Consider the following 60,948-nt stretch of genomic DNA (forward strand, 5'->3'; position numbering starts at 1 on the left):
ATATGCACGGTGTGACCTCGATCTCTTTGAACTTCCTTAGGGATGACTGTTTTCCCCAGCATATGATCTATAGAGGAGAATATTCCGTGAGCACCGGAGAAGAATGTATATTCTGCTGCTTTATTATGAAATGTTCTGAACATATCTGTGAAGCCCATCTTGTCCAGTGTGTCATTCAAAGCCCCCGTTTCCTTGTTGATTTTTCGTTTACATGATCTGTCTATTGCAGTGAGTGAGTGCATAGAAGTCTCCTCCTATGATGGCATTACTAAGAATGAGGTTCCTTATGTTTGCGTTTAATTGGTTTGTATATTTGGTTGCTCTCAAATACGCCACATAAATGTATCCATTTGCTAGGTCTTCTTGGTGGATAGACCCCTGAATTATGACATCATGCCCTTGTGTATCACTTGACACAGTCTTAAATTAAAGTCTAGATTGTCTGATAGAAGAATGGCTACTTTGGCTTTGTTTTGTTGACGGGTAGCATGACAGATGATTCTCCATCCCCTTCCTTTCACTCTGAAGTTGTTTTCACATTTAAAGTGGGTCTCTGGTAAACAGCATATCGATGGAACTTGTTTTCTCATCCATTCTGTTCCCCTATGTTTTTTGATTGGAGCATTCAGTCCACTGACGTTTAAAGTAGTACTGAAAGACACGATTTTATGGCCATTATCTTGTTTGAAGAGTTGGAGGAAAACATATCTATATATCTTTATATCTGTATCTACGTCTCCATCTCCATCTATATGTATATGTGTATGTGTATGTATATGTGTATGTGTATGTGTATGTATGTATATGTATATGTATTGTATTAACTGTATCTATATATCTATATCTATATCGATATGTATATGTCTATATACATCTATATATATAATTCTATATCTATTTGTATATATAAATATAATTATAAAGATAGATAGATAGTTAGATAGATAGATAGATAGATAGATAGATAGATAGATAGATAGATAGATATCAATTTCCCTCTGAGTGTCCCCCCTTAAAATTGCATGCAGGTGTGATTTAGCGGTCACAAACTCCTTTAAATTTTGTGTATCTGGGAACCTTTTTCCTCTGTTTCTATTTTGAATGATGGCCTTGCTGCATAAAGAATTCTTCACTGTGGATGTTTCTAATTCAGCACTTTGAACGTATCCTACCACTCCTTTCAGGCCTGCCAAGTTTCTCTGGATAGGTCTGCTGCAAACCTGATCTGTCTTCTCTTGTAATTTAGGGACTTGTTTCCCTTGCTGCCTTGATGATTCTCTTTGCCTGAGTACTTTGTGAGTTTGAATATGATATGCCTTGCTGAGGGTCAGTTTTTGTTGAATCTGATGGGGTCCTCGGTGCTTCCTGGATTTTGATGGTGTGTCTTTCCCCAGGTTAGCAAAATTTCCCACTATGATTTGCTCACATAACCTTTCTACCCCTTTTTCTCTCTCTTCCTCTTCGGGACCCCTATGATTCTGATGTTGGTTTTCGTTCTGCATGAGTCACTGATTTCTCCAATTCTTCAATCGTGCTCTTTTCCTTAATCTCCCTCGATTTTGCTGCTTCCATAGTCTCCATAAGTTGGTCCTCTGAATCGCTGATTCTCTGTTCTGTCTCATCCATCCTTGACACCGCTGCATCCATCCGTCATTGCAGCTCAGTTATATCATTTTTAATTTCATTCTGGCCAGTTTTTACTGCATTTTTTCTCTGCACAAAGGGACTCTAATCTACATTGGACTGCAGCTAGTATTCTCATAATCGTGCTTCTAAATGCTGCTTCAGACATCTTGCTTGTGTCTGTGTTGGTTGAATCCCTGGCTCTCGTTTCTTCAGGCTCTTTCTTTCTGGGTGAATTCCTTCCCTTTGTCATTTTGAATGGAGAAAAGGAACTCATGAGGTAGAAAATTCAATGAAATATTCAAATTATAAAATGTTAAAAGTAAAAACTTAAAAACACACATGTGAATAATGGAATGAATGATGCTAGATTCTAGGCATGTTTCACCTGGGTGTTGAAAGTGGTTTTGACACAGGAGAGAAAAAAACGTGGGAGTGGAGAAAAATTTAGAAAATACTAATAAAAAATATTAAAAAGGGAAATGTTGTGAGAATTTGAAAAACCAATACACTGAAGTAGACTAAAAGGAGAAGATGGGAGTAAAATAGAATCTGTGAATATAGACACAAAAGGAAAGAATAATGTAGAAGAGTATTAAAGAAAGTTAGTAAAATTTCCACCTGCCCAGTCTCCTTCGCCTCTCCGCGCACAAAAGCACCTCCCTTCCCATGCCTCCTCGCTCTCCAAGTTCACTTCTGCATGCCACGTACCTGCTGAATTCGGTGGTTCAGGATATGCAGATTGCTGTGCTAATCCTCCAGTCAGTTTCCTGGGTGGGTAGGATGGTTTAGTGTTGGTCTGGCTGTATCTCATGCACGCGAGACACTTAAGAAGCTTCCATGCTGTCTGCCATCCGGGCTCCTCCCCAAAGAGGTGAGATCTGTAGCACCAGTTCTCCGATATGAGACATCCCACAGGAAAGTTGTGGTCGGTGACAAAGCGGAAAAGGGCATGTACCAAACAGGGAGGTCACCCTGGAGGGGGAGGCAGAGAACCTGCTCCAGACCTGGGAGGGGAGGCAGGGGCTCAAATGCTGGAGCCACGCCCACTGCCCTCCAGCTGATTGTTCCTGAACAGCAGCCAACTGTCTGGGTCTGGCCTGGAGCGCCTTCACCCCAAGGACCCATGGTCAAAAAGTTCACTGCCTCTGCCTCTGCCTCTCCCCCACCTCCACCGCAGCCACAGCCACAGCCACAGCCACAGCCACAGCCACAGCCACTTCAGTGTCCGAAGGGCCACGGGGCCGTGGGCGTGCTTCCCAAATGCTGGTGGGCTCCAGAAGGAGGCAGCAGGCATTTAAAAACCTTGGGCCTTGACACTCCACCTGCTGGGCCTAGTCTGGAGCCTCATGCCTCAAGTTCCCACTCCTTCTGCTCTATGGCCCTAGCCTGAGGATGGGCTAGGGCCCCAAAGCAAGGGAGTCCTGTTCCGGAAAACGCTGAGATTCCTGACAATACCGGGCCTCCATTCTGCTGGAAGAGGGCGTTCGAGATTCCAGGAATCGTGGCAACACCCCTGTCTCAGTCCCAGACAATTTCACTCATTCATACGCACTCACACGCACACGCACGGGCACGGGCACACACACACACACTCCCCCTCTGTGGCTGTCTCTAGTGGTGACTTACTCTCCTTCTTCGGCCTCCTTCCATGTCCCTCTGGCCTCTGTCTGTCTCTGAGTCCCTGTGATCATTTTCGTGAGGGAACGCTTCCTCCCTCCCGCACCTCCATCTCTCTTTCTCTGTCTCTGTGCTGTCCTTGCACAGTATCAGTGCATCTGGGTTTCCGTGAGCTGTGCGTGTCCATATGGACGGAGTAGGCTGCTGATGGCACAGGGCTGCAGGGGAACACACAAAGGAACGCACAAGTACCAGGGGTCAGAGCACATCCAGACCTCCTAAGCCGTGACTGCCTCCAGGCAGCCCACACAAGCTGGGTATACATGTGAACTGAGAAAGGTCAGTCCCTTGGCCCTTGCCCTGTAGGTTGCAGCCAGCTGGGAGGTACTGAAACCCAAGGGACTGCCCAGTGTTGAGAGGGTCTGAAGAAAGGGCAGGAGCCGAGGAGGCAGGGAACCTAGTCGTAGCTGGTGTTTCTCCACATGCCATGTTCCGGTGCCATTGGTACTGGAAGGTTGGTATCAGTTGTGGCTCTCTTTCCTTGGCATCTCAATGCAAGCTTCCGTGACCCAATGGAGGTCCTGAATCTGCCCTAGTTTTCAGCCAGGTTGGGCCCCAGGACAAATGCACGTGCTGTGTGAGGGGGGAAAGCAAGTGTGAGTCGTGAGGAGGAGCTAGCCTCGTGAGTGGGATGTGGCAGAGGGCATGAGTGAGTGCACAGGTCCACTAGAGTGTGTCTGTGAATGTATTGTGGCTGGCGCCTGTGAGTACTTTTGCCTGAGACCTAGCGTTTGTGCTGGCAGCGTGCACGTGTCTGTGTCCACGTGCCGCGTGGCCGTGCATCTTTGTGCCTGAGTGAGTGTGTGTAGGCCGTTGGCAAGCGAAGGAAAGAGACTGGGGGCTTTCCTGACTTGGTGAGTAAGGGGGGGCTCCCGTGCCAAAGTGCAGCGAGTGCAATCCCTTCGCGCCTGGGATCGACACGGAGCTAGCTGATCACCTTTCATGACGGGAGGAAAGCCCGGACTTTGCCTGGGTCCGCTCGTCCTGTGTTGCCTTGGCCAGGGGCAAGTTGGGGTTGGGCCACCCATGGCGCAGTGGAGGAGGACCAAAGTTCCCTGCAAGGAAGTGGGCGTTAGTGGAGGGAGGCAGCAGAGAGCATGAGTAAGTCTGGCCCTGCTCCTGGAGCGGCCTAGGGGATCATCGCAAGGCCTTGTGGTCCCAGCCAGGGTATGTGTCTCGGTGAACATCCTCCTGGATGACCCTGCAGAGACAGGCCTGGCTGGTCTAGAGTCCCTTGCGAAGTTGGGGCCCGGCCCCGGGACCCCAATACTGTGGTAGGTGTTGTTCAAACTGAAAGGCATTGCCTGCTTGTCCCAGACAGTCCCTGCACCTGGGACCCAGATTTGTTCCCACGTTCCTGCCACGGGGTCTCCCGGCGATGCGTGGGAGTTTGACAGGCCCCATTTCTCTGGAGGGAGTGAGTTGCATAGGTCAGGTGCACCAGGGTCTGGGCCTGCTTTCCTGTCTTGCCCACCCGCTACGTCCTCTGCTGAGGGCAGCTTGAGGGCTCACCACTGGACCTGTTCCTCTCCCTTTCTGGGTAAGAGTTTGCCTCTCTGTCGGTCACACTGGCCACCCCCTCTCAGCCCCCTACCACCTGTTCAGCCTCCCCCCATCCACCTGCGTTTCTATGCATTGCTGTCACCTGAAGCGGTGGTGTGCTGCCTCATATATCACAGCCACCCTGGAGCATTTCTGTACCCCGTTCGTATCCTGACATAGCCCAGCGAGTCTGGAGGAACCTCTTCTGTGTCACGGAAGCAACATGTTGGCCAGAGGGCCCGGCACACGAATTTGGAAATCCTAGAATCCCCCGCCTGCCTGGCAGCCTCCTGGTCCCATAAAGAGGTAGGGGAACACTGCATTCCACCAAAGGGAAAAGGCAATGCATGAGTGTGGTGCCTGGCCAGGCAATGCATCTCGAGCCTCCAATCCTGCAGTGGCTCTGTGTGGTGTGTGTGTGTGTAGCTTATGCTGTCTGACATAGACCGGCAGGGAGTCCACATCACCACTGCCCTGACAGGGAGGGAGACCACATCATCGCCCTCACTGCACACCGTCTGCAGCTTATTGCTTCCCCAAAGTGGTCATGTGGCTTCATGTAGACCCTGGGGCGTGTCCCTCACTTGGGTCCCAACACTGCATCCCCCAACCCCCCGATACCTCTCGGAGACCCTTGAAATCACGCTGCCTGTGGCACAGGGGGACAGTGTTTTGAGCCAGCGCCCACGCTCATGGCAGCCTGCCGCCTAAGTGAGTGGTAAAGGAAATGGGACCAGGATGAACAGACATACGGCCAACGAAGGCCTGGGGAGGGTCCCTGTGAGAAGATGGCCAAGCATTGTGGGAGGAAGGGGACCGCTGTCTGTGGGACAGACACAAGCTCCAGGAATCCCAGGGCCCACGGTCACGGGTCTTTCCTGTGCACTGCCACACACGGGAGCAATGGGCAGCCCATCATGAGAGGGGGGTGTGTGCTTGCCAGTGTGTCACTTTCCAGGCAACGGGGACAAACGGCAAGAGCGGCGCGCATGATACGCAGCCTCCCCTAGTGTGGCGTCCTCTCCACGTCACACACCTCTGGTCACCGACCTTCCCTAGCCGGTGCACTGCTAGACTGCTGTCATGACATACATGTCTTCTGGGAGCAAGGATGGACGTAGAGAGTATGCAAAGGAGGCTGAGCAGATGGAAAACCGGGGTGCACAGACAGCAGGCGCACAGCTGACATGCGTCTCCCGGACAGCCAAGGTGATCCGCTGAGTGGATTTGTCGGACTAGGGGCACAATGAACAAAGGTGGCGGTGTAAATGGGCAAAGCGGGGAGGTCCCCCTTTACCCGTGTGTGTAGATAGCCGCGTGCCCAGCGCAGCGTGGAATGCAAAGGTCGCTTTCGCATGGCCAGAAGCCAAACAGGGCACCCAGAGCGCACAGAGGGCCGGCTGCAAGCCCCCCGGAGGAGTTGCACTGCACGGGGCCCAGAGCCTTCCTGCCTATGCAACAGACGCGCCCCAGTTTCCGGGTGACCTAGGGGCGGGACCGCCGAAGCCACGCACGCCACCGTCCCTATGATTGGTCCTGAAGGCAGTGAAGCGGCCTGGGCGTGGCTTGGAGCTCCCTCAGCCTCAAAGCCGCAGGCGCACACCTCTCACCACAAAGGCCTCCGAGGCAGCATCGGCATAGCGATAGCCACCGCCGAGGCATCCTGGGTACAGCACCATGCGCATGCGCATGCGCATGCGCCCCCTCGACCTTTGGGCTCTGGGAGGAAGGGGGAGCGAGTTGCCAGCCATTGCCCTCAGGGCTCCACTCACTGGGTCTGGGGAGGGGGGCCGTGCTTTCACCTCCCGCTTCGTCGTCGGTAGGAGCCACAGTTGGTGTCTCGGGCCGGGGCCGCATGTTGCGCGACTCGTGTTTCCGAAACACTGGGGATGCCCGGAGCCCCCATGCCGCCTTCGACCGGGAACGGGGCGGTCGAGAGACGAGGGCCCGTGGGGACACTGGGTCTCCGGCAGGGCCGGAGGTGCCGCAGGCCGAAGGCTCGCAGGCCACAAGCGAACAGCCTGTGCAGGAAGGCCAGGCCCGACCCGAGAGGCAGGTGGGCGGCCCCAGCGAGATATCGGTGCCGCTGGTGCATGACATAGTGGCGGTGGAGGCGCTGTGGGGCCTGGCGGAGGAGGAGGTTGAGGTGGCGGCCGCGGAAGAGGACGCGCCTGGGGAAGAGGGGCATGAGCAGAGGAAGAAGGGGGAGGAGGACGAGGAGCAGGAGCCGGGGAAGGAGAAGGTCCAAGTTCACGAGGAGGAGGACCTGAAGGGCGAGGGGGAGCAGCAGGACCAGAAGAGCAGAAGGAGGAGGAGGAGGAGGAGGAGGAAGAGGGGGAGAGGCAGCAGGAGTAAAAGATTAGAAGGAGGAGGAGCAGCAGAAGCCCAAGCAGAAGGAGGAAGAGCGGAAGGAGGAGGAGTTGGCGGAAATGAAAGGGGAGGAGCAGGAGCAGCAGGGTATAGAAGCGGGCGCGGCGGCGGCCACGGCGCCGGCCGCGGCGGTGGCGGTGGAGGCATTGGCGGCGGCAGTGGCAGGGGAAGGGGACCAGGAGGAGGAGCAGGAGGAGGAAGGGAAGGCGTGCGAGCCATTAAAGGGAGAGCAGAATTGCAAACCGAGGAGGAAGAGGAGCAGGAGAAGGAAGCGCTGGAGGAGCAGCAGCAGGGCGAGGAGGAGGTGGAGGGCAAGGAGGACAAGGAGGAGCGGGTGGAGGAGGAACAGAAGCCGAGTGAGCAGGAAGGCCGATGGGTGGAAGAAGCCCAGGAGCTGCAGGTGAAGCAGGCTAAGAAGGAGCAGGTAGAGTCAGGCCTCCGTCCTTGCCCTTCCCCACTGGAGGCTCTGGAGGCCCTTCAGATAGAGCTACAGCCGGTGAATAAACAAGCCAGCCGGGAGCACGCTCGACTCAAACTCAGGATGTGGCAGAGGCGGCAGCGACATCTGCAGCAGAGAGGTGCCCTTATCCAGGGCATCCGTGGTTTCTGGGCCAAGGCTGTATCCTTCCTGCTGCTGGTGGAGGGTCCACAGGGGGCTGGGCTTGCGCAAGAGGAAGGAAAGGGAGGTGCCATTTAGAGGAACCCAGGACAGGGACTGGAGCTAAGCCACGCTCCAGTGGCCGGGAACGTGCAAACGTGATCCCATCCGGTGGTCCTGGCTCTGCAATGAGTGTGGGAGGAGGGCAGTGCCGGGGTGGGGGAGGCATGTGTGCTTTACGTCGCACCTGGCACGGAAACAGCGCTGGGAGAGTGGGGAGTGGCGGTGGAGGTCCAGGCCAGGTCGGGGAAATGACCGAGGGCTTCTTCCCACACAAAGCCGCGTGGGGGCACGTTTCTGGGTCCCGCTAAGCATCTTGCTGCGGGGAAGGCGATGTGAATGCCCACTGGTCGGCGCGAGACCGGATGTGTGCTGTCTGGCTGTGTGGAAGTAAGCGTCCTCAGTGTCCTCACGAGCACACAAAGCTAGGCGTGGTTGCGGGCGTCTGGGCATGCACAGCCTCCTGTGCGTGTCTAGCAGAGCCCTGCGCGATCCTGAGACCCCGTGGGCCTGGACGCAGCCTGTGGGGAGGGCTTGAGACCCTGGGGGAGGACGCCAGTCCCGGGGGGAGGACGCCTGGATGCTGTCCACACTGGTTCTCTGGTTCGAGCTCTCTCACGCCCAGCACCTGAAGGCTCTTTGACCTGCGGCAGTTTGTGAACCACCCTCAGATGTCAGCCCTGATTAGTAAGCCCGATGAAAGCATGCTTCGCCACATGACCAATTTGAAGGTCGGCCTGGGAGTGGGAGGTGGTGTGGGTGGCTGGCTGTGTGGGGAGGGGAGGTGGTGGGGAGAAGTGATGTGTTCCTTCCTCAGGGGAGGGCGGGTCTCCTGGAACAAGATTTCACATTTCTGCCCCACTGTACCACGGCAGGTGGAGGAACACAAGTTTCCCAGGGAATGCCGGAAGATCCTGCTGTTTTTTGGCAAGAACTCCTACTTCCAGAATGAAGTCGTTACGAAGGAGTATGTCCTAGGCCTTGATGGTAAGTGTCCACTGACTGCATGGGCGGCAGTGGGTGCAGGGTTGAATGTGATTAGTTCTCTGGCGCCTTCTCACATACTCGTCTTCCTGCAGGGTATAGGGCGTCTCATTCCAGTCCCATCCAGTGGTACCCAAGGTACAGACAGGAGGCCTACAGACGCAGGCATGACAACAGCAGCCTCAACTTCTTCAACTGGTTCTCTGACCACAGCTTTGCCGGCTCTAGCAGGATTGCTGAGGTGGGGCCCTGTAACAAGGAAGGGAGGTGATTTTCATGGGTTCCCCCACTGCGTGGGATAGCTACCTGAGGCCTGGCCTGTCTCCCCTACCAGATAATCATAGAGGATCTTTGGCCCAACCCCCTGCCGTATTTCAAGATGAAGGAGGCCCCAGGAGAGAGAACTGAGAGGGAAAGAGGTGAGCAGCCAAGGGTGTGGGCACGGAAATGTGTGTCATGGGGTCCAGGGCACAATTCTCTTCTGCATGGAGGCACCGAGACTCACAGCGGCACAGGAGGTGACCCCAGGTCAAAAGGGCATCAGCCTGAGACAGGGAGTCTTAAGAAGTAACGTGTCAAAGAGGCTTTGCCCCTTTGGGGAGCCTGAAGGTGGGAAGGGGGCTAGACAAAAAGAATGAGCAAAGCGGGACAACCAAAGCTGGCTCATCACATAGCACGGTGACAACTGTCATTCCCGGACCATGAACCCCACCCTCAGGCCTCCTACCACCATCCCACATGTTGTCTGGCTTCTGGATCCCCTTGTCAGCTTTGGCACAGCTTATCACACCCTCCCATCCTACTTTCCGTTTGGAAACATTCAAGCAACCTTACTCAGGGCCAAGATAAGACTCTCACCTGTCCTGTGTGTGTGTGTGTGTGTGTGTGTGCGTGTGTGTGTGTGCGTGTGTGTGTGTGTGTGTGTGTGTGTGTATGTGTGTGTGTCTGTCTGTCTGTCTGTCTGTGTGTACCCATATATCCCAGGGATATGCACGATCTTGAGAAGAGTATGAAGGAGCGTCGCACTTCATCGACCCCAGTGGAAACCCTTCCGATGCTCACCGATGGTCCACAAGATTCTCCTGGCCATGAAATAAGGACAAGGGTGGTGGTGACACGTGGCGCAGGGCGGGGGTCCAATACATTTGAAGAAATATAGAATGGAGGATAAACAGCATGAAGTGTTTGTGTGTGTCTTCCTCTCAGGTTCGCTCTGGGGCGTGTCCATGTATACATGCGGCTGTCCAGAGGTGTAAGTGTTCTGTGCCTGCACATTGGAGTTCCAAGGAAGGGCGGGACGTAGGACATTGTCCGTAGGGATGGGTCACACATTGGGATTGCATGTGAGGTCAGTAAGATTGAAGCAATGGGGACTTGAGTGAGGGAGGCCAGGGCACAAACCTGAGAGAAAGGCCAGTGCCCAGGTTCATAGCTTTCCTGTGAAAATGAGGAAATTCAAGGAAACGGAGAGGCCAGCACAGGCCAGGGATGTCCAATATTCAGGGATTGGGCATGTCCATGATGGTGCCCCCAGAATCCCGCATGGGGACACCCTCAGTCATGTTGACTGAACCGCCACACAGGGAGGAATTCCCAGGGTTGATTACCCTCTGGTTTTCAGACGTCTACCAATGCAGACTGTCTTGTGGACAAGGTCAGGATCTCAGGACCAGCCACACATATTTGAGGGATTGTGAGCAGGTTGTAAGATTGGCGTCCAGGGGAAGGAACCGAGGGACCAGAGGCAGAGTGGGTGGGTAAGACCGATGAAGTTCTGCTTCAGGCAGAGTTGACAGGGACAACATACACACTGCAGAGAAAACAGCCCACTACAGTCTCACGCAACTCCAAAATCACAGCGAACTTTTCTGGTTCCACTTCCTGAAGCTGAGCCTCCCAAACACCGCTTCACTTATTCTCACACACACACACACACACACACACACACACACACACACACACACACAAGACTCCTGAAGGAGTCCTAGTGCTGATGCCCTTGTGTGAACTTTGCTGTTTCTGAAAAGACCTCTGGTTACGAATGGGTGGCCCGGATTGCAAGCCAACAGAGGGGAGGGTCGCGGGGAGGTGGGGCTCTTCAAGGGCACGAACACGCCAACCTCTCCCGTGTGCCCTCTGCCCTCTCATCATCAGCCGTGATGAGTCGGGTGATGCTCTTCCTCTGTGTCCACAGGCTTAAGCCGTGTGTCCAACACGCCATGTGAGACTTGTGAGAAGACTCCCAAGTGCAAACACCAGCAGGCGCTCAGGGAGGTCGCCTCGTCCCAGGCAGCCTGTGTTCCTTTGCCTGAGTGCCAGGACAAAGGCTGCCTCAGCCACATAGGGAACGATGGACTTGTGAGGCCTTAGCATTCTGTGCAGAGGTCCCCGGCAGGCCTGGAGCTTAGAAAGGACTGGGATGAGCCTCACCTGCGAAGACGTGAGTGCTGGGATACTCCTTACACAGCAGATGGCTGCTTGCCAGAGATGTCTGTGCTAGGGATGGGGCAAAAGCTCCACCGTGCGAGCAGTGCAGTCGACAGAGTTCAGCCTTGTCCATCGCAGGCTCTTCTGTATCCCCATGTAACACGGCCCCCAGCACAGCGTGCCTGACACTGACCTCCCGACACTAATATTCCTGTCTCCCAAGCTGCCCAAGCTCCCCAGGATCCCCACTGCACAGCTCTGCAGTACAAGAGCCTTCTCTGCAGTGGCTCTATTCCAGAGAAGGCGTGGGCAGTCCCAATGCATGGAGGCCTCTTGCCCCTATCATATGCAGACAACACGGTCAGCGGGGTGTCAGCACGCTGTGGAGTTGAGGATCTGTGCGACCAAGCCTTACCTCTTCCAGGGCAGAGGCTGTCGCACTCTCTAGAAGGGAAGGCAGGCCTTTCTCTCGCTGCTGTCTGCACACTGGCTGGAGAGGCACGTCTTCTCAGCTGCTTGATGGGTAAATGTCAGGGTACCCTGGAAAAGCTCCCAGTGCTGACCCGAGTCTTTGGGTGTGAACATCCAAAGAAAGTATGGCCAGTGATTGTGCAGTGGGAATACGGCCTCAGTGGTCATGAGGCTGGGCCCTTTGGGGCATCTTCCTGCACAAGCAGGCCGTTACTTGATAGGTCTTGCCGAGCAGGAACACTTTAGGGGACAGGTGAACACAGGGTCCCCCACATGTTAATATCTCCAGCCAATACCTCCTTAGGGGCCAGGGTGACGTTTCCGCCCGGCCTGTCCCAAAGACAAGGTACGGACAAGGTGTGGGTGTGGAATGCACTCACGGCACCCAGAGCCAAACCCTCGAGTGTGGACACTTGAGGTCCGTGGGCAGAGGCCTCGGTGCTCTGTGTCCGAGGGATTACAGCCCTCATGCTGCACACCCGGCATCCCCGGGTGTCCTCCCGTATCCGCAGCTCTCCCCGGGGAGCCCTAGGGTCCAGGAGCTGCTAAACCCCCTGCACAACTGTATCTGCTGCCCAGCGGCCTCTTCCACCCCAACATCAGCGTGTGTGGGCTCCAGAGTGCTGTCCCTCGAGAGAGGACACCCTCAGCAATTCAGGAGCCTTCTGACTTCCATGTCTCTGAACCACACGTGTCTCATTGGCCTGTCGGGATCGTCACGTTGTTCTCTGTTCACAGGAAATGTCTCGCATTGCCTGTGCTCCTCTGTCTCCCTGAGTGAGCCCTGGCGTGTTTGTGTCTTTTCCTGGCTTTGCCTGTGCCGACACCTCTCTGGTGATGCCTCCTTGCCTGGCCTAAGTGGGCACAGCTGTACCCGTGTAACCTCCTTCGTCTCTGCACACCTGTGTGTTGGGTCAGCTGTGGCTCTGGTGGCCTGTCTTGTCTTTGGTGTATGCTTCTGCGCTTGAGTGTGCTTCCCTCTGCATTCAACCCCTTTCTTCCACTGACAGATCCAGTTGCTGTCCTGCTGTCAGGTGGAGGGGCTTCTGCGTGTTCTGTTCTATGTTCCAGGAGCCAGAAATCCTTCCGTGCCTGTAGGACCTTCGTCAGAGGATTGGCCATGCACTCACTGCCAGCCAGTTAATGTCCCCAAATGCAGCTGGCTTGCTGTGAGCATTCCGTCACACCTCTATTTTCTGTCCTTCTGTTTTCAAACCCTTTGCGCCCGAGGGGCTCAAACGTCACTGGCCGGCACATTGCAGATGCAGGCGTAAATTGTGAAAAGCGGACCGGCAACGTTTTCCCACTTACTCTTTTGCCACGTGGCATGTTCCTGGCTGGGAGAGACTTCCCCCTGCCAGTGTGTGTCTCGTTTCCCTGTGCCTCCTGTGTGTTCTGGTCCCTAATTTGTCCATTACGTCCTACCTGGGAGTCTGATCCATGTTTGCAGGAACGAGGCTGACACCTTTGACTGCTGGGTTCTGAGCTCAGCTTAGTCCACCAGGACTAGTGCGTGCCTGAGGGACACAACGGGCAGTGACGGATGTGCCCGTATCCTTCACGTGCAAGCGCTCCGTCCAGCCACCTTCACCGGGACATTTCTCAGCGACCCCTCTTTGTGTGTGGTGAGAGCACTTGCCTCTGAGAAATCTGACGAGGCGGTGAAGCATTGCTTACGGCTGCCCTGTGCAAGTTAGATCTCCAGAACTCATGCACATGGCATGACTGCATCTTCACACCCGAGCCCCGACACCTCCTCATCGCACCCTCCCCTGATTAGCACCACTCTACTCTCTGGTGGACTGCATGCCTTTAACTCCTTTAGTCTCCTCAGGAATCCATCAGGCAGGGCTCACCACCACTGTGCTTCTGTCAGGGGCTGGCTTCTTTCAGTGAGCCCAGTGCTTTCTGCACTGATGCTCAATGCACCCGCAGAAGGGTGAGCCACACTAAGCCCGGCGGCAAACCCTTTGGCCCTACGTTTCCCACACGTGTGCCTGGTGGCAGAGGTGCACAAGGAGCCCGCCTGCATGCGTCTCCCAGGTCCTCCACAGGGTACAAAGTACCGCCTCAGGAGGCTGATCCGCATCACATGGGCATAGCTCTGCTTGCACGTGTTAGCCTTTCGTATCATACAGGCAGCCCAGACTTAGAAATCCTGCTACCTGCTTACAACTATCCAGCCCTCGTGCTTCTGCAGACGCTCTGTGTCTGTACAGACATTTGAGTCACGGTCTCGTGACCTTCCAATACAGCTTGATGGTCTGTCCTTAGCTTACAGCCTGGGATGCGGTTCTCACTCATTGTCCTCCCCTCGGGTGCGAGTTTCCTCCATCACTGTGGTGGAAGGTAACCTTTATCACCATACGTTGGCTTGAAATTACTGGGCGGATCACCTGTCTGCGTCCGGGGATCCGAAGGAGACCTTGGCTCTTTTGCTCACGGTCCACCCTTTCTCTGTGATGAGTCGCTTTGGATGAGAAGCTTGCCAGAGGCGAGGGGGCCTCAGAGTTGAGCACATTTCCTGGGCATCTGTGAGAACTTCGTTGGTTCCACTCGGAAAGCATTGACATTCATGGATGTGCAGCCTCTGCTTTTGCTTGAATTTGCCGAGCTTTGGGACGTGATTTCTTCCCGCATGTGCTGTGCCTAAATCTCTGCTGTGTCTTTCCGGCAGTCCCGTTTGCTGTCTCCTGCTGGTAAGTACAGGACTTCCAGCAGCCCTGTGGGGAACGGGTCCTTGTTTTCTTCCCTGCGGTGCCCTCTTCCTCACCCCGAATGACCTCACTGCAGCTTCCTCCTAGTTCAGCGATCGTTTCAGACTGCCCTTAAGGTCCAGGTGGGAGCGGTGCCTTTTGTGCTGAGGGCTGACCACTGTAGAGCATTCGTCTCTGTGCAAATTGCACAGGTGAATTTCACCAGGTGAAAGAGAGTGCACACTGCAGTTGCCCTGTCTTCAGAGTCAGCCCACCTGTCTCCGCCTCGGCTGCCCCTGCTCTCCTTCCTCCTACCCTCTCCTTGCCTCCCCCTCCCTTGTCTTCTTCCTGTCCCTCCCTCCCACTTTCCTTCCAGCTCTCTTTGTCTTCGTCTCCCTCCTCTCCATCACTAATGCCTCCCCCTGTCTCCGCCTGTCTTCCTTGTAATAGGTGCCCCTCTGTCTCTTCTTGTCTTGCTCCTCCTCCCTGTCTCTCCCGCCAATCTCCCCGGACTCTCCCTCTCCAGGCTGGTCTTCCCCTCCACTCGTCCTTCCTTCATCTGCTCTGCTAGCACGTGTCTCTCTCTCTCCCTCTATAGCTCTGTCTCTCTGTGTGTCTCTTTTTCACTGTCTCTCTCAGTGGACCTTCTGTGTCTGGGTGCATGCTTCTTCAGAATTCTTGTTGGTGCCTGGGAAATGGGAAGGGAACTCGTCTGCTTTCGTGTGTACTAGTGAAAGCAGGCACGGGGCTTTCTCAGAGACAGACACAGACAAGTCTGCAATTCTCGGTGAAGGGCCCCTACGTGCCCTGCGTGGTTGGAGTCGTCCTCCTTTTAGTGGAAGGTTAGATTTCAGGACCGGAGCAAGCTGCTAAATCCTACTACCCCATCTCCCTGGCGCTCTGTACGGAGATCAGTAGGGCACCAGTGGCAGATGGTGCTCTGGGGGTTGTTCTTTGCTCTGCATTGCAGTGCAGTGAGGTCTACTGAGCTGTGTTCTTGCAAGGACATGGCGGTGGGGTGGGTCTAGGGTGGGTGTCACTGGTTCTGGGTGGGCACCCACCTTACCGCCGCCCTCAGCCTGACGGCCAACGAGGAGATACCGTGGGGACGGCCATGTGGCCCCGGTAGGCGTGACACTAAGGACTTCTCCAGGCTTTGCCCCAGCTTCATGAAGAAGGGGCAAGGCACGGAGCAGGGAGTGGCTCACGGCGTGGACGATCCTGTGCTGAATGCTCTGGTGCCCGTAGTGAGGCCTCTGGGGAAAGGGTGTACAAGCGACCACAGACTGCGCGATACCGGGGACCTCGCAAGTGAAGGCTGGAAGGTGACAGCGCTGAAGAGGACATGCGGCAAACGGGGGCCACGCTGGCACCTTGGCACTCGCTCCAGAGCCTGGACCGGCCATTGGCGCGCGCTTGCTGGCGGCCAGCACCCTGTCTTGCTGTCTTGCAACTGATTGCTCCCCGAACCTGGCCAGCTGGCCTGACCTGCCCTGGAACCACTTCGCCCCCAGGCCGCATGCGCACACTCTTCACTGCCTCTGTCTCGGCCCCTCCTCCACAGCAGCCACAGCCAATGCGGAGTCCTCAAATCCCAGAGCCTGTGCGCCTGCGCTCAACTTTGGCGGGCTGCGGCGGGAGGCTTCAGGGAGCTAATGGTCTTGCGGCCAAGGCTCCCCCCACCTGCTGCCGTTTCCTGTCCTTGTCCTGAGGCTGCCCTAGCTACACTGGGGCCGGGGCCGAGCGTCATGGCCAGCGTGTCGCGGTCCGGACAAAGCGGAGATTCCCGCCGACCCTGGGCCCTGATCGTCCCGGATGCGAAAGGTGGAGAGTCCCGGCCCCGCGGGAATGCAGGGGCGCTGGAGGGCGTGGGCTGGCCGCAGTCCCCAGGTTCAGGGGCGGCAAGCGCCCATCCTGTGCAGGAAACCCAGGCCGGGTGTGAGATACAGGTGGCAAGCCCAGCGGAGGAATTGGTGCTGATATTGGATGACGGAATGGTGGCGGCTGAGGTGGTGATCGGGGAGGAGGAAGAGGACGGCGAGGCGACCAAGGATGAGGTGGCTGGAGAGGAGAATTCTGAGGAAGCCAAGCCAGAAGCAGAGGACATGCACGAGGAGGAGGAGGAGGTGGAAGTTGAGAGACAGCAGCAGGAGGAGTTTCAGGAGCAAGAGGAGAAGCGCGAGGCAGATGCAGAGGCGGAGGAGGGGCCCCAGCTCTCACAGCCGCTGCAGCAGCAAGAGCCAGCGCTGCGTCCTGCCTCAGCCCAGGACCCGCTGGCAGCACTGGAGCGTCTTCAGCTGGAGATCAGCGCTGGGAATGCCCAGGATTCCAGGGCCTTATGGCGGCTGAAGCGCAGGATTCTTCGGAGGCAGATTTCTTACCTGGATCACAGAAGGGCCATCATCAAGCACATCCCTGGCTTCTGGGCCCAGGCGGTATCCTTCCTTGTGCTGGTGGGTGATGGCGGGGGCTGTTGTGCAGGAGGGCTGGGCACTGAGAGCAGGGTGCCTCAGGGCGATGGCCCCCAGAGAGGAGAGCTGGGGAATGGTCCCTGGCCCTGGGTTGGTGTGGTCTGGGATCCAGTGTAAGGCCTTGGACAGGGGCGGTTGTTGGGGATGGGGGGACTTGGTGACTGGGTCTGTTTCCTCTAGGTCTCCGCCAACGTTGGCCTGCAGGCTGGTCTCAAATATTACTTGCAGACACGAGCCATGTGTCCCCATGCTACCAGAGCTAGGGTAGCACAAAGCAGCCTTCACTCAGAGCAGATAAGGCAAGGAAACATTTCGCTGCAAAATGGGAGAGTTACGCAGGCCGCACACCCACCTTCACATTCACAGGCTGTGCACGTTTCCTAGCAGTTCCTTCAAAAGAGAGCATTTCAGACACACACTCATGACCTTTAGTGGAACCACGCCACGCCCCTTTGCCAGACAGTAGGACGACTGAGACCCACTCCGAATGGGGTACAAGCTGCCTCCTCAGACCCTGACACACACACACACACACACACACACACACACACACACACACACACAGAGGATTCTCTCCTGGTATCTCCACCCCTGCTTCCCTCTCTGTCCTCAGGCTCCGGCTCGGTCCCACCCATGTCTTTCTCTCCGGACTGGCTGTGTCACTGTGTCTAATCCTTTTCCCTCCTCGGCCCTCCTCGTCCGTGCTTCTCGATCTCTTTCTCCCTCCCACACCCTCTGCTTGCAGCGTAAGTGTGCAGTCGGGTTCCTGTAAGCCATGTTATTCCATCTGGACTCAGGAGGCTGGTGACAACATAGGTCTTCACGGGAATATGCCAAGAAACCCAGCCGTGAGGAGGGGTCAGAGCACATGCCGACATCACAAGCTATGATGGGCTGCTGGCAGCCCACACAGGTCAGATATAGGAAGGAACTGTGAGGCGTGCAGGCAGTGGAGTCTCTCCCTGCTGTGTGCAGACAGCGTGGGAGGTACAGGAAGCCAACGGACTGCCCAGTGTCGATGGGGTCTGATGCATCTGCAGAGGCTGAGGAGTGTGGGGACTAGTGTTTCCTGGTCTTTCTGCACATGCCGTGATCTAGTCCCTTGCTCTTAGCCTGGGAGGGTTGGAGGGGGGCTGTGTCTGTTTCCACAGCATCTGAAGGCACAGCTCCTTGACACAGCACAGATTCTGAATCACCCCCAGTTGTCGGCCATGATCGGTGCCCAGGACAAAGACGTGCTCAGCTACGTGGTCGACTTGGAGGTGAGACCGGGGAGGCTGTGGCTGGGGGCCATCCCGTCGGGTGTGGGATTTGGGCAGGAGAGGGTGGGGCAAAGGTGCTCACCCTCACAGCCAGGCAAGTAGCTCAGGACCCCGAGGGAGGACACTTGCCCCCTCCTGTCCCATTGCTCACGGCAGGTGGAAGAAGTGGGCCATCCCAAGTACCGCTGCAGAGTGATGTTTTTCTTTGGGGCCAACCCGTACTTCCGGAACCCAGTGATCATTAAGGAGTATCAGCTGAGCTTTGCTGGTAGGGTGTGGGTCCCATGATGGTGCGGGGCAGGGGGATGAGGAGCATGAATCAGGGGCAGGAGGGAGGGGGAGGGGGAGGGGCAGGTGGGTGGGGAGGAGGCCATCAGCTTGCTCCTCAAATCCTCTCTTCCTGCAGGCTACGGGACATCGCGTTCCACTCCAGTCCAGTGGTTCTGGGATTATGAACGTGGAGCTCCCAGTCGCAGGCATGACCCCACCAGCCTTAACTTGTTCAACTGGCTGTGTGAGCACAGCTGCCCAGGGGCCAACAGGATTGCCGAGGTGGGGCCCCTGAGGCCTTCGTCAGCAGTGGGGATGTGGGTGGCCCCCGGCCAGAGAGGAGAGTGGGCTATGCCCAATGTGGCGCCGGCCTGTGTCCTCTTCCAGATCATCATCGAGGACCTGTGGCCCAATCCCCTGCAGTACTACCTGAGGGAGGAAGGGACCAGCAGACAGTGATCTGACGTGCTCACGTGTCGGTGAGAACCCCAGTATGCGGTGTGTTGACCTGCGTGTTGTATGGGCAAGGGAACGTGGGCCACACATTGGCTTGGAAATGGAAGGTCCGCCGACACAGGGACACAGGTAGCATGGGGAGAGGGTGGGAGGATGACAGGGGACCTGCAGAGACTCAGCTGCAAACACACAGAGGGTCGAAGCCTGCAAACCAAATGCAGTTGTGCTGTGGGCTGGGGCTTTGGAGAGCAACTGGGGAGGAGCAGTGCTTCACCACAAATGCTCCCCGTGGATGTCCGCCCTGTCCCGGGCTTCCCCCTGCTCCTTCAGTCTGGATTTGCCTGCCAGTCTTTGGGTCAGGAGCTGCCGTGTCCCCAGGCGCCACTGTGGTGAGAATCTCGCACTTCCTTCCATGTGCCCCACCACGCCATGTCCTCCCGCAACCCGACAGCCATTCTTAGAACTGGTCCAAGGCCATTGGGGGCTGGAAATGAATCCCTGGGTGAGAAAGCAAGGGGGATCGCAAAAGGGCGAGGCACAAGAGTGACACCATCTGGGATGTATCTGCAAATATCCCGTATCATTCTTGGTGTCTGTTGCGTGGGGGTGCGTGTGTGCGCGTGTACGCAAATGTGTCTGCGTGTGCCCACATGCGTCAGGGGCTCTGCATCTGTGTGGGCGTGAATGGCGCAGAGCTTCTATCTTTGCCCATGCAGAAACAATGGAGGACGCCACCAGTGCTGGAAGAGATGGGTGGATGAGTCTCCTGTCTTCTACGTGCCCCGGAGAGAATTGAGGAAGAGATAACGTGTGGCAGCCTTGAAGAGGTTCCACGATGTTTATGTGGACACATACAGGAAGCTAAAAACCCTTCTGTTTTTGTGTATGTGTTTGTGTGTGTTTATGGGGGACGCAAGGAGGCTCGACGAGAACGGGACCTGAGTGTGACTGTCCTAGCCGCTGCCCGGGTGATTCTGTGTGTGCAGGAGAGGTGCAGTACTGGGGTGGGGCCGGTGTTGCCATGTGCACAGAGGCCTGCCTTCTTGGGCAGGAAGAGCCTGGAAGGAGGAGGAGGAAGAGACAGACCTGTTATTTGGAGATTTATTGTATAGGCCAGAGCCGAAAGGCAGGGAAGGGGATTGCACAGTGGGACCAAATTGGTCCATTGGGTCGTGGTACAGTGTGGCCAGGACTCGGGGGGGTTTCATCCAGGACCCTTGCTCCCAGAGGGGTGTTGTGTCCTTGGTGAGATAGAATCCAGTCAGCAAAGCCTCCAGTCAGGATCAGAGCTAAGACCACATGTCCCCGGACAACTCAGGAGCAGGCAGCCTTCTCATAGTCGATGGCAGTATACCTTGCTGCTGCCTCCCACACCCGGGGCTCCTTTGACCCCGAGCCCTGTCCTCAGACAGTGGCTCAGGATGGGAGATGTGTGAGGGGGAGGGGCAGGTGTGGGTTGTGGGCAGCAGCGAGGCTTATGAGTGGGAATTCATGGAGAGAGTACGCACGAGGGCAGAGATCCAGCGTGAGTTCGTGCGAGTGTGTGTGGGCGTCTGTGGCAAACTGGGCCTGAGATCCGTGGTGGTGCCGGCAGTGTGAGCGTGCATATGTTCGTGCGATTGCGTAGCCGTGTGTCTCTGTGTGTGCAGGAGTGGGTGGTTAGGCCACTGGAGAGACAAGGAGAGACACAGCGGTCTGTGTGAATGAGGTGCTTATGTGGGACGGTCAGGTGCCAGAATACAAGAGTGCAGTCCCTTCCCTCCTGAGTCCTGATGGAAATCGCTGGGATGGGTGCAATCGTTGCTGTGCCAGGGGGCTCAAGTCAGGATGCAAAAGGGAGATTGGTGCAAGGTCAAGAGGGGGGCCGAGGGGAGGACAGCCTGTGTCCAGTGGCCAGTGGACCACTTGTGAGTAAGTGTGCTTGTGTGTGTGTTAGTGTGTGTCTATGTGGGAGTGAGTGTGTGTGTGTGTGTGTGTGTGTGTGTGTGTGTGTGTGTGAGTGGCTCTGGTGGGCCGACAGTAGCAAATACGTAGGGGCTACATGGTGTGCCCAGGCTTTGTGCACAGGGTAGCTAGGGAACCCAACCTGTCAGGCTACGTGGTGTGCAGAGGGCGTAGGTATTTCCCTGGAGGGAGCCGTCTAGCAAAAATCTCTGCTCTTGGCAGACGAGCCATGTTTTGTCGCCAGTCAGCTCTTCCTTGGGGCTCTCCTCTCTGCTTCCTGTGCACCAGGCCCAGGGAAAGGGAGGAGCTGGGACCCTAGACCTCAGGTGACTTGAGTCCCCCAGGGGTGCCATAGCAGGGTGGTGTGCGTGATCCATGTGTGGATGGGCAGGTGAGCAGCCTGCCAGCTGCTCTCTGAGGGGACAGTTCCTTGCCAGCAACACCTCTCCCCGCAGCACAAGATCACCACTGTCGCTGCAGCTGGGCTGGGGACATGTCAAGGTGTGTCCCAGAACTGTGTTCCCCTTGCATGTAAGTGGTGCCAGAATGCGCCTCTCAGTCCCTGTGCGGGTGACCCTGATTAGCCTCAGGCTTTGTCGACTCCTGGCCTCATGTAAATGGGGAACTGGGTTCCTTTCTCAGTGTCTCAGCGGTTGCATGTCGACAGAGGATGCTGTGGACATTGTGGTCAGGATTCTGACCGGGCTCCCCCCGCCCTGCCCCAAACCACAGTGGGCAGCACATGGCCCACTGTGTGTGCGCTTTGGGGAGGCTAAAGCCGTACAGCCCCTCCAGTATTCTTCTCAGGTGGTGGACGGTCAAAGGGGCCTAGGGAGGAACACTGGTCCCAGTCTGCTGCCGGCTGTGCCCACAGGTGTGTGTGCCCAGCTCCTTGACGCTGAAGCTGCAAGGCTTCCGCACTGCCCCCAAAGCCCCATCCCTAGAATTTGCGTGTGGGCCAGATGGAAGTGAAGTCCCAGTGACCCTGCGGGATCACAGCGGGTGGTCTCGTCTGTGCCTGGCCACCCACCTACCTGCCTTCCCCGCAGCCCGTGGCCCCCATACAGGGCTTTCGGTAAACACACGGCCACCGTCCAGCATGAGAGGAAAGGCTTGACGGTGTCCCAGTACCGCTGGTCATGTGTTGGCTGCTGCCAGCTGACAGCATGGAGACCCCATGGCCCAGTGGAGGATGTCCGACCTGTCCTACAAGGAACTGGGGACGACTGTACGGATGCATCAGGTCCCATGCAGTAACCTAGGCCTGACCTTATCCGCCTAGGGGGTGATCGAAGCGCCTTGGGGTCCCAGGCCTGGCATACGTGTCGGTGAGCTTCCTCCTGGATGGCGCTGCCGACACAAGGCTGGCTGGTCAGGGGTCGCGTGGGAGGCCCGTTGGGTCCCGGCCTCTAGGTCCGATACTGCTGTAGGTGTTGTTGAAAAGACAGAGCACGATATGACCATCCCTTGGGTGTCGCTGCACCGGGGATCCCGTCGCTGCTCCCAGGTTCCCACTACCGAGTCTCCCCGGGAGGCCTGGGAGGTTGCCAGGCTCCTTTTGCAGGGACACAAAGGCCTGTGAGAGCCCATCCGCAGGGTCCGGTGCTCATTGCGGATGACTTGGGGGCAGTGCGAGATCTATTGCTCCCGTCCTTAGAGGAGATTGTGGTAGTCTTAAGGGACAAAGATGTGCCTGGAGAATAGAAGGATGTCCAGAGGAAGCATTGGAGGAGGAAGAGGACGAGGAGGAGTAGGAGGATGAGGAGGAGTTGGAGGAAGAGGATTGGGAGGAGTTAGAGCTGGAAGAGAAGGGTGAATGATTGGGTGCAGGAGAGGGAACAAGTGGAGGAGGAGGATGTCCAGGATGAGGAGGAGCACGAGCCAAAGGAGCAGGAGCAGCTGGGGGAGGATGTTGAGGAGGACGAGAGCAGAGGGAAGAGGGTGGGGAGAAAAGATAGAGCCAGGGTTCCAGAGCATGAGTAGAAGTGTAGGAGCAGAAGGAGGAAGAGCCCGAGGAGGAAGAGGTGGAGGGAGAGGAGGAGCAGGAGGAGTTGGAGGAAGAGGATTGGGTGGGGTTAGAAGAAGAGGAGGAGGAGAAGGAGCAGTGAATGACTGGGTGCAGGAGAAGGACAAATGGAAGAGGATGATGTCCAGCACCAGGAAGAGGAGGATTACGGGCCAGAGGAGCAGGAGCAGCTGGAGGACGGAGTCGACTAGGACGAGAGCAGAGGGAAGAAGAGGTGAAAGGTCAGAGGTAGGGCAGGAAGGGCAGTAGCAGGAGAGGACCTGGAGAAGGAGGAAGAGTCCTAGGAGGAAGAGTTGGAGGAGGAGGAGGAAGAGGTGAAGGACGAGGAGGATCAGATGGAGGAAGAGGACTGGGAGGAGTTACAGGAGGAGGAAGACGAGTGAATGATCGGGTGCAGGCGAGGGAAGAAGTGGAGGAGGAGGAAGTCCAGGACGAGCAAGAGGAGGAGCACGAGTCGAAGAGCAGTAGTAGCTGGGGAGGAAATTGAGGAGGACGTGAGCAGAGGGAAGAAGAGGAGGAGGAGGAAAGGTAGAGCCAGGGCTGGAAGAGCAGTAGCTGCAGAGGGGGAGCAGAAGGATGAAGAGGCCCGAGGCTAAGACTTCCAATACTGTGTTGAATAACAGTGGAGGCGGTGGACATTCCTGTCTCGTTCGTGACTTGAGCTGAGAGCTTTTGCTCCTTGAGATGATATTCACGTTGGGTCGTTCATACATGGCTTTATGATCTCGATGTGTGCTCCTTCTATCCCTACTTTCTTGAGGGGTTTTACCAGGAAAGGATGCTGTATTTTGTCCATCACTCTGTCTGCATCGATTGAGAGGATCCTGTGGTTCTCGTCCTTTCTTTTATTGATGTGAGGAATCACGTTAATTGTTTTGCAGATGTTGAACCAGCCCTGCGTCCCAGGTACAAATCCCACTGGGTCGTGGTGAATAACATTTTCATGTATTGTTGGATCCGAGTGTCTAATACCTTGTTGAGGAGTTTTGCATCCATGTGCATCAGGGAAATTGGCCTATAGTTCTCCTTTTCAGTGGGGTCTCTTTCCGGTTTTGGAATCAAGGTAACGCTGGCTTCATAGAAAGAGTTTGGAAGTTTTCCTTCCATTTCTATTGTGAGAACAGCTTCAAGAGAATAAGTGTTAACTCTTCCTTAAATGTTTGCTGGAACTCCCCTGGAAAGCCATCTGGCCCTGCAGTCTTCTTCCTCCGGCAGGTTTTTGATTACTAATTTGATTTCTTTACTGGCGATGGGTCTGTTCAAATTTTCCTTTTCTTCCTCTTTCAGCTTTGGTAGTGTATACATTTCTAGGAATTTGTCCATTTCTTCCAGATTGCCCATTGTATTGGCAAATAATGGCTCCTAATATTCTCTTCTTATTGTTTGCCTTTCTGCTGTGTTGGTTGTGATGTCTCCTCTTTCATTCTTGCGTTTCTTTATTTGGGCCCTTTCCTTTTTCCTTTTCATCAAACTGATGACTGGCTTATCAATTTTGGTAATTCCTTCAAAGAAGCAGCTTCTGGGCTCATTGATCTGTTCTCCTATTTTGGTTTGTTTCTTTGTTTGTTTGTTTGAGGTTGTTTTTGTTTTTGTTTTGTTTGATTTTTGGTTTCAATAGCATTAATTTCCGTTAATCATTGTTATTTTCTGTCTCCTGAATGTTTTGGGTTTCGTATGGTGTTCTTTTTACAGCCTCTTAAGGCGTAAGGTGAGGTTGTGTCTCTGAGATCTTTCTTTCTTCTTTAGCAAGACCTGACTTGCTAGATAGGTCCTCTTATAACCGACCCTGGTGCGTCCCAGAGGTTTTGGGTTGTGGTGTTATCACTGACTTCCATATACATTTTCATTGACTTCCGTATACTTTTTATATTCTCTTTCAACCCTTGCTTAGCCCGTTCAATCTTTAGTAGGATGTTCTTCAGTCTCCCAGTATTTGTTACCTTTCCAAATTGTTTCTTGTAGTTGATTTCGAGTCTCTTAGTGTTGTGGTCTGAAAATATGCACGGTGTGACCTCGATCTCTTTGAACTTCCTTAGGGATGACTGTTTTCCCCAGCATATGATCTATAGAGGAGAATATTCCGTGAGCACCGGAGAAGAATGTATATTCTGCTGCTTTATTATGAAATGTTCTGAACATATCTGTGAAGCCCATCTTGTCCAGTGTGTCATTCAAAGCCCCCGTTTGCTTGTTGATTTTTCGTTTACATGATCTGTCTATTGCAGTGAGTGAGTGCATAGAAGTCTCCTCCTATGATGGCATTACTAAGAATGAGGTTCCTTATGTTTGCGTTTAATTGGTTTGTATATTTGGTTGCTCTCAAATACGCCACATAAATGTATCCATTTGCTAGGTCTTCTTGGTGGATAGACCCCTGAATTATGACATCATGGCCTTGTGTACCACTTGACACAGTCTTAAATTAAAGTCTAGATTGTCTGATAGAAGTATGGCTACTTTGGCTTTGTTTTGTTGACGGGTAGCATGACAGATGATTCTCCATCCCCTTCTTTTCACTCTGAAGTTGTTTTCACATCTAAAGTGGGTCTCTGGTAAACAGCATATCGATGGAACTTGTTTTCTCATCCATTCTGTTCCCCTATGTTTTTTGATTGGAGCATTCAGTCCACTGACGTTTAAAGTAGTACTGAAAGACACGATTTTATGGCCATTATCTTGTTTGAAGAGTTGGAGGAAAACATATCTATATATCTTTATATCTGTATCTACGTCTCCATCTCCATCTATATGTATATGTGTATGTGTATGTATATGTGTATGTGTATGTGTATGTATGTATATGTATATGTATTGTATTAACTGTATCTATATATCTATATCTATATCGATATGTATATGTCTATATACATCTATATATATAATTCTATATCTATTTGTATATATAAATATAATTATAAAGATAGATAGATAGTTAGATAGATAGATAGATAGATAGATAGATAGATAGATAGATAGATAGATATCAATTTCCCTCTGAGTGTCCCCCCTTAAAATTGCATGCAGGTGTGATTTAGCGGTCACAAACTCCTTTAAATTTTGTGTATCTGGGAACCTTTTTCCTCTGTTTCTATTTTGAATGATGGCCTTGCTGCATAAAGAATTCTTCACTGTGGATGTTTCTAATTCAGCACTTTGAACGTATCCTACCACTCCTTTCAGGCCTGCCAAGTTTCTCTGGATAGGTCTGCTGCAAACCTGATCTGTCTTCTCTTGTAGTTTAGGGACTTGTTTCCCTTGCTGCCTTGATGATTCTCTTTGCCTGAGTACTTTGTGAGTTTGAATATGATATGCCTTGCTGAGGGTCAGTTTTTGTTGAATCTGATGGGGTCCTCGGTGCTTCCTGGATTTTGATGGTGTGTCTTTCCCCAGGTTAGCAAAATTTCCCACTATGATTTGCTCACATAACCTTTCTACCCCTTTTTCTCTCTCTTCCTCTTCGGGACCCCTATGATTCTGATGTTGTTTTTCGTTCTGCATGAGTCACTGATTTCTCCAATTCTTCAATCGTGCTCTTTTCCTTAATCTCCCTCGATTTTGCTGCTTCCATAGTCTCCATAAGTTGGTCCTCTGAATCGCTGATTCTCTGTTCTGTCTCATCCATCCTTGACACCGCTGCATCCATCCGTCATTGCAGCCCAGTTATATCATTTTTAATTTCATTCTGGCCAGTTTTTACTGCATTTTTTCTCTGCACAAAGGGACTCTAATCTACATTGGACTGCAGCTAGTATTCTCATAATCGTGCTTCTAAATGCTGCTTCAGACATCTTGCTTGTGTCTGTGTTGGTTGAATCCCTGGCTCTCGTTTCTTCAGGCTCTTTCTTTCTGGGTGAATTCCTTCCCTTTGTCATTTTGAATGGAGAAAAGGAACTCATGAGGTAGAAAATTCAATGAAATATTCAAATTATAAAATGTTAAAAGTAAAAACTTAAAAACACACATGTGAATAATGGAATGAATGATGCTAGATTCTAGGCATGTTTCACCTGGGTGTTGAAAGTGGTTTTGACACAGGAGAGAAAAAAACGTGGGAGTGGAGAAAAATTTAGAAAATACTAATAAAAAATATTAAAAAGGGAAATGTTGTGAGAATTTGAAAAACCAATACACTGAAGTAGACTAAAAGGAGAAGATGGGAGTAAAATAGAATCTGTGAATATAGACACAAAAGGAAAGAATAATGTAGAAGAGTATTAAAGAAAGTTAGTAAAATTTCCACCTGCCCAGTCTCCTTCGCCTCTCCGCGCACAAAAGCACCTCCCTTCCCATGCCTCCTCGCTCTCCAAGTTCACTTCTGCATGCCACGTACCTGCTGAATTCGGTGGTTCAGGATATGCAGATTGCTGTGCTAATCCTCCAGTCAGTTTCCTGGGTGGGTAGGATGGTTTAGTGTTGGTCTGGCTGTATCTCATGCACGCGAGACACTTAAGAAGCTTCCATGCTGTCTGCCATCCGGGCTCCTCCCCAAAGAGGTGAGATCTGTAGCACCAGTTCTCCGATATGAGACATCCCACAGGAAAGTTGTGGTCGGTGACAAAGCGGAAAAGGGCATGTACCAAACAGGGAGGTCACCCTGGAGGGGGAGGCAGAGAACCTGCTCCAGACCTGGGAGGGGAGGCAGGGGCTCAAATGCTGGAGCCACGCCCACTGCCCTCCAGCTGATTGTTCCTGAACAGCAGCCAACTGTCTGGGTCTAGCCTGGAGCGCCTTCACCCCAAGGACCCATGGTCAAAAAGTTCACTGCCTCTGCCTCTGCCTCTCCCCCACCTCCACCGCAGCCACAGCCACAGCCACAGCCACAGCCATAGCCACTTCAGTGTCCGAAGGGCCACGGGGCCGTGGGCGTGCTTCCCAAATGCTGGTGGGCTCCAGAAGGAGGCAGCAGGCATTTAAAAACCTTGGGCCTTGACACTCCACCTGCTGGGCCTAGTCTGGAGCCTCATGCCTCAAGTTCCCACTCCTTCTGCTCTATGGCCCTAGCCTGAGGATGGGCTAGGGCCCCAAAGCAAGGGAGTCCTGTTCCGGAAAACGCTGAGATTCCTGACAATACCGGGCCTCCATTCTGCTGGAAGAGGGCGTTCGAGAGTCCAGGAATCGTGGCAACACCCCTGTCTCAGTCCCAGACAATTTCACTCATTCATACGCACTCACACGCACACGCACGGGCACGGGCACACACACACACACTCCCCCTCTGTGGCTGTCTCTAGTGGCGACTTACTCTCCTTCTTCGGCCTCCTTCCATGTCCCTCTGGCCTCTGTCTGTCTCTGAGTCCCTGTGATCATTTTCGTGAGGGAACGCTTCCTCCCTCCCGCACCTCCATCTCTCTTTCTCTGTCTCTGTGCTGTCCTTGCACAGTATCAGTGCATCTGGGTTTCCGTGAGCTGTGCGTGTCCATATGGACGGAGTAGGCTGCTGATGGCACAGGGCTGCAGGGGAACACACAAAGGAACGCACAAGTACCAGGGGTCAGAGCACATCCAGACCTCCTAAGCCGTGACTGCCTCCAGGCAGCCCACACAAGCTGGGTATACATGTGAACTGAGAAAGGTCAGTCCCTTGGCCCTTGCCCTGTAGGTTGCAGCCAGCTGGGAGGTACTGAAACCCAAGGGACTGCCCAGTGTTGAGAGGGTCTGAAGAAAGGGCAGGAGCCGAGGAGCCAGGGAACCTAGTCGTAGCTGGTGTTTCTCCACATGCCATGTTCCGGTGCCATTGGTACTGGAAGGTTGGTATCAGTTGTGGCTCTCTTTCCTTGGCATCTCAATGCAAGCTTCCGTGACCCAATGGAGGTCCTGAATCTGCCCTAGTTTTCAGCCAGGTTGGGCCCCAGGACAAATGCACGTGCTGTGTGAGGGGGGAAAGCAAGTGTGAGTCGTGAGGAGGAGCTAGCCTCGTGAGTGGGATGTGGCAGAGGGCATGAGTGAGTGCACAGGTCCACTAGAGTGTGTCTGTGAATGTATTGTGGCTGGCGCCTGTGAGTACTTTTGCCTGAGACCTAGCGTTTGTGCTGGCAGCGTGCACGTGTCTGTGTCCACGTGCCGCGTGGCCGTGCATCTTTGTGCCTGAGTGAGTGTGTGTAGGCCGTTGGCAAGCGAAGGAAAGAGACTGGGGGCTTTCCTGACTTGGTGAGTAAGGGGGGGCTCCCGTGCCAAAGTGCAGCGAGTGCAATCCCTTCGCGCCTGGGATCGACACGGAGCTAGCTGATCACCTTTCATGACGGGAGGAAAGCCCGGACTTTGCCTGGGTCCGCTCGTCCTGTGTTGCCTTGGCCAGGGGCAAGTTGGGGTTGGGCCACCCATGGCGCAGTGGAGGAGGACCAAAGTTCCCTGCAAGGAAGTGGGCGTTAGTGGAGGGAGGCAGCAGAGAGCATGAGTAAGTCTGGCCCTGCTCCTGGAGCGGCCTAGGGGATCATCGCAAGGCCTTGTGGTCCCAGCCAGGGTATGTGTCTCGGTGAACATCCTCCTGGATGACCCTGCAGAGACAGGCCTGGCTGGTCTAGAGTCCCTTGCGAAGTTGGGGCCCGGCCCCGGGACCCCAATACTGTGGTAGGTGTTGTTCAAACTGAAAGGCATTGCCTGCTTGTCCCAGACAGTCCCTGCACCTGGGACCCAGATTTGTTCCCACGTTCCTGCCACGGGGTCTCCCGGCGATGCGTGGGAGTTTGACAGGCCCCATTTCTCTGGAGGGAGTGAGTTGCATAGGTCAGGTGCACCAGGGTCTGGGCCTGCTTTCCTGTCTTGCCCACCCGCTACGTCCTCTGCTGAGGGCAGCTTGAGGGCTCACCACTGGACCTGTTCCTCTCCCTTTCTGGGTAAGAGTTTGCCTCTCTGTCGGTCACACTGGCCACCCCCTCTCAGCCCCCTACCACCTGTTCAGCCTCCCCCCATCCACCTGCGTTTCTATGCATTGCTGTCACCTGAAGCGGTGGTGTGCTGCCTCATATATCACAGCCACCCTGGAGCATTTCTGTACCCCGTTCGTATCCTGACATAGCCCAGCGAGTCTGGAGGAACCTCTTCTGTGTCACGGAAGCAACATGTTGGCCAGAGGGCCCGGCACACGAATTTGGAAATCCTAGAATCCCCCGCCTGCCTGGCAGCCTCCTGGTCCCATAAAGAGGTAGGGGAACACTGCATTCCACCAAAGGGAAAAGGCAATGCATGAGTGTGGTGCCTGGCCAGGCAATGCATCTCGAGCCTCCAATCCTGCAGTGGCTCTGTGTGGTGTGTGTGTGTGTAGCTTATGCTGTCTGACATAGACCGGCAGGGAGTCCACATCACCACTGCCCTGACAGGGAGGGAGACCACATCATCGCCCTCACTGCACACCGTCTGCAGCTTATTGCTTCCCCAAAGTGGTCATGTGGCTTCATGTAGACCCTGGGGCGTGTCCCTCACTTGGGTCCCAACACTGCATCCCCCAACCCCCCGATACCTCTCGGAGACCCTTGAAATCACGCTGCCTGTGGCACAGGGGGACAGTGTTTTGAGCCAGCGCCCACGCTCATGGCAGCCTGCCGCCTAAGTGAGTGGTAAAGGAAATGGGACCAGGATGAACAGACATACGGCCAACGAAGGCCTGGGGAGGGTCCCTGTGAGAAGATGGCCAAGCATTGTGGGAGGAAGGGGACCGCTGTCTGTGGGACAGACACAAGCTCCAGGAATCCCAGGGCCCACGGTCACGGGTCTTTCCTGTGCACTGCCACACACGGGAGCAATGGGCAGCCCATCATGAGAGGGGGGTGTGTGCTTGCCAGTGTGTCACTTTCCAGGCAACGGGGACAAACGGCAAGAGCGGCGCGCATGATACGCAGCCTCCCCTAGTGTGGCGTCCTCTCCACGTCACACACCTCTGGTCACCGACCTTCCCTAGCCGGTGCACTGCTAGACTGCTGTCATGACATACATGTCTTCTGGGAGCAAGGATGGACGTAGAGAGTATGCAAAGGAGGCTGAGCAGATGGAAAACCGGGGTGCACAGACAGCAGGCGCACAGCTGACATGCGTCTCCCGGACAGCCAAGGTGATCCGCTGAGTGGATTTGTCGGACTAGGGGCACAATGAACAAAGGTGGCGGTGTAAATGGGCAAAGCGGGGAGGTCCCCCTTTACCCGTGTGTGTAGATAGCCGCGTGCCCAGCGCAGCGTGGAATGCAAAGGTCGCTTTCGCATGGCCAGAAGCCAAACAGGGCACCCAGAGCGCACAGAGGGCCGGCTGCAAGCCCCCCGGAGGAGTTGCACTGCACGGGGCCCAGAGCCTTCCTGCCTATGCAACAGACGCGCCCCAGTTTCCGGGTGACCTAGGGGCGGGACCGCCGAAGCCACGCACGCCACCGTCCCTATGATTGGTCCTGAAGGCAGTGAAGCGGCCTGGGCGTGGCTTGGAGCTCCCTCAGCCTCAAAGCCGCAGGCGCACACCTCTCACCACAAAGGCCTCCGAGGCAGCATCGGCATAGCGATAGCCACCGCCGAGGCATCCTGGGTACAGCACCATGCGCATGCGCATGCGCATGCGCCCCCTCGACCTTTGGGCTCTGGGAGGAAGGGGGAGCGAGTTGCCAGCCATTGCCCTCAGGGCTCCACTCACTGGGTCTGGGGAGGGGGGCCGTGCTTTCACCTCCCGCTTCGTCGTCGGTAGGAGCCACAGTTGGTGTCTCGGGCCGGGGCCGCATGTTGCACGACTCGTGTTTCCGAAACACTGGGGATGCCCGGAGCCCCCATGCCGCCTTCGACCGGGAACGGGGCGGTCGAGAGACGAGGGCCCGTGGGGACACTGGGTCTCCGGCAGGGCCGGAGGTGCCGCAGGCCGAAGGCTCGCAGGCCACAAGCGAACAGCCTGTGCAGGAAGGCCAGGCCCGACCCGAGAGGCAGGTGGGCGGCCCCAGCGAGATATCGGTGCCGCTGGTGCATGACATAGTGGCGGTGGAGGCGCTGTGGGGCCTGGCGGAGGAGGAGGTTGAGGTGGCGGCCGCGGAAGAGGACGCGCCTGGGGCAGAGGGGCATGAGCAGAGGAAGAAGGGGGAGGAGGACGAGGAGCAGGAGCCGGGGAAGGAGAAGGTCCAAGTTCACGAGGAGGAGGACCTGAAGGGCGAGGGGGAGCAGCAGGACCAGAAGAGCAGAAGGAGGAGGAGGAGGAGGAGGAAGAGGGGGAGAGGCAGCAGGAGTAAAAGATTAGAAGGAGGAGGAGCAGCAGAAGCCCAAGCAGAAGGAGGAAGAGCGGAAGGAGGAGGAGTTGGCGGAAATGAAAGGGGAGGAGCAGGAGCAGCAGGGTATAGAAGCGGGCGCGGCGGCGGCCACGGCGCCGGCCGCGGCTGGTGGCGGTGGAGGCATTGGCGGCGGCAGTGGCAGGGGAAGGGGACCAGGAGGAGGAGCAGGAGGAGGAAGGGAAGGCGTGCGAGCCATTAAAGGGAGAGCAGAATTGCAAACCGAGGAGGAAGAGGAGCAGGAGAAGGAAGCGCTGGAGGAGCAGCAGCAGGGCGAGGAGGAGGTGGAGGGCAAGGAGGACAAGGAGGAGCGGGTGGAGGAGGAACAGAAGCCGAGTGAGCAGGAAGGCCGATGGGTGGAAGAAGCCCAGGAGCTGCAGGTGAAGCAGGCTAAGAAGGAGCAGGTAGAGTCAGGCCTCCGTCCTTGCCCTTCCCCACTGGAGGCTCTGGAGGCTCTGGAGGCCCTTCAGATAGAGCTACAGCCGGTGAATAAACAAGCCAGCCGGGAGCACGCTCGACTCAAACTCAGGATGTGGCAGAGGCGGCAGCGACATCTGCAGCAGAGAGGTGCCCTTATCCAGGGCATCCGTGGTTTCTGGGCCAAGGCTGTATCCTTCCTGCTGCTGGTGGAGGGTCCACAGGGGGCTGGGCTTGCGCAAGAGGAAGGAAAGGGAGGTGCCATTTAGAGGAACCCAGGACAGGGACTGGAGCTAAGCCACGCTCCAGTGGCCGGGAACGTGCAAACGTGATCCCATCCGGTGGTCCTGGCTCTGCAATGAGTGTGGGAGGAGGGCAGTGCCGGGGTGGGGGAGGCATGTGTGCTTTACGTCGCACCTGGCACGGAAACAGCGCTGGGAGAGTGGGGAGTGGCGGTGGAGGTCCAGGCCAGGTCGGGGAAATGACCGAGGGCTTCTTCCCACACAAAGCCGCGTGGGGGCACGTTTCTGGGTCCCGCTAAGCATCTTGCTGCGGGGAAGGCGATGTGAATGCCCACTGGTCGGCGCGAGACCGGATGTGTGCTGTCTGGCTGTGTGGAAGTAAGCGTCCTCAGTGTCCTCACGAGCACAGAAAGCTAGGCGTGGTTGCGGGCGTCTGGGCATGCACAGCCTCCTGTGCGTGTCTAGCAGAGCCCTGCGCGATCCTGAGACCCCGTGGGCCTGGACGCAGCCTGTGGGGAGGGCTTGAGACCCTGGGGGAGGACGCCAGTCCCGGGGGGAGGACGCCTGGATGCTGTCCACACTGGTTCTCTGGTTCGAGCTCTCTCACGCCCAGCACCTGAAGGCTCTTTGACCTGCGGCAGTTTGTGAACCACCCTCAGATGTCAGCCCTGATTAGTAAGCCCGATGAAAGCATGCTTCGCCACATGACCAATTTGAAGGTCGGCCTGGGAGTGGGAGGTGGTGTGGGTGGCTGGCTGTGTGGGGAGGGGAGGTGGTGGGGAGAAGTGATGTGTTCCTTCCTCAGGGGAGGGCGGGTCTCCTGGAACAAGATTTCACATTTCTGCCCCACTGTACCACGGCAGGTGGAGGAACACAAGTTTCCCAGGGAATGCCGGAAGATCCTGCTGTTTTTTGGCAAGAACTCCTACTTCCAGAATGAAGTCGTTACGAAGGAGTATGTCCTAGGCCTTGATGGTAAGTGTCCACTGACTGCATGGGCGGCAGTGGGTGCAGGGTTGAATGTGATTAGTTCTCTGGCGCCTTCTCACATACTCGTCTTCCTGCAGGGTATAGGGCGTCTCATTCCAGTCCCATCCAGTGGTACCCAAGGTACAGACAGGAGGCCTACAGACGCAGGCATGACAACAGCAGCCTCAACTTCTTCAACTGGTTCTCTGACCACAGCTTTGCCGGCTCTAGCAGGATTGCTGAGGTGGGGCCCTGTAACAAGGAAGGGAGGTGATTTTCATGGGTTCCCCCACTGCGTGGGATAGCTACCTGAGGCCTGGCCTGTCTCCCCTACCAGATAATCATAGAGGATCTTTGGCCCAACCCCCTGCCGTATTTCAAGATGAAGGAGGCCCCAGGAGAGAGAACTGAGAGGGAAAGAGGTGAGCAGCCAAGGGTGTGGGCACGGAAATGTGTGTCATGGGGTCCAGGGCACAATTCTCTTCTGCATGGAGGCACCGAGACTCACAGCGGCACAGGAGGTGACCCCAGGTCAAAAGGGCATCAGCCTGAGACAGGGAGTCTTAAGAAGTAACGTGTCAAAGAGGCTTTGCCCCTTTGGGGAGCCTGAAGGTGGGAAGGGGGCTAGACAAAAAGAATGAGCAAAGCGGGACAAACAAAGCTGGCTCATCACATAGCACGGTGACAACTGTCATTCCCGGACCATGAACCCCACCCTCAGGCCTCCTACCACCATCCCACATGTTGTCTGGCTTCTGGATCCCCTTGTCAGCTTTGGCACAGCTTATCACACCCTCCCATCCTACTTTCCGTTTGGAAACATTCAAGCAACCTTACTCAGGGCCAAGATAAGACTCTCACCTGTCCTGTGTGTGTGTGTGTGTGTGTGTGTGTGTGTGCGTGTGTGTGTGTGTGTGTGTGTGTGTGTGTGTGTGTGTGTGTATGTGTGTGTGTCTGTCTGTCTGTCTGTCTGTGTGTACCCATATATCCCAGGGATATGCACGATCTTGAGAAGAGTATGAAGGAGCGTCGCACTTCATCGACCCCAGTGGAAACCCTTCCGATGCTCACCGATGGTCCACAAGATTCTCCTGGCCATGAAATAAGGACAAGGGTGGTGGTGACACGTGGCGCAGGGCGGGGGTCCAATACATTTGAAGAAATATAGAATGGGAGATAAACAGCATGAAGTGTTTGTGTGTGTCTTCCTCTCAGGTTCGCTCTGGGGCGTGTCCATGTATACATGCGGCTGTCCAGAGGTGTAAGTGTTCTGTGCCTGCACATTGGAGTTCCAAGGAAGGGCGGGACGTAGGACATTGTCCGTAGGGATGGGTCACACATTGGGATTGCATGTGAGGTCAGTAAGATTGAAGCAATGGGGACTTGAGTGAGGGAGGCCAGGGCACAAACCTGAGAGAAAGGCCAGTGCCCAGGTTCATAGCTTTCCTGTGAAAATGAGGAAATTCAAGGAAACGGAGAGGCCAGCACAGGCCAGGGATGTCCAATATTCAGGGATTGGGCATGTCCATGATGGTGCCCCCAGAATCCCGCATGGGGACACCCTCAGTCATGTTGACTGAACCGCCACACAGGGAGGAATTCCCAGGGTTGATTACCCTCTGGTTTTCAGACGTCTACCAATGCAGACTGTCTTGTGGACAAGGTCAGGATCTCAGGACCAGCCACACATATTTGAGGGATTGTGAGCAGGTTGTAAGATTGGCGTCCAGGGGAAGGAACCGAGGGACCAGAGGCAGAGTGGGTGGGTAAGACCGATGAAGTTCTGCTTCAGGCAGAGTTGACAGGGACAACATACACACTGCAGAGAAAACAGCCCACTACAGTCTCACGCAACTCCAAAATCACAGCGAACTTTTCTGGTTCCACTTCCTGAAGCTGAGCCTCCCAAACACCGCTTCACTTATTCTCACACACACACACACACACACACACACACACACACACACACACACACACAAGACTCCTGAAGGAGTCCTAGTGCTGATGCCCTTGTGTGAACTTTGCTGTTTCTGAAAAGACCTCTGGTTACGAATGGGTGGCCCGGATTGCAAGCCAACAGAGGGGAGGGTCGCGGGGAGGTGGGGCTCTTCAAGGGCACGAACACGCCAACCTCTCCCGTGTGCCCTCTGCCCTCTCATCATCAGCCGTGATGAGTCGGGTGATGCTCTTCCTCTGTGTCCACAGGCTTAAGCCGTGTGTCCAACACGCCATGTGAGACTTGTGAGAAGACTCCCAAGTGCAAACACCAGCAGGCGCTCAGGGAGGTCGCCTCGTCCCAGGCAGCCTGTGTTCCTTTGCCTGAGTGCCAGGACAAAGGCTGCCTCAGCCACATAGGGAACGATGGACTTGTGAGGCCTTAGCATTCTGTGCAGAGGTCCCCGGCAGGCCTGGAGCTTAGAAAGGACTGGGACGAGCCTCACCTGCGAAGACGTGAGTGCTGGGATACTCCTTACACAGCAGATGGCTGCTTGCCAGAGATGTCTGTGCTAGGGATGGGGCAAAAGCTCCACCGTGCGAGCAGTGCAGTCGACAGAGTTCAGCCTTGTCCATCGCAGGCTCTTCTGTATCCCCATGTAACACGGCCCCCAGCACAGCGTGCCTGACACTGACCTCCCGACACTAATATTCCTGTCTCCCAAGCTGCCCAAGCTCCCCAGGATCCCCACTGCACAGCTCTGCAGTACAAGAGCCTTCTCTGCAGTGGCTCTATTCCAGAGAAGGCGTGGGCAGTCCCAATGCATGGAGGCCTCTTGCCCCTATCATATGCAGACAACACGGTCAGCGGGGTGTCAGCACGCTGTGGAGTTGAGGATCTGTGCGACCAAGCCTTACCTCTTCCAGGGCAGAGGCTGTCGCACTCTCTAGAAGGGAAGGCAGGCCTTTCTCTCGCTGCTGTCTGCACACTGGCTGGACAGGCACGTCTTCTCAGCTGCTTGATGGGTAAATGTCAGGGTACCCTGGAAAAGCTCCCAGTGCTGACCCGAGTCTTTGGGTGTGAACATCCAAAGAAAGTATGGCCAGTGATTGTGCAGTGGGAATACGGCCTCAGTGGTCATGAGGCTGGGCCCTTTGGGGCATCTTCCTGCACAAGCAGGCCGTTACTTGATAGGTCTTGCCGAGCAGGAACACTTTAGGGGACAGGTGAACACAGGGTCCCCCACATGTTAATATCTCCAGCCAATACCTCCTTAGGGGCCAGGGTGACGTTTCCGCCCGGCCTGTCCCAAAGACAAGGTACGGACAAGGTGTGGGTGTGGAATGCACTCACGGCACCCAGAGCCAAACCCTCGAGTGTGGACACTTGAGGTCCGTGGGCAGAGGCCTCGGTGCTCTGTGTCCGAGGGATTACAGCCCTCATGCTGCACACCCGGCATCCCCGGGTGTCCTCCCGCATCCGCAGCTCTCCCCGGGGAGCCCTAGGGTCCAGGAGCTGCTAAACCCCCTGCACAACTGTATCTGCTGCCCAGCGGCCTCTTCCACCCCAACATCAGCGTGTGTGGGCTCCAGAGTGCTGTCCCTCGAGAGAGGACACCCTCAGCAATTCAGGAGCCTTCTGACTTCCATGTCTCTGAACCACACGTGTCTCATTGGCCTGTCGGGATCGTCACGTTGTTCTCTGTTCACAGGAAATGTCTCGCATTGCCTGTGCTCCTCTGTCTCCCTGAGTGAGCCCTGGCGTGTTTGTGTCTTTTCCTGGCTTTGCCTGTGCCGACACCTCTCTGGTGATGCCTCCTTGCCTGGCCTAAGTGGGCACAGCTGTACCCGTGTAACCGCCTTCGTCTCTGCACACCTGTGTGTTGGGTCAGCTGTGGCTCTGGTGGCCTGTCTTGTCTTTGGTGTATGCTTCTGCGCTTGAGTGTGCTTCCCTCTGCATTCAACCCCTTTCTTCCACTGACAGATCCAGTTGCTGTCCTGCTGTCAGGTGGAGGGGCTTCTGCGTGTTCTGTTCTATGTTCCAGGAGCCAGAAATCCTTCCGTGCCTGTAGGACCTTCGTCAGAGGATTGGCCATGCACTCACTGCCAGCCAGTTAATGTCCCCAAATGCAGCTGGCTTGCTGTGAGCATTCCGTCACACCTCTATTTTCTGTCCTTCTGTTTTCAAACCCTTTGCGCCCGAGGGGCTCAAACGTCACTGGCCTGCACATTGCAGATGCAGGCGTAAATTGTGAAAAGCGGACCGGCAACGTTTTCCCACTTACTCTTTTGCCACGTGGCATGTTCCTGGCTGGGAGAGACTTCCCCCTGCCAGTGTGTGTCTCGTTTCCGTGTGCCTCCTGTGTGTTCTGGTCCCTAATTTGTCCATTACGTCCTACCTGGGAGTCTGATCCATGTTTGCAGGAACGAGGCTGACACCTTTGACTGCTGGGTTCTGAGCTCAGCTTAGTCCACCAGGACTAGTGCGTGCCTGAGGGACACAACGGGCAGTGACGGATGTGCCCGTATCCTTCACGTGCAAGCGCTCCGTCCAGCCACCTTCACCGGGACATTTCTCAGCGACCCCTCTTTGTGTGTGGTGAGAGCGCTTGCCTCTGAGAAATCTGACGAGGCGGTGAAGCATTGCTTACGGCTGCCCTGTGCAAGTTAGATCTCCAGAACTCATGCACATGGCATGACTGCATCTTCACACCCGAGCCCCGACACCTCCTCATCGCACCCTCCCCTGATTAGCACCACTCTACTCTGGTGGACTGCATGCCTTTAACTCCTTTAGTCTCCTCAGGAATCCATCAGGCAGGGCTCACCACCACTGTGCTTCTGTCAGGGGCTGGCTTCTTTCAGTGAGCCCAGTGCTTTCTGCACTGATGCTCAATGCACCCGCAGAAGGGTGAGCCACACTAAGCCCGGCGGCAAACCCTTTGGCCCTACGTTTCCCACACGTGTGCCTGGTGACAGAGGTGCACAAGGAGCCCGCCTGCATGCGTCTCCCAGGTCCTCCACAGGGTACAAAGTACCGCCTCAGGAGGCTGATCCGCATCAGATGGGCATAGCTCTGCTTGCACGTGTTAGCCTTTCGTATCATACAGGCAGCCCAGACTTAGAAATCCTGCTACCTGCTTACAACTATCCAGCCCTCGTGCTTCTGCAGACGCTCTGTGTCTGTACAGACATTTGAGTCACGGTCTCGTGACCTTCCAATACAGCTTGATGGTCTGTCCTTAGCTTACAGCCTGGGATGCGGTTCTCACTCATTGTCCTCCCCTCGGGTGCGAGTTTCCTCCATCACTGTGGTGGAAGGTAACCTTTATCACCATACGTTGGCTTGAAATTACTGGGCGGATCACCTGTCTGCGTCCGGGGATCCGAAGGAGACCTTGGCTCTTTTGCTCACGGTCCACCCTTTCTCTGTGATGAGTCGCTTTGGATGAGAAGCTTGCCAGAGGCGAGGGGGCCTCAGAGTTGAGCACATTTCCTGGGCATCTGTGAGAACTTCGTTGGTTCCACTCGGAAAGCATTGACATTCATGGATGTGCAGCCTCTGCTTTTGCTTGAATTTGCCGAGCTTTGGGACGTGATTTCTTCCCGCATGTGCTGTGCCTAAATCTCTGCTGTGTCTTTCCGGCAGTCCCGTTTGCTGTCTCCTGCTGGTAAGTACAGGACTTCCAGCAGCCCTGTGGGGAACGGGTCCTTGTTTTCTTCCCTGCGGTGCCCTCTTCCTCACCCCGAATGACCTCACTGCAGCTTCCTCCTAGTTCAGCGATCGTTTCAGACTGCCCTTAAGGTCCAGGTGGGAGCGGTGCCTTTTGTGCTGAGGGCTGACCACTGTAGAGCATTCGTCTCTGTGCAAATTGCACAGGTGAATTTCACCAGGTGAAAGAGAGTGCACACTGCAGTTGCCCTGTCTTCAGAGTCAGCCCACCTGTCTCCGCCTCGGCTGCCCCTGCTCTCCTTCCTCCTACCCTCTCCTTGCCTCCCCCTCCCTTGTCTTCTTCCTGTCCCTCCCTCCCACTTTCCTTCCAGCTCTCTTTGTCTTCGTCTCCCTCCTCTCCATCACTAATGCCTCCCCCTGTCTCCGCCTGTCTTCCTTGTAATAGGTGCCCCTCTGTCTCTTCTTGTCTTGCTCCTCCTCCCTGTCTCTCCCGCCAATCTCCCCGGACTCTCCCTCTCCAGGCTGGTCTTCCCCTCCACTCGTCCTTCCTTCATCTGCTCTGCTAGCACGTGTCTCTCTCTCTCCCTCTATAGCTCTGTCTCTCTGTGTGTCTCTTTTTCACTGTCTCTCTCAGTGGACCTTCTGTGTCTGGGTGCATGCTTCTTCAGAATTCTTGTTGGTGCCTGGGAAATGGGAAGGGAACTCGTCTGCTTTCGTGTGTACTAGTGAAAGCAGGCACGGGGCTTTCTCAGAGACAGACACAGACAAGTCTGCAATTCTCGGTGAAGGGCCCCTACGTGCCCTGCGTGGTTGGAGTCGTCCTCCTTTTAGTGGAAGGTTAGATTTCAGGACCGGAGCAAGCTGCTAAATCCTACTACCCCATCTCCCTGGCGCTCTGTACGGAGATCAGTAGGGCACCAGTGGCAGATGGTGCTCTGGGGGTTGTTCTTTGCTCTGCATTGCAGTGCAGTGAGGTCTACTGAGCTGTGTTCTTGCAAGGACATGGCGGTGGGGTGGGTCTAGGGTGGGTGTCACTGGTTCTGGGTGGGCACCCACCTTACCGCCGCCCTCAGCCTGACGGCCAACGAGGAGATACCGTGGGGACGGCCATGTGGCCCCGGTAGGCGTGACACTAAGGACTTCTCCAGGCTTTGCCCCAGCTTCATGAAGAAGGGGCAAGGCACGGAGCAGGGAGTGGCTCACGGCGTGGACGATCCTGTGCTGAATGCTCTGGTGCCCGTAGTGAGGCCTCTGGGGAAAGGGTGTACAAGCGACCACAGACTGCGCGATACCGGGGACCTCGCAAGTGAAGGCTGGAAGGTGACAGCGCTGAAGAGGACATGCGGCAAACGGGGGCCACGCTGGCACCTTGGCACTCGCTCCAGAGCCTGGACCGGCCATTGGCGCGCGCTTGCTGGCGGCCAGCACCCTGTCTTGCTGTCTTGCAACTGATTGCTCCCCGAACCTGGCCAGCTGGCCTGACCTGCCCTGGAACCACTTCGCCCCCAGGCCGCATGCGCACACTCTTCACTGCCTCTGTCTCGGCCCCTCCTCCACAGCAGCCACAGCCAATGCGGAGTCCTCAAATCCCAGAGCCTGTGCGCCTGCGCTCAACTTTGGCGGGCTGCGGCGGGAGGCTTCAGGGAGCTAATGGTCTTGCGGCCAAGGCTCCCCCCACCTGCTGCCGTTTCCTGTCCTTGTCCTGAGGCTGCCCTAGCTACACTGGGGCCGGGGCCGAGCGTCATGGCCAGCGTGTCGCGGTCCGGACAAAGCGGAGATTCCCGCCGACCCTGGGCCCTGATCGTCCCGGATGCGAAAGGTGGAGAGTCCCGGCCCCGCGGGAATGCAGGGGCGCTGGAGGGCGTGGGCTGGCCGCAGTCCCCAGGTTCAGGGGCGGCAAGCGCCCATCCTGTGCAGGAAACCCAGGCCGGGTGTGAGATACAGGTGGCAAGCCCAGCGGAGGAATTGGTGCTGATATTGGATGACGGAATGGTGGCGGCTGAGGTGGTGATCGGGGAGGAGGAAGAGGACGGCGAGGCGACCAAGGATGAGGTGGCTGGAGAGGAGAATTCTGAGGAAGCCAAGCCAGAAGCAGAGGACATGCACGAGGAGGAGGAGGAGGTGGAAGTTGAGAGACAGCAGCAGGAGGAGTTTCAGGAGCAAGAGGAGAAGCGCGAGGCAGATGCAGAGGCGGAGGAGGGGCCCCAGCTCTCACAGCCGCTGCAGCAGCAAGAGCCAGCGCTGCGTCCTGCCTCAGCCCAGGACCCGCTGGCAGCACTGGAGCGTCTTCAGCTGGAGATCAGCGCTGGGAATGCCCAGGATTCCAGGGCCTTATGGCGGCTGAAGCGCAGGATTCTTCGGAGGCAGATTTCTTACCTGGATCACAGAAGGGCCATCATCAAGCACATCCCTGGCTTCTGGGCCCAGGCGGTATCCTTCCTTGTGCTGGTGGGTGATGGCGGGGGCTGTTGTGCAGGAGGGCTGGGCACTGAGAGCAGGGTGCCTCAGGGCGATGGCCCCCAGAGAGGAGAGCTGGGGAATGGTCCCTGGCCCTGGGTTGGTGTGGTCTGGGATCCAGTGTAAGGCCTTGGACAGGGGCGGTTGTTGGGGATGGGGGGACTTGGTGACTGGGTCTGTTTCCTCTAGGTCTCCGCCAACGTTGGCCTGCAGGCTGGTCTCAAATATTACTTGCAGACACGAGCCATGTGTCCCCATGCTACCAGAGCTAGGGTAGCACAAAGCAGCCTTCACTCAGAGCAGATAAGGCAAGGAAACATTTCGCTGCAAAATGGGAGAGTTACGCAGGCCGCACACCCACCTTCACATTCACAGGCTGTGCACGTTTCCTAGCAGTTCCTTCAAAAGAGAGCATTTCAGACACACACTCATGACCTTTAGTGGAACCACGCCACGCCCCTTTGCCAGACAGTAGGACGACTGAGACCCACTCCGAATGGGGTACAAGCTGCCTCCTCAGACCCTGACACACACACACACACACACACACACACACACACACACACACACACACAGAGGATTCTCTCCTGGTATCTCCACCCCTGCTTCCCTCTCTGTCCTCAGGCTCCGGCTCGGTCCCACCCATGTCTTTCTCTCCGGACTGGCTGTGTCACTGTGTCTAATCCTTTTCCCTCCTCGGCCCTCCTCGTCCGTGCTTCTCGATCTCTTTCTCCCTCCCACACCCTCTGCTTGCAGCGTAAGTGTGCAGTCGGGTTCCTGTAAGCCATGTTATTCCATCTGGACTCAGGAGGCTGGTGACAACATAGGTCTTCACGGGAATATGCCAAGAAACCCAGCCGTGAGGAGGGGTCAGAGCACATGCCGACATCACAAGCTATGATGGGCTGCTGGCAGCCCACACAGGTCAGATATAGGAAGGAACTGTGAGGCGTGCAGGCAGTGGAGTCTCTCCCTGCTGTGTGCAGACAGCGTGGGAGGTACAGGAAGCCAACGGACTGCCCAGTGTGGATGGGGTCTGATGCATCTGCAGAGGCTGAGGAGTGTGGGGACTAGTGTTTCCTGGTCTTTCTGCACATGCCGTGATCTAGTCCCTTGCTCTTAGCCTGGGAGGGTTGGAGGGGGGCTGTGTCTGTTTCCACAGCATCTGAAGGCACAGCTCCTTGACACAGCACAGATTCTGAATCACCCCCAGTTGTCGGCCATGATCGGTGCCCAGGACAAAGACGTGCTCAGCTACGTGGTCGACTTGGAGGTGAGACCGGGGAGGCTGTGGCTGGGGGCCGTCCCGTCGGGTGTGGGATTTGGGCAGGAGAAGGTGAGGCAAAGGTGCTCACCCTCACAGCCAGGCAAGTAGCTCAGGACCCCGAGGGAGGACACTTGCCCCCTCCTGTCCCATTGCTCACGGCAGGTGGAAGAAGTGGGCCATCCCAAGTACCGCTGCAGAGTGATGTTTTTCTTTGGGGCCAACCCGTACTTCCGGAACCCAGTGATCATTAAGGAGTTTCAGCTGAGCTTTGCTGGTAGGGTGTGGGTCCCATGATGGTGCGGGGCAGGGGGATGAGGAGCATGAATCAGGGGCAGGAGGGAGGGAGAGGGGGAGGGGCAGGTGGGTGGGGAGGAGGCCATCAGCTTGCTCCTCAAATCCTCTCTTCCTGCAGGCTACAGGATATCGCGTTCCACTCCAGTCCAGTGGTTCTGGGATTATGAACGTGGAGCTCCCAGTCGCAGGCATGACCCCACCAGCCTTAACTTGTTCAACTGGCTGTGTGAGCACAGCTGCCCAGGGGCCAACAGGATTGCCGAGGTGGGGCCCCTGAGGCCTTCGTCAGCAGTGGGGATGTGGGTGGCCCCCGGCCAGAGAGGAGAGTGGGCTATGCCCAATGTGGCGCCGGCCTGTGTCCTCTTCCAGATCATCATCGAGGACCTGTGGCCCAATCCCCTGCAGTACTACCTGAGGGAGGAAGGGACCAGCAGACAGTGATCTGACGTGCTCACGTGTCGGTGAGGACCCCAGTATGCGGTGTGTTGACCTGCGTGTTGTATGGGCAAGGGAACGTGGGCCACACATTGGCTTGGAAATGGAAGGTCCGCCAAGACAGGGACACAGGTAGCATGGGGAGAGGGTGGGAGGATGACAGGGGACCTGCAGAGACTCAGCTGCAAACACACAGAGGGTCGAAGCCTGCAAACCAAATGCAGTTGTGCTGTGGGCTGGGGCTTTGGAGAGCAACTGGGGAGGAGCAGTGCTTCACCACAAATGCTCCCCGTGGATGTCCGCCCTGTCCCGGGCTTCCCCCTGCTCCTTCAGTCTGGATTTGCCTGCCAGTCTTTGGGTCAGGAGCTGCCGTGTCCCCAGGCGCCACTGTGGTGAGAATCTCGCACTTCCTTCCATGTGCCCCACCACGCCATGTCCTCCCGCAACCCGACAGCCATTCTTAGAACTGGTCCAAGGCCATTGGGGGCTGGAAATGAATCCCTGGGTGAGAAAGCAAGGGGGATCGCAAAAGGGCGAGGCACAAGAGTGACACCATCTGGGATGTATCTGCAAATATCCCGTATCATTCTTGGTGTCTGTTGCGTGGGGGTGCGTGTGTGCGCGTGTACGCAAATGTGTCTGCGTGTGCCCACATGCGTCAGGGGCTCTGCATCTGTGTGGGCGTGAATGGCGCAGAGCTTCTATCTTTGCCCATGCAGAAACAATGGAGGACGCCACCAGTGCTGGAAGAGATGGGTGGATGAGTCTCCTGTCTTCTACGTGCCCCGGAGAGAATTGAGGAAGAGATAACGTGTGGCAGCCTTGAAGAGGTTCCACGATGTTTATGTGGACACATACAGGAAGCTAAAAACCCTTCTGTTTTTGTGTATGTGTTTGTGTGTGTTTATGGGGGACGCAAGGAGGCTCGACGAGAACGGGACCTGAGTGTGACTGTCCTAGCCGCTGCCCGGGTGATTCTGTGTGTGCAGGAGAGGTGCGGTACTGGGGTGGGGCCGGTGTTGCCATGTGCACAGAGGCCTGCCTTCTTGGGCAGGAAGAGCCTGGAAGGAGGAGGAGGAAGAGACAGACCTGTTATTTGGAGATTTATTGTATAGGCCAGAGCCGAAAGGCAGGGAAGGGGATTGCACAGTGGGACCAAATTGGTCCACTGGGTCGTGGTACAGTGTGGCCAGGACTCGGGGGGGTTTCATCCAGGACCCTTGCTCCCAGAGGGGTGTTGTGTCCTTGGTGAGATAGAATCCAGTCAGCAAAGCCTCCAGTCAGGATCAGAGCTAAGACCACATGTCCCCGGACAACTCAGGAGCAGGCAGCCTTCTCATAGTCGATGGCAGTATACCTTGCTGCTGCCTCCCACACCCGGGGCTCCTTTGACCCCGAGCCCTGTCCTCAGACAGTGGCTCAGGATGGGAGATGTGTGAGGGGGAGGGGCAGGTGTGGGTTGTGGGCAGCAGCGAGGCTTATGAGTGGGAATTCATGGAGAGAGTACGCACGAGGGCAGAGATCCAGCGTGAGTTCGTGCGAGTGTGTGTGGGCGTCTGTGGCAAACTGGGCCTGAGATCCGTGGTGGTGCCGGCAGTGTGAGCGTGCATATGTTCGTGCGATTGCGTAGCCGTGTGTCTCTGTGTGTGCAGGAGTGGGTGGTTAGGCCACTGGAGAGACAAGGAGAGACACAGCGGTCTGTGTGAATGAGGTGCTTATGTGGGACGGTCAGGTGCCAGAATACAAGAGTGCAGTCCCTTCCCTCCTGAGTCCTGATGGTAATCGCTGGGATGGGTGCAATCGTTGCTGTGCCAGGGGGCTCAAGTCAGGATGCAAAAGGGAGATTGGTGCAAGGTCAAGAGGGGGGCCGAGGGGAGGACAGCCTGTGTCCAGTGGCCAGTGGACCACTAGTGAGTAAGTGTGCTTGTGTGTGTGTTAGTGTGTGTCTATGTGGGAGTGAGTGTGTGTGTGTGTGTGTGTGTGTGTGTGTGTGTGTGTGTGTGTGTGAGTGGCTCTGGTGGGCCGACAGTAGCAAATACGTAGGGGCTACATGGTGTGCCCAGGCTTTGTGCACAGGGTAGCTAGGGAACCCAACCTGTCAGGCTACGTGGTGTGCAGAGGGCGTAGGTATTTCCCTGGAGGGAGCCGTCTAGCAAAAATCTCTGCTCTTGGCAGACGAGCCATGTTTTGTCGCCAGTCAGCTCTTCCTTGGGGCTCTCCTCTCTGCTTCCTGTGCACCAGGCCCAGGGAAAGGGAGGAGCTGGGACCCTAGACCTCAGGTGACTTGAGTCCCCCAGGGGTGCCATAGCAGGGTGGTGTGCGTGATCCATGTGTGGATGGGCAGGTGAGCAGCCTGCCAGCTGCTCTCTGAGGGGACAGTTCCTTGCCAGCAACACCTCTCCCCGCAGCACAAGATCACCACTGTCGCTGCAGCTGGGCTGGGGACATGTCAAGGTGTGTCCCAGAACTGTGTTCCCCTTGCATGTAAGTGGTGCCAGAATGCGCCTCTCAGTCCCTGTGCGGGTGACCCTGATTAGCCTCAGGCTTTGTCGACTCCTGGCCTCATGTAAATGGGGAACTGGGTTCCTTTCTCAGTGTCTCAGCGGTTGCATGTCGACAGAGGATGCTGTGGACATTGTGGTCAGGATTCTGACCGGGCTCCCCCCGCCCTGCCCCAAACCACAGTGGGCAGCACATGGCCCACTGTGTGTGCGCTTTGGGGAGGCTAAAGCCGTACAGCCCCTCCAGTATTCTTCTCAGGTGGTGGACGGTCAAAGGGGCCTAGGGAGGAACACTGGTCCCAGTCTGCTGCCGGCTGTGCCCACAGGTGTGTGTGCCCAGCTCCTTGACGCTGAAGCTGCAAGGCTTCCGCACTGCCCCCAAAGCCCCATCCCTAGAATTTGCGTGTGGGCCAGATGGAAGTGAAGTCCCAGTGACCCTGCGGGATCACAGCGGGTGGTCTCGTCTGTGCCTGGCCACCCACCTACCTGCCTTCCCCGCAGCCCGTGGCCCCCATACAGGGCTTTCGGTAAACACACGGCCACCGTCCAGCATGAGAGGAAAGGCTTGACGGTGTCCCAGTACCGCTGGTCATGTGTTGGCTGCTGCCAGCTGACAGCATGGAGACCCCATGGCCCAGTGGAGGATGTCCGACCTGTCCTACAAGGAACTGGGGACGACTGTACGGATGCATCAGGTCCCATGCAGTAACCTAGGCCTGACCTTATCCGCCTAGGGGGTGATCGAAGCGCCTTGGGGTCCCAGGCCTGGCATACGTGTCGGTGAGCTTCCTCCTGGATGGCGCTGCCGACACAAGGCTGGCTGGTCAGGGGTCGCGTGGGAGGCCCGTTGGGTCCCGGCCTCTAGGTCCGATACTGCTGTAGGTGTTGTTGAAAAGACAGAGCACGATATGACCATCCCTTGGGTGTCGCTGCACCGGGGATCCCGTCGCTGCTCCCAGGTTCCCACTACCGAGTCTCCCCGGGAGGCCTGGGAGGTTGCCAGGCTCCTTTTGCAGGGACACAAAGGCCTGTGAGAGCCCATCCGCAGGGTCCGGTGCTCATTGCGGATGACTTGGGGGCAGTGCGAGATCTATTGCTCCCGTCCTTAGAGGAGATTGTGGTAGTCTTAAGGGACAAAGATGTGCCTGGAGAATAGAAGGATGTCCAGAGGAAGCATTGGAGGAGGAAGAGGACGAGGAGGAGTAGGAGGATGAGGAGGAGTTGGAGGAAGAGGATTGGGAGGAGTTAGAGCTGGAAGAGAAGGGTGAATGATTGGGTGCAGGAGAGGGAACAAGTGGAGGAGGAGGATGTCCAGGATGAGGAGGAGCACGAGCCAAAGGAGCAGGAGCAGCTGGGGGAGGATGTTGAGGAGGACGAGAGCAGAGGGAAGAGGGTGGGGAGAAAAGATAGAGCCAGGGTTCCAGAGCATGAGTAGAAGTGTAGGAGCAGAAGGAGGAAGAGCCCGAGGAGGAAGAGGTGGAGGGAGAGGAGGAGCAGGAGGAGTTGGAGGAAGAGGATTGGGTGGGGTTAGAAGAAGAGGAGGAGGAGAAGGAGCAGTGAATGACTGGGTGCAGGAGAAGGACAAATGGAAGAGGATGATGTCCAGCACCAGGAAGAGGAGGATTACGGGCCAGAGGAGCAGGAGCAGCTGGAGGACGGAGTCGACTAGGACGAGAGCAGAGGGAAGAAGAGGTGAAAGGTCAGAGGTAGGGCAGGAAGGGCAGTAGCAGGAGAGGACCTGGAGAAGGAGGAAGAGTCCTAGGAGGAAGAGTTGGAGGAGGAGGAGGAAGAGGTGAAGGACGAGGAGGATCAGATGGAGGAAGAGGACTGGGAGGAGTTACAGGAGGAGGAAGACGAGTGAATGATCGGGTGCAGGCGAGGGAAGAAGTGGAGGAGGAGGAAGTCCAGGACGAGCAAGAGGAGGAGCACGAGTCGAAGAGCAGTAGTAGCTGGGGAGGAAATTGAGGAGGACGTGAGCAGAGGGAAGAAGAGGAGGAGGAGGAAAGGTAGAGCCAGGGCTGGAAGAGCAGTAGCTGCAGAGGGGGAGCAGAAGGATGAAGAGGCCCGAGGCTAAGACTTCCAATACTGTGTTGAATAACAGTGGAGGCGGTGGACATTCCTGTCTCGTTCGTGACTTGAGCTGAGAGCTTTTGCTCCTTGAGATGATATTCACGTTGGGTCGTTCATACATGGCTTTATGATCTCGATGTGTGCTCCTTCTATCCCTACTTTCTTGAGGGGTTTTACCAGGAAAGGATGCTGTATTTTGTCCATCACTCTGTCTGCATCGATTGAGAGGATCCTGTGGTTCTCGTCCTTTCTTTTATTGATGTGAGGAATCACGTTAATTGTTTTGCAGATGTTGAACCAGCCCTGCGTCCCAGGTACAAATCCCACTGGGTCGTGGTGAATAACATTTTCATGTATTGTTGGATCCGAGTGTCTAATACCTTGTTGAGGAGTTTTGCATCCATGTGCATCAGGGAAATTGGCCTATAGTTCTCCTTTTCAGTGGGGTCTCTTTCCGGTTTTGGAATCAAGGTAACGCTGGCTTCATAGAAAGAGTTTGGAAGTTTTCCTTCCATTTCTATTGTGAGAACAGCTTCAAGAGAATAAGTGTTAACTCTTCCTTAAATGTTTGCTGGCACTCCCCTGGAAAGCCATCTGGCCCTGCAGTCTTCTTCCTCCGGCAGGTTTTTGATTACTAATTTGATTTCTTTACTGGCGATGGGTCTGTTCAAATTTTCCTTTTCTTCCTCTTTCAGCTTTGGTAGTGTATACATTTCTAGGAATTTGTCCATTTCTTCCAGATTGCCCATTGTATTGGCAAATAATTGCTCCTAATATTCTCTTCTTATTGTTTGCCTTTCTGCTGTGTTGGTTGTGATGTCTCCTCTTTCATTCTTGCGTTTCTTTATTTGGGCCCTTTCCTTTTTCCTTTTCATCAAACTGATGACTGGCTTATCAATTTTGGTAATTCCTTCAAAGAAGCAGCTTCTGGGCTCATTGATCTGTTCTCCTATTTTGGTTTGTTTCTTTGTTTGTTTGTTTGAGGTTGTTTTTGTTTTTGTTTTGTTTGATTTTTGGTTTCAATAGCATTAATTTCCGTTAATCATTGTTATTTTCTGTCTCCTGAATGTTTTGGGTTTCGTATGGTGTTCTTTTTACAGCCTCTTAAGGCGTAAGGTGAGGTTGTGTCTCTGAGATCTTTCTTTCTTCTTTAGCAAGACCTGACTTGCTAGATAGGTCCTCTTATAACCGACCCTGGTGCGTCCCAGAGGTTTTGGGTTGTGGTGTTATCACTGACTTCCATATACATTTTCATTGACTTCCGTATACTTTTTATATTCTCTTTCAACCCTTGCTTAGCCCGTTCAATCTTTAGTAGGATGTTCTTCAGTCTCCCAGTATTTGTTACCTTTCCAAATTGTTTCTTGTAGTTGATTTCGAGTCTCTTAGTGTTGTGGTCTGAAAATATGCACGGTGTGACCTCGATCTCTTTGAACTTCCTTAGGGATGACTGTTTTCCCCAGCATATGATCTATAGAGGAGAATATTCCGTGAGCACCGGAGAAGAATGTATATTCTGCTGCTTTATTATGAAATGTTCTGAACATATCTGTGAAGCCCATCTTGTCCAGTGTGTCATTCAAAGCCCCCGTTTCCTTGTTGATTTTTCGTTTACATGATCTGTCTATTGCAGTGAGTGAGTGCATAGAAGTCTCCTCCTATGATGGCATTACTAAGAATGAGGTTCCTTATGTTTGCGTTTAATTGGTTTGTATATTTGGTTGCTCTCAAATACGCCACATAAATGTATCCATTTGCTAGGTCTTCTTGGTGGATAGACCCCTGAATTATGACATCATGGCCTTGTGTACCACTTGACACAGTCTTAAATTAAAGTCTAGATTGTCTGATAGAAGTATGGCTACTTTGGCTTTGTTTTGTTGACGGGTAGCATGACAGATGATTCTCCATCCCCTTCTTTTCACTCTGAAGTTGTTTTCACATCTAAAGTGGGTCTCTGGTAAACAGCATATCGATGGAACTTGTTTTCTCATCCATTCTGTTCCCCTATGTTTTTTGATTGGAGCATTCAGTCCACTGACGTTTAAAGTAGTACTGAAAGACACGATTTTATGGCCATTATCTTGTTTGAAGAGTTGGAGGAAAACATATCTATATATCTTTATATCTGTATCTACGTCTCCATCTCCATCTATATGTATATGTGTATGTGTATGTATATGTGTATGTGTATGTGTATGTATGTATATGTATATGTATTGTATTAACTGTATCTATATATCTATATCTATATCGATATGTATATGTCTATATACATCTATATATATAATTCTATATCTATTTGTATATATAAATATAATTATAAAGATAGATAGATAGATAGATAGATAGATAGATAGATAGATAGATAGATAGATATCAATTTCCCTCTGAGTGTCCCCCCTTAAAATTGCATGCAGGTGTGATTTAGCGGTCACAAACTCCTTTAAATTTTGTGTATCTGGGAACCTTTTTCCTCTGTTTCTATTTTGAATGATGGCCTTGCTGCATAAAGAATTCTTCACTGTGGATGTTTCTAATTCAGCACTTTGAACGTATCCTACCACTCCTTTCAGGCCTGCCAAGTTTCTCTGGATAGGTCTGCTGCAAACCTGATCTGTCTTCTCTTGTAGTTTAGGGACTTGTTTCCCTTGCTGCCTTGATGATTCTCTTTGCCTGAGTACTTTGTGAGTTTGAATATGATATGCCTTGCTGAGGGTCAGTTTTTGTTGAATCTGATGGGGTCCTCGGTGCTTCCTGGATTTTGATGGTGTGTCTTTCCCCAGGTTAGCAAAATTTCCCACTATGATTTGCTCACATAACCTTTCTACCCCTTTTTCTCTCTCTTCCTCTTCGGGACCCCTATGATTCTGATGTTGTTTTTCGTTCTGCATGAGTCACTGATTTCTCCAATTCTTCAATTGTGCTCTTTTCCTTAATCTCCCTCGATTTTGCTGCTTCCATAGTCTCCATAAGTTGGTCCTCTGAATCGCTGATTCTCTGTTCTGTCTCATCCATCCTTGACACCGCTGCATCCATCCGTCATTGCAGCTCAGTTATATCATTTTTAATTTCATTCTGGCCAGTTTTTACTGCATTTTTTCTCTGCACAAAGGGACTCTAATCTACATTGGACTGCAGCTAGTATTCTCATAATCGTGCTTCTAAATGCTGCTTCAGACATCTTGCTTGTGTCTGTGTTGGTTGAATCCCTGGCTCTCGTTTCTTCAGGCTCTTTCTTTCTGGGTGAATTCCTTCCCTTTGTCATTTTGAATGGAGAAAAGGAACTCATGAGGTAGAAAATTCAATGAAATATTCAAATTATAAAATGTTAAAAGTAAAAACTTAAAAACACACATGTGAATAATGGAATGAATGATGCTAGATTCTAGGCATGTTTCACCTGGGTGTTGAAAGTGGTTTTGACACAGGAGAGAAAAAAACGTGGGAGTGGAGAAAAATTTAGAAAATACTAATAAAAAATATTAAAAAGGGAAATGTTGTGAGAATTTGAAAAACCAATACACTGAAGTAGACTAAAAGGAGAAGATGGGAGTAAAATAGAATCTGTGAATATAGACACAAAAGGAAAGAATAATGTAGAAGAGTATTAAAGAAAGTTAGTAAAATTTCCACCTGCCCAGTCTCCTTCGCCTCTCCGCGCACAAAAGCACCTCCCTTCCCATGCCTCCTCGCTCTCCAAGTTCACTTCTGCATGCCACGTACCTGCTGAATTCGGTGGTTCAGGATATGCAGATTGCTGTGCTAATCCTCCAGTCAGTTTCCTGGGTGGGTAGGATGGTTTAGTGTTGGTCTGGCTGTATCTCATGCACGCGAGACACTTAAGAAGCTTCCATGCTGTCTGCCATCCGGGCTCCTCCCCAAAGAGGTGAGATCTGTAGCACCAGTTCTCCGATATGAGACATCCCACAGGAAAGTTGTGGTCGGTGACAAAGCGGAAAAGGGCATGTACCAAACAGGGAGGTCACCCTGGAGGGGGAGGCAGAGAACCTGCTCCAGACCTGGGAGGGGAGGCAGGGGCTCAAATGCTGGAGCCACGCCCACTGCCCTCCAGCTGATTGTTCCTGAACAGCAGCCAACTGTCTGGGTCTAGCCTGGAGCGCCTTCACCCCAAGGACCCATGGTCAAAAAGTTCACTGCCTCTGCCTCTGCCTCTCCACCACCTCCACCGCAGCCACAGCCACAGCCACAGCCACAGCCACAGCCACTTCAGTGTCCGAAGGGCCACGGGGCCGTGGGCGTGCTTCCCAAATGCTGGTGGGCTCCAGAAGGAGGCAGCAGGCATTTAAAAACCTTGGGCCTTGACACTCCACCTGCTGGGCCTAGTCTGGAGCCTCATGCCTCAAGTTCCCACTCCTTCTGCTCTATGGCCCTAGCCTGAGGATGGGCTAGGGCCCCAAAGCAAGGGAGTCCTGTTCCGGAAAACGCTGAGATTGCTGACAATACCGGGCCTCCATTCTGCTGGAAGAGGGCGTTCGAGAGTCCAGGAATCGTGGCAACACCCCTGTCTCAGTCCCAGACAATTTCACTCATTCATACGCACTCACACGCACACGCACGGGCACGGGCACACACACACACACTCCCCCTCTGTGGCTGTCTCTAGTGGTGACTTACTCTCCTTCTTCGGCCTCCTTCCATGTCCCTCTGGCCTCTGTCTGTCTCTGAGTCCCTGTGATCATTTTCGTGAGGGAACGCTTCCTCCCTCCCGCACCTCCATCTCTCTTTCTCTGTCTCTGTGCTGTCCTTGCACAGTATCAGTGCATCTGGGTTTCCGTGAGCTGTGCGTGTCCATATGGACGGAGTAGGCTGCTGATGGCACAGGGCTGCAGGGGAACACACAAAGGAACGCACAAGTACCAGGGGTCAGAGCACATCCAGACCTCCTAAGCCGTGACTGCCTCCAGGCAGCCCACACAAGCTGGGTATACATGTGAACTGAGAAAGGTCAGTCCCTTGGCCCTTGCCCTGTAGGTTGCAGCCAGCTGGGAGGTACTGAAACCCAAGGGACTGCCCAGTGTTGAGAGGGTCTGAAGAAAGGGCAGGAGCCGAGGAGGCAGGGAACCTAGTCGTAGCTGGTGTTTCTCCACATGCCATGTTCCGGTGCCATTGGTACTGGAAGGTTGGTATCAGTTGTGGCTCTCTTTCCTTGGCATCTCAATGCAAGCTTCCGTGACCCAATGGAGGTCCTGAATCTGCCCTAGTTTTCAGCCAGGTTGGGCCCCAGGACAAATGCACGTGCTGTGTGAGGGGGGAAAGCAAGTGTGAGTCGTGAGGAGGAGCTAGCCTCGTGAGTGGGATGTGGCAGAGGGCATGAGTGAGTGCACAGGTCCACTAGAGTGTGTCTGTGAATGTATTGTGGCTGGCGCCTGTGAGTACTTTTGCCTGAGACCTAGCGTTTGTGCTGGCAGCGTGCACGTGTCTGTGTCCACGTGCCGCGTGGCCGTGCATCTTTGTGCCTGAGTGAGTGTGTGTAGGCCGTTGGCAAGCGAAGGAAAGAGACTGGGGGCTTTCCTGACTTGGTGAGTAAGGGGGGGCTCCCGTGCCAAAGTGCAGCGAGTGCAATCCCTTCGCGCCTGGGATCGACACGGAGCTAGCTGATCACCTTTCATGACGGGAGGAAAGCCCGGACTTTGCCTGGGTCCGCTCGTCCTGTGTTGCCTTGGCCAGGGGCAAGTTGGGGTTGGGCCACCCATGGCGCAGTGGAGGAGGACCAAAGTTCCCTGCAAGGAAGTGGGCGTTAGTGGAGGGAGGCAGCAGAGAGCATGAGTAAGCCTGGCCCTGCTCCTGGAGCGGCCTAGGGGATCATCGCAAGGCCTTGTGGTCCCAGCCAGGGTATGTGTCTCGGTGAACATCCTCCTGGATGACCCTGCAGAGACAGGCCTGGCTGGTCTAGAGTCCCTTGCGAAGTTGGGGCCCGGCCCCGGGACCCCAATACTGTGGTAGGTGTTGTTCAAACTGAAAGGCATTGCCTGCTTGTCCCAGACAGTCCCTGCACCTGGGACCCAGATTTGTTCCCACGTTCCTGCCACGGGGTCTCCCGGCGATGCGTGGGAGTTTGACAGGCCCCATTTCTCTGGAGGGAGTGAGTTGCATAGGTCAGGTGCACCAGGGTCTGGGCCTGCTTTCCTGTCTTGCCCACCCGCTACGTCCTCTGCTGAGGGCAGCTTGAGGGCTCACCACTGGACCTGTTCCTCTCCCTTTCTGGGTAAGAGTTTGCCTCTCTGTCGGTCACACTGGCCACCCCCTCTCAGCCCCCTACCACCTGTTCAGCCTCCCCCCATCCACCTGCGTTTCTATGCATTGCTGTCACCTGAAGCGGTGGTGTGCTGCCTCATATATCACAGCCACCCTGGAGCATTTCTGTACCCCGTTCGTATCCTGACATAGCCCAGCGAGTCTGGAGGAACCTCTTCTGTGTCACGGAAGCAACATGTTGGCCAGAGGGCCCGGCACACGAATTTGGAAATCCTAGAATCCCCCGCCTGCCTGGCAGCCTCCTGGTCCCATAAAGAGGTAGGGGAACACTGCATTCCACCAAAGGGAAAAGGCAATGCATGAGTGTGGTGCCTGGCCAGGCAATGCATCTCGAGCCTCCAATCCTGCAGTGGCTCTGTGTGGTGTGTGTGTGTGTAGCTTATGCTGTCTGACATAGACCGGCAGGGAGTCCACATCACCACTGCCCTGACAGGGAGGGAGACCACATCATCGCCCTCACTGCACACCGTCTGCAGCTTATTGCTTCCCCAAAGTGGTCATGTGGCTTCATGTAGACCCTGGGGCGTGTCCCTCACTTGGGTCCCAACACTGCATCCCCCAACCCCCCGATACCTCTCGGAGACCCTTGAAATCACGCTGCCTGTGGCACAGGGGGACAGTGTTTTGAGCCAGCGCCCACGCTCATGGCAGCCTGCCGCCTAAGTGAGTGGTAAAGGAAATGGGACCAGGATGAACAGACATACGGCCAACGAAGGCCTGGGGAGGGTCCCTGTGAGAAGATGGCCAAGCATTGTGGGAGGAAGGGGACCGCTGTCTGTGGGACAGACACAAGCTCCAGGAATCCCAGGGCCCACGGTCACGGGTCTTTCCTGTGCACTGCCACACACGGGAGCAATGGGCAGCCCATCATGAGAGGGGGGTGTGTGCTTGCCAGTGTGTCACTTTCCAGGCAACGGGGACAAACGGCAAGAGCGGCGCGCATGATACGCAGCCTCCCCTAGTGTGGCGTCCTCTCCACGTCACACACCTCTGGTCACCGACCTTCCCTAGCCGGTGCACTGCTAGACTGCTGTCATGACATACATGTCTTCTGGGAGCAAGGATGGACGTAGAGAGTATGCAAAGGAGGCTGAGCAGATGGAAAACCGGGGTGCACAGACAGCAGGCGCACAGCTGACATGCGTCTCCCGGACAGCCAAGGTGATCCGCTGAGTGGATTTGTCGGACTAGGGGCACAATGAACAAAGGTGGCGGTGTAAATGGGCAAAGCGGGGAGGTCCCCCTTTACCCGTGTGTGTAGATAGCCGCGTGCCCAGCGCAGCGTGGAATGCAAAGGTCGCTTTCGCATGGCCAGAAGCCAAACAGGGCACCCAGAGCGCACAGAGGGCCGGCTGCAAGCCCCCCGGAGGAGTTGCACTGCACGGGGCCCAGAGCCTTCCTGCCTATGCAACAGACGCGCCCCAGTTTCCGGGTGACCTAGGGGCGGGACCGCCGAAGCCACGCACGCCACCGTCCCTATGATTGGTCCTGAAGGCAGTGAAGCGGCCTGGGCGTGGCTTGGAGCTCCCTCAGCCTCAAAGCCGCAGGCGCACACCTCTCACCACAAAGGCCTCCGAGGCAGCATCGGCATAGCGATAGCCACCGCCGAGGCATCCTGGGTACAGCACCATGCGCATGCGCATGCGCATGCGCCCCCTCGACCTTTGGGCTCTGGGAGGAAGGGGGAGCGAGTTGCCAGCCATTGCCCTCAGGGCTCCACTCACTGGGTCTGGGGAGGGGGGCCGTGCTTTCACCTCCCGCTTCGTCGTCGGTAGGAGCCACAGTTGGTGTCTCGGGCCGGGGCCGCATGTTGCACGACTCGTGTTTCCGAAACACTGGGGATGCCCGGAGCCCCCATGCCGCCTTCGACCGGGAACGGGGCGGTCGAGAGACGAGGGCCCGTGGGGACACTGGGTCTCCGGCAGGGCCGGAGGTGCCGCAGGCCGAAGGCTCGCAGGCCACAAGCGAACAGCCTGTGCAGGAAGGCCAGGCCCGACCCGAGAGGCAGGTGGGCGGCCCCAGCGAGATATCGGTGCCGCTGGTGCATGACATAGTGGCGGTGGAGGCGCTGTGGGGCCTGGCGGAGGAGGAGGTTGAGGTGGCGGCCGCGGAAGAGGACGCGCCTGGGGCAGAGGGGCATGAGCAGAGGAAGAAGGGGGAGGAGGACGAGGAGCAGGAGCCGGGGAAGGAGAAGGTCCAAGTTCACGAGGAGGAGGACCTGAAGGGCGAGGGGGAGCAGCAGGACCAGAAGAGCAGAAGGAGGAGGAGGAGGAGGAGGAAGAGGGGGAGAGGCAGCAGGAGTAAAAGATTAGAAGGAGGAGGAGCAGCAGAAGCCCAAGCAGAAGGAGGAAGAGCGGAAGGAGGAGGAGTTGGCGGAAATGAAAGGGGAGGAGCAGGAGCAGCAGGGTATAGAAGCGGGCGCGGCGGCGGCCACGGCGCCGGCCGCGGCGGTGGCGGTGGAGGCATTGGCGGCGGCAGTGGCAGGGGAAGGGGACCAGGAGGAGGAGCAGGAGGAGGAAGGGAAGGCGTGCGAGCCATTAAAGGGAGAGCAGAATTGCAAACCGAGGAGGAAGAGGAGCAGGAGAAGGAAGCGCTGGAGGAGCAGCAGCAGGGCGAGGAGGAGGTGGAGGGCAAGGAGGACAAGGAGGAGCGGGTGGAGGAGGAACAGAAGCCGAGTGAGCAGGAAGGCCGATGGGTGGAAGAAGCCCAGGAGCTGCAGGTGAAGCAGGCTAAGAAGGAGCAGGTAGAGTCAGGCCTCCGTCCTTGCCCTTCCCCACTGGAGGCTCTGGAGGCTCTGGAGGCCCTTCAGATAGAGCTACAGCCGGTGAATAAACAAGCCAGCCGGGAGCACGCTCGACTCAAACTCAGGATGTGGCAGAGGCGGCAGCGACATCTGCAGCAGAGAGGTGCCCTTATCCAGGGCATCCGTGGTTTCTGGGCCAAGGCTGTATCCTTCCTGCTGCTGGTGGAGGGTCCACAGGGGGCTGGGCTTGCGCAAGAGGAAGGAAAGGGAGGTGCCATTTAGAGGAACCCAGGACAGGGACTGGAGCTAAGCCACGCTCCAGTGGCCGGGAACGTGCAAACGTGATCCCATCCGGTGGTCCTGGCTCTGCAATGAGTGTGGGAGGAGGGCAGTGCCGGGGTGGGGGAGGCATGTGTGCTTTACGTCGCACCTGGCACGGAAACAGCGCTGGGAGAGTGGGGAGTGGCGGTGGAGGTCCAGGCCAGGTCGGGGAAATGACCGAGGGCTTCTTCCCACACAAAGCCGCGTGGGGGCACGTTTCTGGGTCCCGCTAAGCATCTTGCTGCGGGGAAGGCGATGTGAATGCCCACTGGTCGGCGCGAGACCGGATGTGTGCTGTCTGGCTGTGTGGAAGTAAGCGTCCTCAGTGTCCTCACGAGCACACAAAGCTAGGCGTGGTTGCGGGCGTCTGGGCATGCACAGCCTCCTGTGCGTGTCTAGCAGAGCCCTGCGCGATCCTGAGACCCCGTGGGCCTGGACGCAGCCTGTGGGGAGGGCTTGAGAGCCTGGGGGAGGACGCCAGTCCCGGGGGGAGGACGCCTGGATGCTGTCCACACTGGTTCTCTGGTTCGAGCTCTCTCACGCCCAGCACCTGAAGGCTCTTTGACCTGCGGCAGTTTGTGAACCACCCTCAGATGTCAGCCCTGATTAGTAAGCCCGATGAAAGCATGCTTCGCCACATGACCAATTTGAAGGTCGGCCTGGGAGTGGGAGGTGGTGTGGGTGGCTGGCTGTGTGGGGAGGGGAGGTGGTGGGGAGAAGTGATGTGTTCCTTCCTCAGGGGAGGGCGGGTCTCCTGGAACAAGATTTCACATTTCTGCCCCACTGTACCACGGCAGGTGGAGGAACACAAGTTTCCCAGGGAATGCCGGAAGATCCTGCTGTTTTTTGGCAAGAACTCCTACTTCCAGAATGAAGTCGTTACGAAGGAGTATGTCCTAGGCCTTGATGGTAAGTGTCCACTGACTGCATGGGCGGCAGTGGGTGCAGGGTTGAATGTGATTAGTTCTCTGGCGCCTTCTCACATACTCGTCTTCCTGCAGGGTATAGGGCGTCTCATTCCAGTCCCATCCAGTGGTACCCAAGGTACAGACAGGAGGCCTACAGACGCAGGCATGACAACAGCAGCCTCAACTTCTTCAACTGGTTCTCTGACCACAGCTTTGCCGGCTCTAGCAGGATTGCTGAGGTGGGGCCCTGTAACAAGGAAGGGAGGTGATTTTCATGGGTTCCCCCACTGCGTGGGATAGCTACCTGAGGCCTGGCCTGTCTCCCCTACCAGATAATCATAGAGGATCTTTGGCCCAACCCCCTGCCGTATTTCAAGATGAAGGAGGCCCCAGGAGAGAGAACTGAGAGGGAAAGAGGTGAGCAGCCAAGGGTGTGGGCACGGAAATGTGTGTCATGGGGTCCAGGGCACAATTCTCTTCTGCATGGAGGCACCGAGACTCACAGCGGCACAGGAGGTGACCCCAGGTCAAAAGGGCATCAGCCTGAGACAGGGAGTCTTAAGAAGTAACGTGTCAAAGAGGCTTTGCCCCTTTGGGGAGCCTGAAGGTGGGAAGGGGGCTAGACAAAAAGAATGAGCAAAGCGGGACAACCAAAGCTGGCTCATCACATAGCACGGTGACAACTGTCATTCCCGGACCATGAACCCCACCCTCAGGCCTCCTACCACCATCCCACATGTTGTCTGGCTTCTGGATCCCCTTGTCAGCTTTGGCACAGCTTATCACACCCTCCCATCCTACTTTCCGTTTGGAAACATTCAAGCAACCTTACTCAGGGCCAAGATAAGACTCTCACCTGTCCTGTGTGTGTGTGTGTGTGTGTGTGTGTGCGTGTGTGTGTGTGTGTGTGTGTGTGTGTGTGTGTGTGTGTGTGTCTGTCTGTCTGTCTGTCTGTGTGTACCCATATATCCCAGGGATATGCACGATCTTGAGAAGAGTATGAAGGAGCGTCGCACTTCATCGACCCCAGTGGAAACCCTTCCGATGCTCACCGATGGTCCACAAGATTCTCCTGGCCATGAAATAAGGACAAGGGTGGTGGTGACACGTGGCGCAGGGCGGGGGTCCAATACATTTGAAGAAATATAGAATGGGAGATAAACAGCATGAAGTGTTTGTGTGTGTCTTCCTCTCAGGTTCGCTCTGGGGCGTGTCCATGTATACATGCGGCTGTCCAGAGGTGTAAGTGTTCTGTGCCTGCACATTGGAGTTCCAAGGAAGGGCGGGACGTAGGACATTGTCCGTAGGGATGGGTCACACATTGGGATTGCATGTGAGGTCAGTAAGATTGAAGCAATGGGGACTTGAGTGAGGGAGGCCAGGGCACAAACCTGAGAGAAAGGCCAGTGCCCAGGTTCATAGCTTTCCTGTGAAAATGAGGAAATTCAAGGAAACGGAGAGGCCAGCACAGGCCAGGGATGTCCAATATTCAGGGATTGGGCATGTCCATGATGGTGCCCCCAGAATCCCGCATGGGGACACCCTCAGTCATGTTGACTGAACCGCCACACAGGGAGGAATTCCCAGGGTTGATTACCCTCTGGTTTTCAGACGTCTACCAATGCAGACTGTCTTGTGGACAAGGTCAGGATCTCAGGACCAGCCACACATATTTGAGGGATTGTGAGCAGGTTGTAAGATTGGCGTCCAGGGGAAGGAACCGAGGGACCAGAGGCAGAGTGGGTGGGTAAGACCGATGAAGTTCTGCTTCAGGCAGAGTTGACAGGGACAACATACACACTGCAGAGAAAACAGCCCACTACAGTCTCACGCAACTCCAAAATCACAGCGAACTTTTCTGGTTCCACTTCCTGAAGCTGAGCCTCCCAAACACCGCTTCACTTATTCTCACACACACACACACACACACACACACACACACACACACACACACAAGACTCCTGAAGGAGTCCTAGTGCTGATGCCCTTGTGTGAACTTTGCTGTTTCTGAAAAGACCTCTGGTTACGAATGGGTGGCCCGGATTGCAAGCCAACAGAGGGGAGGGTCGCGGGGAGGTGGGGCTCTTCAAGGGCACGAACACGCCAACCTCTCCCGTGTGCCCTCTGCCCTCTCATCATCAGCCGTGATGAGTCGGGTGATGCTCTTCCTCTGTGTCCACAGGCTTAAGCCGTGTGTCCAACACGCCATGTGAGACTTGTGAGAAGACTCCCAAGTGCAAACACCAGCAGGCGCTCAGGGAGGTCGCCTCGTCCCAGGCAGCCTGTGTTCCTTTGCCTGAGTGCCAGGACAAAGGCTGCCTCAGCCACATAGGG

The 60,948-nt window shown here is 55.3% G+C and overlaps 5 protein-coding genes across 5 annotated transcripts; all 5 read left to right on the top strand.

Annotated features, from left to right (window-relative positions):
* Positions 1-6,700: 6,700 nt before the first annotated feature.
* Positions 6,701-9,230, top strand: LOC128774560 (testis-specific Y-encoded protein 3-like; the record flags this gene model as incomplete). Its single annotated transcript, XM_053893626.1, has 6 exons — positions 6,701-6,883; positions 7,679-7,834; positions 8,527-8,604; positions 8,749-8,860; positions 8,953-9,098; positions 9,192-9,230. Coding segments are annotated over exons 1-6 (714 nt in total), but the record flags the coding sequence as incomplete, so codon positions are not given.
* A 6,969-nt stretch (positions 9,231-16,199) lies between these two features.
* LOC128774579 (testis-specific Y-encoded protein 1-like) lies at positions 16,200-18,913 on the top strand. Its single transcript, XM_053893645.1, has 5 exons — positions 16,200-16,886; positions 18,107-18,184; positions 18,341-18,452; positions 18,591-18,736; positions 18,842-18,913. The coding sequence occupies exons 1-5, from the start codon at positions 16,200-16,202 to the stop codon at positions 18,911-18,913; spliced, it is 1,095 nt and encodes a 364-aa protein (XP_053749620.1).
* A 12,657-nt stretch (positions 18,914-31,570) lies between these two features.
* LOC128774561 (testis-specific Y-encoded protein 3-like) lies at positions 31,571-34,119 on the top strand (the record flags this gene model as incomplete). The annotated part of the gene is made up of 6 exons (XM_053893627.1): positions 31,571-31,753; positions 32,553-32,711; positions 33,404-33,481; positions 33,626-33,737; positions 33,830-33,975; positions 34,069-34,119. Coding segments are annotated over exons 1-6 (729 nt in total), but the record flags the coding sequence as incomplete, so codon positions are not given.
* A 7,617-nt stretch (positions 34,120-41,736) lies between these two features.
* On the top strand, positions 41,737-43,798 carry LOC128774562 (testis-specific Y-encoded protein 1-like; the record flags this gene model as incomplete). Its single annotated transcript, XM_053893628.1, has 5 exons — positions 41,737-41,769; positions 42,992-43,069; positions 43,226-43,337; positions 43,476-43,621; positions 43,727-43,798. Coding segments are annotated over 5 exons (441 nt in total), but the record flags the coding sequence as incomplete, so codon positions are not given.
* Positions 43,799-56,449: 12,651 nt separating this feature from the next.
* Positions 56,450-58,997, top strand: LOC128774563 (testis-specific Y-encoded protein 3-like; the record flags this gene model as incomplete). Its single annotated transcript, XM_053893629.1, has 6 exons — positions 56,450-56,632; positions 57,431-57,589; positions 58,282-58,359; positions 58,504-58,615; positions 58,708-58,853; positions 58,947-58,997. Coding segments are annotated over exons 1-6 (729 nt in total), but the record flags the coding sequence as incomplete, so codon positions are not given.
* Between the last annotated feature and the right edge of the window lie 1,951 nt (positions 58,998-60,948).

Source organism: Panthera pardus, unplaced genomic scaffold (genome assembly GCF_024362965.1).
Source record: "Panthera pardus isolate Hobbes unplaced genomic scaffold, ASM2436296v1 HiC_scaffold_333, whole genome shotgun sequence".
Taxonomy (NCBI): Eukaryota; Metazoa; Chordata; class Mammalia; order Carnivora; family Felidae; genus Panthera; species Panthera pardus.

Bases quoted from the DNA above. Each gene is read 5' to 3' on its own strand.
- LOC128774579 (XM_053893645.1), top strand. From the start codon at position 16,200: ATGGCCAGCGTGTCGCGGTCCGGACAAAGCGGAGATTCCCGCCGACCC. The intron at 16,887-18,106 runs GTATCCTTCCTT...GACACAGCACAG, and splicing joins CTGGCTTCTGGGCCCAGGCG to ATTCTGAATCACCCCCAGTT. The intron at 18,453-18,590 runs GTAGGGTGTGGG...CTCTTCCTGCAG, and splicing joins GTATCAGCTGAGCTTTGCTG to GCTACGGGACATCGCGTTCC.